This window comes from Watersipora subatra, chromosome 9, assembly GCF_963576615.1.
Source record: "Watersipora subatra chromosome 9, tzWatSuba1.1, whole genome shotgun sequence".
NCBI classification, from domain to species: Eukaryota; Metazoa; Bryozoa; class Gymnolaemata; order Cheilostomatida; family Watersiporidae; genus Watersipora; species Watersipora subatra.
Genome location: NC_088716.1, coordinates 58,926,266 through 58,998,354, shown reverse-complemented (window position 1 = coordinate 58,998,354; position 72,089 = coordinate 58,926,266). Strand labels below are relative to the sequence as shown.

Here is a 72,089-nt window from a genome sequence, read left to right as displayed (position 1 = left end):
TGTTAATTGACTTGGCAGTTAATTGACTTGGCAGTTAATTGATTGGGCAGGCTTTTGATGGCACATGACTGTAATTTAACTAGATGCAGCAAATCAAAAGAGTAGACTAAGGCAACTGGATAGCAGATCTGCTGATGTGAATGTTCAGCGTGCCTAGATTCTTCTGGTCAAAGTTCACTCTGAAATAAACTTGACCTTAATCATTTGCTCTTTCTGTGGAAACACTCAGGTCAGGTTCACAGGCTGGTTATTTGATATTTTAGTTGGATAATGCGAAGAGAATGATGGAATATTTGTACACAAACTGAAGGAGAATTCGCGTATTCTCAGAAGACTACATGCAATTTGAAAGATGGTACTTTACATTTTACCTAAGCTCTCGTTTCGTTGATTGGTAACAACCCTCTTTAAATAATTACAGAATAAGCACTGAAGCCAGCGCCTGACACTCTATTTTAGCGCTGAAGTTATATTAAATTAGCTTTTGATCTCAGAGACAATTTGTAGTAGAACCTAAGCTACGATCAGCTAAAAAAGATTTGAAATCAGCAATCTTCTCAAATGCAATAGCAAACAGACAAAAATTATTCAGAATTTCGCCTGTACTACGGTTTAAAGTTGTCATTATGTGTGGTAATACATCTTATGGTGCCATGAACATTACAGAAGCACATGATATAGTCCTGTTGGCAGTGGCTAATATTGCATGCTATTCTTTGGACTATCAAAACGTGGTAATCCTCGTTGATGCAAGCGGCATCTCTAGAAGTGGCAGCAGAGGCAGAATAGGCAGCAGAGGCAGCAGAAGCAGTGACTGACTCACTCTCCAAATACTCATCAAACTTGCCAGCCTCTCTTTCTAAATAACTGAGCACATCATTGCAGCCTTAGTGCTAATACTAGAAGGGGCACCTCCATCATTGCAGCCTTAGTGCTAATACTACAAAGGGCACCTCCATTATTGCAGCCTTAGTGCTAATACTAGAAGGGGCACCTCCATCGATGCAGCCTTAGTGCTAATACTAGAAGGGGCTCCTCCATCATTGCAGCCTTAGTGCTAATACTAGAAGAGGGAACTCCATCGTAACTAGATCACTTCACACCTTTGGCCAGCTGCGCAAGCCAGATAAATGTCCCACCTTATCTCAATCGTTTACCTTTTATGATGCCTTTCTAGTTTTTATCCTTATTCTCCTATAGGATAGTTTACAATAGCAGAGATTCATTATTTGAACTTATTGATTACATATTGGAAATCTTGAACGAAATTATTTGATTATTTTGCTCCTTATCATTGCCGAGTACAAAAAATAAATACAAAAATATAAATGAAAATACGAAAAAAATATTTTTTTTAAGCTTCTCACATAATTTAAACTTTTGTTAACAAATTGCACAGACTTCACAACTTTTTGACTGAATAAAAAAAATGTACTCGCATCTAAAATTTTAAAATATTGCTAAAATATATGCACACACAGAAACAAACAGTTCTGTATACACATTAGCAATCAAGCCACATGAGGAGGAGAAGGAGGAAATGACTGGTGTCACGATGACCTACAGGAGGAAAGATCAATGTTCTGCTGTTCTATTGCTACTCTATAGTGGCGGTATCGTAGTCTCCTTTGAAGTGGTAACACGTTCCTTTCATAGATATGACAGATTTATGGCTCTTCTATTTTAGGCAGCAATAGGAGAGCTAACTTGTGGATCATATAATGAATGCTTTTCTGTAAGCCGGTGACACACGTAAAAAGATAGCTTGTAATTTTATTTAAAAATAGCCATAAATATATCGAAGTTACAGGCTAGTGACTAATTTACAACTAACATTTCCTAAACTTGCTCTAAGTTAAAAAGAACTATAATTTATGATAGCCTATGACGTCAAATTTTGTATGTAGATCAGTTACAAACCAATTTTACTCCAATAACCCTTCGCTCACAGCTCATAATTTCCGGTTCACAGCTCACTCTAATATTAGCATCTCACTGATTCACTGCCTAGATCTTACGCAGAAATATGCTCTACCTTGCTAGATAGTCTAATCTCCATATGCAAGATAATTCTAATGAATCAATCGTGGTAATGCAGGAGTTATAATTTTTTGTCAGATAGTAAAATGATATGACGAGACAGACCAAATAGTGTTTTCTGGTGAAGGATCTATTTACTCTTCCTGTACACAACTACTACTAGAACCATTTACGAAAGCATATACGGTAGGTCATGCATATAGGTCATGCATATAGGTCATGCATATAGGTCATGCATGGTTTGAGTTTAGCACTTGACAGTCAAGTGGTTCACTTTCAAATATTTTTGGGAGGTAAATTTGCTGATAATTTTTACATACTTCATAGTTAAACAAAATATTCAGAAAATATTTGTAGAATAAAAAAAACTAAACTTTTTGCAATACTATTTTAAAATAAAAGTATTGAGGTATATTACTTTATTGGCAATAATTTAATTTCAAATAGAAATGCCTTTCAAATTATGCCATAGAACAATAATAAAAGAAAAAAAAAGAAAAAAAGGGTGCTGATAATATAGTTGAAATCTTAAAGGCTCAATATAAAACGTCTCGTAGCACCAGTTTATGACAAACACTTCGGGTTTTACTGAAGAGCCCTATCAAATATAGATGCTCACTACTTTACAGTTTCGTTTCAGCTTGGTCTAATCATCTAGTCGTAATCTGATAATGTGACCCATATTCTGGCCAAATAGCGGAAATAATTTCGGTAGCATTTTTTGACCATCACAGGTGACCAACAGGCTCCTCATGTTTATCAGAGGATGATATGCACTCCTTCAGGCTAAGGTTAAAAAATTAAACTAATGTTTAAGCTAGGTTTTGAGATGTCAGTGCTCAAAGTGACAGCATTACAATGATAATGAAACTGACTCGTAAAGACAATAGACGTGGTTTTATTAAATGTGTGAACTATATTTGTGAATATATTTCGACGAAGGAGATTGCATGAAACTGTAAACAGAAGCACGTCGAGTTCAACTACGCCACATTGGAGCCGTTTTGAGAAGGATTCCAGGCTACGACATCTTCGTGATGGCTGTGATTAACTGTTCGTTTTTGAGCTTTTAAAGGCTTGTAATCAAATTCCACATATTTTGAAGTTACAACACAGCAGAGTACGACATGGTGAACCTTTCGATACCAAATACCGGTAACTGTATAATGTGAATTTTGTTGCAAGTCAACCATTTAATAATAGCTATAGCCGCTGTTATTGCTTGATTAAGTATGTATTAATGTATAAATAAATAGCATAAACTTAGTTAAACTTGTAGCACACACAGAAATAAACAAACAAACACCTTCATTTAAAAGTTACATGGTAAACAAATGTCGATTTTCTATGCAAAAACTTTTTTATTACTTATGCAACAAAGGGCAGCCATTTGGTTAGTTTACAAATGTGCTCGCTATTTCAGCTAATCTTGTTAGATGAACAAGTTCAGTCATGAAAAATATGTTCCTGTTCGATGCAGTTGCCTCGATATAATTTCAGAAGCTTTTACAATGATCTGTATGACTTATAAATTTTTCCAAAGAATTGAAAAAGTCCTCCCGCTACAGATCTTGAATGAATATTTTCGTTATTTATTTCTAAAAGAAAACCATGATGGATTCAGCCTGCTTTACTTATTTCCTTTGAAAGCTATTAACAGAAAAGTTTGCGCTGAATAAAGTGCTGAAATATGGAATAAAAACTTTACAATTTTCAGTAATATCAGACAGAATTTAAACGATCAGACAACAGCATGTTTTAAACCACGTGAAAGAAAAGCTCGCTATCTATCACCACGATTCATCGGTACATACCATTCAATGATATTCTATTGTGGATATGAGTACGACGATTGTTTATAATTAGAAAATGAGCTAAGCCTTTAGCCAATGAGGGTTTAGCGACTGGTCATACGGCAGATAACGATGTTCAAGGGGAAATTTACAAGGAAATTAATGGGTCAGAAGCCATAAGATTTGACACGGGATACGGAATAAGCAGATAAGCAGCATCACAAGATGGCCGGCCGGCGACTACTGTATCCCATGAAGCGTGAAGTGTGACATCAATTTCCTGTATGTGAAGCTTTTATAAAAGAAAACTGCCCAAAAATATCAATTACTCGCTCTATAACATCAGGTTGGGATAGAACTAGTCAAATCAATAAGATATTTGTCAAGCAAATATAGATGTAAGTAATTTATAATTTGTACTATCAGATAATCGTTATCATTTTCGAAGGAAGTCAAATTTTTTATTCTATTTTATTTATCTATTGTATTTGTAAAATCCTGATACGGACAATTGCAGCAGACCTTTAATATACCTTCTTCTATATCCGATCAGTAATTCTTCGACTGGTTCTGAGTTTAGTGTGCAAATTGGAATTTTAGAGAGAAAGTGGAAGAATTTATTCGCTAACAATAATCCAAAATTAACCTCCTAGCGCTTGCTATTTTGCAGATTTCTACACACATAATGGAAAACTCCATAGCCGAGGAACAGGCCTTACATGCTTCTGACATAGAATGTGGTCATTTATCCGGGAGCAGCTGTTCATCAGTTTACGACGATGAGGAACATTCTGAAGGTGACAGAACTTCTGGGCAACTACGTAAAACAAAACTGGAAAGCCAAAGCAGTAGCGTATCATTCCAAGACTCTGAAATGTCTAGAGACAGTAGAAAGAATAATCACAAGTGCGCAATAGTCGTGCTGCTTTTCATCACTGTCATATTTTTGCTCTCTTGTGTTGGAGTTTTATCGGCATTGCTTTATTCAGAGAAGATGAGCACGGACTTGCTGATGAACGAACTGTACTCTCAGAATCAGCTTTTAGAGTGTTTAAGTCAGCAGCCTGGTTGGGGTCTCTGTCCCAGACACTATCAACCAGCTCTGCGTTGCACAAGGCGTATTTCTCTAGATTGTAGTCAAATTGAATGATTGTGATAGCATTTAGTATAATTTAATCTAGATTGCATTATGCTCTCTCTGTTGTGATGCATGATGCAATCTTTATGCATTTTTATTTATTTATTGTTAATCGTAGTCGCTGATGACCTTTGACCTCTGACCTAAAATAAAGTTGTTTGATCAGCTGTTTTGATTGTATTATGCTTGTCACGTAATTATATAGCCACTAGACGCCAGATAACTGCAATTTATTATGCTAATAAACAGACTCCTTCAGCTCACACAATCATAATAACCACGGACTACTTACTCTGTGTTTGAATACTTACTCTGTTTTTGACTACTTACTCTGTGTTTGACTACTTACTCTGTGTTTGACTACTTACTCTGTGTTTGACTACTTATTCTGTGTTTGACTACTTATTCTGTGATTGACTACTTACTCTGTGTCTGACTACTTACTCTGTGTTTGACTACTTACTCTGTGTTTGACTACTTACTCTGTGTTTGACTACTTACTCTGTGTTTGACTACTTACTCTGTGTTTGACTATTTACTCTGTGTTTGACTACTTACTCTGCGTTTAACTACTTACTCTGTGTTTGACTTGACAGCTCAGTTGTTCCTCAGCTATCTTAGCGGTTTGCACTATATTGCTATGTGACGGCATTTTCCTTTCCGCGTTCATCGTCAATTATTGTAACTATAAACCAATGGAATCGACGAAGCAACATGGACACATCGGGAAAGTTTGCAGCTGTCTAACTTTTTCGATATTTAATCGAGCTTGCACGACCGCCTGTACAATGTGAACCAATTCACACAGAAAATCTTTTATACAATCAATGATTCACTCTCTCAACGGCACTAGCTGTGTGAAAGTTATGATGACATCGGCCAAAGTAAATTGAGAGACAGCAAGTATATAAGTATAACAGTTCAATTGTAGTAAGAGTGGCCGTTAGTTAACCCATAGTTCAAAGTCTGTGTCTAGCTATCAGTATATATAAATGACCATCCAAATTATTAGTGTCAGAACTAACTAATGCTCAAATTTTTGAATTTTTTGCAAATTTAATATTATTCCATGCAAATAACAAAACCAGTTAGTCTCACTCTTGCATGTAATATTAGATTTCAATACATATCAATCAAATGCATAGACTAGCTTGAAGCAAAGATGTCCACTAGTTAGTGGACATTTTTGCTTGATGTGAGCAAGCAAAAAGTTTGAAAGTTAGAGGGGCAAATGTTGTTATATGTTAAACAAAAATAAATTATACTTAATTATACTAAATTATAATTATTTAAAAGTAAAATAGACTTTTGTATTACTTTATTTATTAAATAATTTTTTATTGTAATCATAGCTAAGCAGATTATATTTAGCCATTACTTGCTAATTATTTTACATTTAAACACATTTACAGTGTTATTTTTTTCCTAATTTATTTCAACAAAACACTTCTTTCATGATATAAAATTTAAAAATTGTAGTTGTTTGAGAAAGCTTGAAAACCTTTACAGTTTTTTTTCTTTTTCCTCTTAATTCATGTGAACTGCTTAAAAATATTTTCTCATGATATGAAGTTTAAAAGTTAGAATGGTAAATGTTATATAAAAATAAATTTTCTGTCCAAAGACTTTTTTGTTACTCAGGCAACTCGGGTAGTACAGCTCATAGTTGATGGCAGTCGATTAGCTGCCCATCACATTAATGTAATACAACCCCAGTATGACTATCTATCTTATTTATGAGTAACTGATTGCATTAGCTCACTTACTTAACACTATCCATTCAGTGCCTTTGCAAGTCAACTAGGTATCAGGGATTACGTGTATGTCACAATTTCCATTTCCATAACATTTCCATAATTCATTTCTATATTATTTCCATTTTTATAACATTTCCATAACTCATTTCCATATTATTTCCATTTTCATAACACTTCCATAATTAATTTCCATAACATTTCCGTAATTCATTTCCATATTATTTCCATTTCCATAACATTTTCCTACTTCATTTCCATATTATTTTCATTTCCATAACATTTCCATTATTCATTTCCATATTATTTCCATTTCAATAAAATTTCCCTACTTCATTTCCATATTATTTCCATAACATTTCCATAATTCATTTCCATATTATTGCCATTTCCATATCATTTCCATTATTAATCTTCATATTATTTCCATTTCCATAACATTTCCATAATTCACATCTATATTATTTCCATTTCCATACCATTTCCATATTTCTATAATAAAATTTCCATATCCATTTCCTTAAAATTATGGAAATGTTTATGTTTATGGAAATGGATATAGAAAAGTAAACATTTCCATAATATGTTTAGCGATCCCTGGTAGGTATTGAATTGCTTTAAATAATAAGCATATGCTAAAGTAATAAACTATAATCATCATTTCTTTAATATGAGCATTAATTACTATCTTAACTGGAAATTCATGATCCTTGTTTAAACATTCTCATGGCTGATGTTATTGATCTAGTCAATTGACGAGATCACTACGATTGACTAGCACAAAAAAGGGGCGTGGCCTAAACGCTCCTTGTTGGCACCGGAAACGCTCCTGTTGTTATCACTCTAGGGGGAGATAACTCTATGATAGAGACCATTGCTTCTTTAGCTTAGGTGTGTTCAGGGTTAATAGATGGGGAGCTATGACAGATTGCCTCTGATTTGTTGCATGTCACTTATGGATTACTGGTAAAACATACTTTGTACTCTCTTACCCTTCCCACAAAACTTATTGCGCTATATAGAAGTTGTTTATCTGTTGCTACCGAGTTACACAAGGCTTTCAGTAGTCAGTTGTAACTATAGAATGTAGAAAATTAGGTAGTTTGGAGTTATCTGCTCAACTTCATAATTAATTTTCTTCCACAATGAGGACCAGCTATGCTGAGTAGTGGCAATGCATGTTCAGCAACTGAACACAAAGCATAAGAGTTGAAGTTGCTTCCTCCTCAGAGATGTATTGACAATTTTAATCGTCTCATGGGCACAGGAGTCTCACAATAGCTAAAATATCTTTATAAAAGAAGACAGGCAACATAACAAAATATCATAGAGCACATGCATTGCTCTTTAGTTTTGTAATAAACCCTCCTTTAGGATATAAGATTTTAGTTCAACTGCGACTGACAAGCTTTGTGGAAGAAGATAATTGCCATGTGGTTAATCACTTGGCTATCTCCAGCTTCCCTGAAGTATTCCTACTAACCCTCCAGGCATTGCTTGTGGTATTGCAGTTCATTGGAGTTGCTGCTACTCTCCAGGTACTTTTAGCTGTTTTTCTGCTTTTTCTGACGCTAAGTAGAGTTTTTTTGCATCGCTTTACGATCTGCAGTGTATACGATTTGCGCTGTAACGAGTTTTTTTGCACAAAGTTATACACATAGATAAATTATTTGCTTCCTGTAATACATTTAAATCTGTTTTATGCATGATTCGCAGATATGTGTATTTAACATTTCAATTGTTTCACTTCTGTAGAATTTTGTATTCTCGTTAGGAATTCCAAAATGTTGAATTTATAACAATCCTTCAGAAGCATGTGTAGAGGCATTACTTGAGATTGAAATGACTGCTGGGCTCTGGACACGTGTGTCATACAAGTGATACGTGTGTCATACAAGTGACACGCGTGTCATACAAGTGACACACGTGTCATACAAGCTATGTTTACCATCAACCAAAATGATGTATGTCGATGGATGCTTCTGTTAATAGTGCTTTTTGAAACAAACCTATGAGCGTAATTTACAGTTCTTAATTCTGAAGACTTTCAGGTTTGTTGAGTTTTTTATGCACATCTAAACCTTCCATGGTGTGATTTCTAGAGAAGAAATACATCTGTCAACATGGGATGCACAAAAAGTCTCTTTCGGAAAAAAGAAGAACCGCAAGTTTGCTCAATGCTCGCTGATCCGGATGTAGACATCTCTTATATTCTGGAGGCAACTGGTCTCACCTTCCAAAAAATAGAAAGGGAATCTATTGAGGCTTGGTACCAATATTTCAGAGTAAGTAGTTTTCTTTACAGCTAATTTTAAGGAATTCCACATAATTTATTATTGAGACTGAGAGATCAGCATGAGGAATCAGCATATGGAGAATTATCCATTGAGCCTGTAAGGTACCCGAATGGTGTAGTGGTAGGGCTTTTGCCATTGCATGTGGTACCCTGGGTTTGATTTCCATGAGAGGTAATATTTTCTTCTAACTCTTTTGGCGGGGCTAATAGACGGATGGAAAATCTTTTTATTACAAAATAATTGTAGAATGTAATAGCGTTGTGGCGCTAGCATATAATTGATGTTTTTGTTCTAGTTAGTAATCAAGAATGACATGAGAACAGATTCGTTTCAAAAATATCTGGGTGCAAAGCAATTCTAAGGAGCCAGGAATTTGTCAGCTCTCTAAAAATTGGTACAACTAAATTTATCGTAGTGGTGCATGAATATACTTCTGTGCTAGTGCGTTAGAAAACATCATAAATAGGAAGCCCGACTATTGCCGTAATTTTTAGATAAGACTGGGTGTATCTTTTTGCCGAGGGTTTAGCTTATGATCAAGCTTAATCAATTTTCATTGTGAAACATCCTGGCAGTCAGATCACCTAAAACAACAACGAAAGTCTCAAATGAAAAATATCTTTACTTTCTAACAAAAAATCTACTAGAGTGTGATGTGATCACATATTTGACAGCTTTTCAAGATGATGTTAATAAATATTAACTAGAATTGGCAGCGAACTTATAAAATCATATTTTCGGATATTTATGAAATACTAGAGTAAAATCTTTATTCTTTCAGACAGACCAAAACTTAGTAAAATGGCAAAACTAAAAACCCACAGTGTTGAAATATTTACATGTCTTTGTGTAGATGGACTTTGCTTGTTTTCTGTATACTGAGATACACGTATGTCAGTCATTTAGTACGACTAATATCGACCATATTTATAAATTTCTCAATTTCTCAAGGTTTTTGCATCATGCATTAGCAACTGCTCAAGGCTCAGTTTATAGGAGTTTTCTACTCTTGTGAAGCTGAGCATGAATTAAATCATAAAATCTGATGGTGTCTGTTCAACTTAACACTACTGTGTCTAATAAGGCATAAAATACAATAAAATAGAATTGTGTAGAGGATTACATGTTCCTGTGTAATAGCAGCATTACTCGTCCTCTAGTAATTATCTCATGACAGGTGCTTTCTGTTGGCAGCTGATGTTTGGTCACGCCATCTCGGAGTCGTATCTATTTGAGCTCTATGAATCCTTTTTTAAAGTCAGAAGTAGTCAGCGTATCATCGATTACATAATCAACACCTTCTCAGGACCCATGAAGAGAGGAGATGGTGTAGACTTCAACACATTTATTGTAGCTCTATTCAAAACAGCGCCTGCCTACAGCCCGTCCAGCACAGCATTGGATCTACATTTTGTTATGTTTGATCTCTTTGATCAAAAGGAGCTAGCGCCAAAGAATATGTATCTCATTACATTAGTATGTATGACTAGGAGTTATTATCTCTCGCTTTATCAAATGAAGTTGCCTTATGGCTCAGACCCTGCGGATTGTAGAACCTATCATTTTCTTGTCAGTGATTATTTTGGATATTTCTTATCAAGTTTATATTTTGATTAATTCATGAAAATTACTTTGATGCATCTGTTAAGTAGGAAACCGGTAGCTTGAGGCTAAAGCTAAGGCTCTGACCTAAGGCTACAATAGTTTATCATAGAATGCTACTGATAGTCCAGAAATCATTTGAATAGCATGGATCTTATTGTTTTGATCAATTGAACAGCCAAACAGTAGACATCTAGACCTGAAGTAGGTCATGAAACAGTTAATTATATACTTGTAGGGGTACTATCAAAGATGTGGCATCGCGGAGCCATCACAAGTTGCTGCCAAAAAAGTAGCGTCAATCTGCTGTTTGCTAGGCATGGACGCTCACTCAGTTCTTTCTTTTAGTGACTATCAACATATAATCAAACAAACAGATTCTTATGAGCAACTGAATGCTGCCATGAACTTTATAGAAGCGCATGATATAGTCCTATTGGCAGCGGCTAATGTTGTATGCAATTCTTTGGACTATCAAAACATGGTAATCCACTTTGATGCAAGCAACATTCTTAGAAGTGGTAGAGGCAGTGGTGGAAGTGACAGCAGAGGCAGCAGAGGCAGCAGAAGCGAAGGCTCGCATCAAGAACCTAATACTCAACAGATTGCTGTAGAAGTTCACTATTCAAATTGTGCAACTACTGAATCGGACAGCCAAGCCTCCTGCAAGATTCAGGATACTGCTGAAGCATCTGCAAGCGGCAACCTTCATCCTGAGAGCCAAGAATTGGAAATAGAAGAAGGCGAGCGATTCATGAGCCAGAGTAATATGTATCATTTGCCTCCGGTTCCAGAGAAGCGCTCGGAATCATGGAGTAGTGATGATACGAGTGAGTCTTCTGCAGCAACAGTTATCGAGGTTGCCATCAGAGAGAACAGTGAGTCTTGGGAACACCTGAACACATGTTAATCAGATAGGAAATTGGTATTCATGGGAAGCGTAAGGTGGAGAGGTTGCGAACTGCTTATAGTTACACAACAACCTTTACTCCTATTTTACTTGCATGCAATTATTTGCGTTATTAATCAAACATTCATGAATTTAGTAAATATTTTATCAGCGATGTAATTATGTGATTGTATTAAATGCTCCTTACAATAATATAATAAATAGAAGGGAAATACTAATAGACGCGTATATAAATGTCTGGCATATGAGCACTATACCTTCTGCATAAGGAGAGAGAACAACTACTAATATAACAGATTTGATGTTTTGAAGTTGGTATTAACGCAGACAATAGTTAAAAAATTATAAAATAAAATGGCTGTTTTTCAGTCTTTCGATAAAACATACAGACATAGTAAACTGTATGCTACAGGCAGGCTGTGTTTAGGCAATGCCTTAATAGGCTGTTACAGTCAGCGCTGACATGTTCTTATGTAAGGCTTGACTTTCTAATGAGAAGATGAATTTGATGGCATTGAAAAGAATCTATATATATATTTCCCAGTGTTGGTATGTGTGTCCCTCCAGCTATAGCTATTAAAGTCTTGAAATTAAAATTCTACATTCTGATGGATTTGAACTCACGACGATTGCATTGACAAGTTTTTTTTCTGGACACTCTACCAATGAGCTACAACAGCAAATTAATCAAAGATGTTTTCATACTCCACATACCTCAAGCACATACTAATTATTTTAGCATTGCAAGAAAAGATTAATACAACAATACAACATTCTAAAACGCTGACTCTGAAGTGTGTTTCCTTGAAATCGGAGCAGTAGTTCTTCTTTGAGGACATTTCCTCCCCTCTCGAATCGCTAACAGAAACACGTACAGCTGATGGAGTGTGCCTTTGGAATGACGCGATGTATGAACAATGACTCTGCCACGGTCCGCCTCTGAATGACCTGTAACTCACAAAGTCAAATCTAGGTAGTCTAATAGCACTGCGTACAAGGATCCATAAAATCACCATAAAATGTATACATTTTCGATAGTTTATATGCCTACTGGGAAACCCGCCACCTTAGAAAATTGGTAATGCGCCATTTGTCTACCTCTTGGGTAGTGTGGAAATGAGTTATGTCCACAAATATTTAAAAATTTTGATTTCCGGGTGTTGCCGGGTTTTGCAGCTAGTTGGTTTGTAAAGGAGGCAAAATGGATTGGTAGGATGAACACTTTGTTGGCTATGCCTCAAACCCTCACTTGAAAAACAGGTTATTACCAAGGTAATTTATTGTGAGCCCAGGCTAATCGTCAACTCAGACATATGCAACAGCAATAGAACCAACAACACTTAAAAATGTGGACCTAAGTCTATAGCAATAGAAATAGTACGAGTGAGATTTGAAGCTATGAATATGGGGCTAAAAGAAAAGTTGCGCTAACACCTAAAGCTATAGACCTATGAATGAAACAATAGTAATGCTAACATGTAAAACTTGAGATTTAAGGCTAAAGCAAAAGTACTACCCACATTTATAGCTCAACTATGATAATGCAAGAAAATCTGTTAAACTGACATGACTCACAGGTTAGAATGTGTGGCTCTTAGTAAACCTGCATCACTCTGCAGTTGTAGCATGATAAGAACTGCTAAGGAACGGCATAGTGAAACATTGTGACGACTGAAAAAGTGCAAAAGCGCTATTGTTTTTCCTCCAATTAAGTACGTACTCAGAATGGGGTCCATAGAAACTCATAAGAGTACTACACAAAATAATGCAGTCTAAAAGTGGAAAGCTTGATATTCCTACTTCCTCTAAGCCCTCGCTTGAAAAGGAGTATCGCAATGACATCACTCGACATTCAAGAAACAGCAAAGCAAATTAGCTTATTTTAAAGGTTGACTTGCAACAAAATTCACATTACCGTTATTTGATATGAAAAGATTCACCATGTCTTACTCTGTTGTGTTGTAGGTGCAAATATGTGGAAAGGTGATTACAAGCTCTTAAAAGCTCAAAAACGAACAGAAAATCGCAGCCACACGAGACCGCCGTAGTTTGGATTCCCAAAATGCTCAAATGTGATGTAGTTGTGAGAGATGGTTTCTGTTTACACTTTCTTGCAACCTTATTCGTCAAAATATTTTTACAAATATATTTCACGCATTCAATAAAACTATGTCTACTGTTCTTACGCGTCTGTTTTATCGTCATTGTAATGCGGTCACTTTTAGCACTGATATCTTACCGTAAAAAATCGTTAAATTTTTCAACCTTAGCTCGAAGAAGTACATATCATTGTCTGATAATCATGACGAGCCTGTTGGTCACCTGTGATAATCGAAAAGTGCTGCAAAAATTATTTGCGAAGTATTGGGTCACATGATCAGATTACGACTTGACGATTGAATAATGTCGAAACAAAGCTATAAAGTAGCGAGCATCTATATTTGATACGGGGTCTTCGGTAAAACCCGAAGTGTTTGTCATAAACTAGTACTACGATAAGTTTTATATTGAGCTTTGTATTGGCCATTCAATTCACGTGAGAACATACGTGACAAGACGATAACCAAACTTCGTGGTTACATCATCGAAATAAAGATTCCAATCTACAGCGGCTTTTCGTTTTTGAGCTTTTAAGAGCTTGTAATCACATTTCCACATATTTTGCACCTACAACACAACAGAGTAAAACATGGTGAATCTTTTTGTACCGAATAACTGTAATGTGAATTTTGTTGCAAGTCAACCTTTAACGATTTTACTTGTTTACTGATCTACACGTTATCTTCACAGTGAAGGTCTGCTACAAAGCTACAAAATGATAAAGCTGAAATCCTTCATAAAGCCTGGTTCCATATAAGTCGCAAAGCACCGGCGACAGCATCGCAAGATATTAGCGTTGAAATGGGCACCTACGCTCCGGGTACCGGTGAGGACAGCCGGTAGTTGCCGGCGGCGAGGCAGGTGTTTAGTGCTGTTCAAATTTCGCGAAGAGCTGCAGGCAAAACCTTCCTGAAATGCACTGTACAAGTGAAGGTCAGCATTATCGAAACGGCATGGCGACTGAAGCTTTTTATGCAGTATTAGCGATGCAGCTTTATGTGAACATAAGCCGCCGAGCCTAGCGTCGCAAGCGTTTTGCTGCGCAATACTACCGCCGGAGTCTCGCAATCAATATGGAAACCAGGCTTTCGCCCAATCAGCTTAATGAATGTTATGAGTTGTCATTATCAATTCCTATCACTGAGCCAGTAGACAGCTTTCAGGGTACTTTATTCACTTCAGAGTACTTACCAAAACATAACTCTAAGAATTCTCAGGCAGCAATAAATTGTCAGCTGTACATAAATAAAGGTATCCTTTTCTAATTTCAGTTAGAACAGCTTCATCTTCCTCTTCCAGAAGAACTGAACAGCAACAGTCTCTAGAATAAACTCTCTGCTGTTTGTAGAAACAGTCTATTATCCTTCTGTCCTTCACACACTTTTAGTCGGGTTTTTCCAAGTACTCAATTTGTACTAGATCACCGATTGGGACACAACTGACTGAGATAAGGGAAAGAGGCTGAACTGATGAGGTCTTGTGATATGTCACGCACAGGCTGGAAATGAATGAATTGACAAACTGTGGCACAGTCGTTATGCGCAAAGACATGAGGAAACAAAACTTGGTAATTGACTTAGCAGTTAATTGACTTGGCAGGCTTTTGATGGCACATGACTGTAATTTAACTAGATGCAGCAAATCAAAAGAGTGGACTAAAGCAACTGGATAGCGGATTTGCTGATGTGAATGTTCAGCGTGCCTAGATTCTTCTGGTCAAAGTTCACTTTGAAATAAACTTGACCTTAATCATTTGCTCTTTCTGTAGGAAACACTCAGGTCAGGTTCACAGGCTGGTTATTTGATTTTTTAGTTGGATAATGCGGAGAGAATGATGGAATATTTGTACACAAACTGAAAGAGAATTCGCGTATTCTCAGAAGACTACATGCAATTTGAAAGATGGTACTTTGCATTTGACCTAAGCTCTCGTTTCATTGATCAGTAACAACCCTCTTTAAATAATTACAGAATAAGCACTGAAGCCAGCGCCTGACACTCTATTTTAGCGCTGAAGTTATATTAAATTAGCTTTTGATCTCAGAGACAATTTGTAGTAGAACCTAAGCTATGATCAGCTAAAAAAGATTTGAAATCAGCAATCTTCTCAAATGCAATAGCAAACAGACAAAAGTTATTCAGAATTTCATCTAATAAAAAGACGATATTGTCAAGCATAAACATATTGGGTGTACTGCGCTTTAAAGTTGTCATTATGTGAGGTAATACATCTTATGGTGCCATGAACATTACAGAAGCACATGATATAGTCCTGTTGGCAGTGGCTAATTTTGCATGCTATTCTTTGGACTATCAAAGCGTGGTAATCCTCTTTGATGCAAGCGGCATCTCTAGAAGTGGCAGCAGAGGCAGAATAGGCAGCAGAGGCAGCAGAAGCAGTGACTGACTCACTCTCCAAATACTCATCAAACTTGCCAGCCTCTCTTTCTAAATAACTGAGCACATCATTGCATCCTTAGTGCTAATACTAGAAGGGGCACCTCCATCATTGCAGCCTTATTGCTAATACTAGAAGGGACACCTCCATCATTGCAGCCTTGGTGCTAATACTAGAAGGGGCACCTCCATCATTGCAGCCTTAGTGCTAATATTAGAAGGGGCACCTCCATTATTGCAGCCTTAGTGGTAATACTAGAAGGGGCACCTCCATCGATGCAGCCTTAGTGCTAATACTAGAAGGGGCTCCTCCATCATTGCAACCTTAGTGCTAATACTAGAAGAGGGAACTCCATCGTAACTAGATCACTTCACACCTTTGGCCAGCTGCGCAAGCCAGATAAATGTCCCACCTTATCTCAATCGTTTACCTTTTGTTAGGCTTTCCTAGTTTTTACCCTTATTCTACTATAGGGTAGTTTACAATAGCAGAGATTCATTATTGGAACTTATTGATTACATATTGGAAATCTTGAACGAAATTATTTGATTATTCTGCTCCTTATCATTGCCGAGTACAAAAAATAAATACAAAAATATAAATGAAAATACGAAAAAAATATTTTTTTTAAGCTTCTCACATAATTTAAACTTTTGTTAACAAATTGCACAGACTTCACAACTTTTTGACTGAATAAAAAAAAATGTACTCGCATCTAAAATTTTAAAATATTGCTAAAATATATGCACACACAGAAACAAACAGTTCTGTATACACATTAGCAATCAAGCCGCATGAGGAGGAGGAGGAGGAGGAGGAGAAGGAGGAAATGACTGGTGTCACGATAACCTACAGGAGGAAAGATCAATGTTCTGCTGTTCTATTGCTACTCTATAGTGGCGGTATCGTAGTCTCCTTTGAAGTGGTAACACGTTCCTTTCATAGATATGACAGATTTATGGCTCTTCTATTTTAGGCAGCAATAGGAGAGCTAACTTGTGGATCATATAATGAATGCTTTTCTGTAAGCCGGTGACACACGTAAAAAGATAGCTTGTAATTTTATTTAAAAATAGCCATAAATATATCGAAGTTACAGGCTAGTGACTAACTTACAACTAACATTTCCTAAACTTGCTCTAAGTTAAAAAGAACTATAATTTATGATAGCCTATGACGTCAAATTTTGTATGTAGGTCAGTTACAAACCAATTTTACTCCACTAACCCTTCGCGAACAGCTCATAATTTCCGGTTCACAGCTCACTCTAATATTAGCATCTCACTGATTCACTGCCTAGATCTTACACAGAAATATGCTCTACCTTGCTAGATAGCCTAATCTCCATATGCAAGATAATTCTAATGAATCAATCGTGGTAATGCAGAAGTTATAATTTTTTGTCAGATAGTAAAATGATATGACGAGACAGACCAAATAGTGTTTTCTGGTGAAGGATCTATTTACTCTTCCTGTACACAACTACTACTAGAACCATATACGAAAGCATATACGGTAGGCCATGCATATAGGTCATGCATATAGGTCATGCATATAGGTCATGCATGGTTTGAGTTTAGCACTTGACAGTCAAGTGGTTCACTTTCAAATATTTTTGGGAGGTAATTTTGCTGATAATTTTTACATACTTCATAGTTAAACAATATATTCAGAAAATATTTGTAGAATAAAAAAAACTAAACTTTTTGCAATACTATTTTAAAATAAAAGTATTGGGGTATATTACTTTATTGGCAATAATTTTATTTCAAATAGAAATGCCTTTCAAATTATGCCATAGAACAATAATAAAAGAAAAAAAAAGAAAAAAAGGGTGCTGATAATATAGTTGAAATCTTAAAGGCTCAATATAAAACGTCTCGTAGCACCAGTTTATGACAAACACTTCGGGTTTTACCGAAGAGCCCTATCAAAAATAGATGCTCACTACTTTACAGTTTCGTTTCAGCTTGGTCAAATGATTTAGTCGTAATCTGATAATGTGACCCATATTCTGGCCAAATAGCGGAAATAATTTCGGTAGCATTTTTTGACCATCACAGGTGACCAACAGGCTCCTCATGTTTATCAGAGGATGATATGCACTCTTTCGAGCTAAGGTTAAAAAATTAAACTAATGTTTAGGCTAGGTTTGGAGATATCAGTGCTCAAAGTGACAGCATTACAATGATAATGAAACCGGCGCGTAAAGACAATAGACGTGGTTTTATTAAATGTGTGAAGTATATTTGTGAATATATTTCGACGAAGGAGATTGCATGAAACTGTAAACAGAAGCACGTCGAGTTCAACTGCGCCACATTGGAGCCGTTTTGAGAGGGATTCCAGGCTACGGCATCTTCGTGATGGCTGCGATTAACTGTTCGTTTTTGAGCTTTTAAAGGCTTGTAATCAAATTCCACATATTTTGAGGTTACAACACGGCAGAATACGACATGGTGAACCTTTCGATACTAAATACCGGTAACTGTATAATGTGAATTTTGTTGCAAGTCAACCATTTAATAATAGCTATAGTCGCTGTTATTGATTGATTAAGTATGTATTAATGTATAAATAAATAGCATAAACTTAGTTAAACTTATGGCACACACAGAAATAAACAAACAAACACCTTCATTTAAAAGTTACATGGTAAACAAATGTCGATTTTCTATGCAAAAACCTTTTTATTACCTATGCAACAAAGGGCAGCCACTTGGTAGTTTACAAATGTGCTCGCTATTTCAGCTAATCTTGTTAGATGAACAAGTTCAGTCATGAAAAATATGTTCCTTTCTGATGCAGTTGCCTCGATATAATTTCAGAAGCTTTTGCAATGATCTGTATGACTTTTAAATTTTTCCAAAGAATTAAAAAAAGTCCACCTGCTACAGATCTTGAACGAATATTTTCGTTATTTATTTCTAAAAGAAAACCATGATGGCTTCAGCCTGCTTCACTTATTTCCTTTGAAAGCTATTAACATAAAATGTTTGTGCTGAATAAAGTGCTGAAATATGGAATAAAAACTTTACAATTTTCAGTAATATCAGACAGAATTTAAACGATCAGACAACAGCATGTTTTAAACCACGTGAAAGAAAAGCTCGCTATCTATCATCATGATTCATCGGTACATACCATTCAATGATATTCTATTGTGGATATGAGTACGACGATTGTTTATAATTAGAAAATGAGCTAAGCCTTTAGCCAATGAGGGTTTAGCGACTGGTCATACGGCAGATAACGATGTTCAAGGGGAAATTTACAAGGAAATTAATGGGTCAGAAGCCATAAGATTTGACACGGGATACGGAATAAGCAGATAAGCAGCATCACAAGATGGCCGGCCGGCGACTACTGTATCCCATGAAGCGTGAAGTGTGACATCAATTTCCTGTATGTGAAGCTTTTATAAAAGAAAACTGCCCAAACATATCAATTACTCGCTCTATAACATCAGGTTGGGATAGAACTAGTCAAATCAATAAGATATTTGTCAAGCAAATATAGATGTAAGTAAGTTATAATTTGTACTATCAGATAATCTTTATCATTTTCGAAGGAAGTCAAATTTTTTATTCTATTTTATTTATCTATTGTATTTGTAAAATCCTGATACGGACAATTGCAGCAGACCTTTAATATACCTTCTTCTATATCCGATCAGTAATCCTTCGACTGGTTCTGAGTTTAGCATGCAAATTGGAATTTTAGAGAGAAAGTGGAAGAATTTATTCGCTAACAATAATCCAAAATTTACCTCCTAGCGCTTGCTATTTTGCAGATTTCTACACACATAATGGAAAACTCCATAGCCGAGGAACAGGCCTTACATGCTTCTGACATAGAATGTGGTCATTTATCCGGGAGCAGCTGTTCATCAGTTTACGACGATGAGGAACATTCTGAAGGTGACAGAACTTCTGGGCAGCTACATAAAACAAAACTGAAAAGCCAAAGTGGTAGCGTATCATTCCAAGACTCTGAAATGTCTAGAGACAGTAAAAAGAATAATCACAAGTGCGCAATAGTCGTGCTGCTTTTCGTCACTATCATATTTTTGCTCTCTTGTGTTGGAGTTTTATTGGCATTGCTTTATTCAGAGAAGATGAGCACGGACTTGCTGATGAACGAACTGTACTCTCAGAATCAGCTTTTAGAGTGTTTAAGTCAGCAGCCCGGTTGGGGTCTCTGTCCCAGACACTATCAACCAGCTCTGCGTTGCACAAGGCGTATTTCTCTAGATTGTAGCCAAATTGAATGATTGTGATAGCATTTAGTATAATTTAATCTAGATTGCATTATGCTCTCTCTGTTGTGATGCATGATGCAATCTTTATGCATTTTTATTTATTTATTGTTAATCGTAGTCGCTGATGACCTTTGACCTCTGACCTAAAATAAAGTTGTTTGATCAGCTGTTTTGATTGTATTATGCTTGTCACGTAATTATATAGCCACTAGACGCCAGATAACTGCAATTTATTATGCTAATAAACAGACTCCTTCAGCTCAAACAATCATAATAACCACGGACTACTTACTCTGTGTTTGACTACTTACTCTATGTTTGACTACTTACTCTGTGTTTGACTACTTACTCTGTTTTTGACTACTTACTCTGTGTTTGACTACTTACTCTGTGTTTGACTACTTACTCTGTTTTTGACTACTTACTCCGTGTTTGACTACTTACTCCGTGTTTGACTACTTACTCCGTGTTTGACTACTTACTCCGTGTTTGACTACTTACTCTGTGCTTGACTTGACAGGTCAGTTGTTTCTCAGCTATCTTGCCGGTTTGCACTATATTGCTATGTGACGGCATTTTCCTTTCCGCATTCATCGTCAATTATTGTAACTATAAACCGATCGAATCGACAAAGCAACATGGACACATCGGGAAAGTTTGCAGCTGTCAAACTTTTTCGATATTTAATCGAGCTTCCACGACCGCCTGTACAATGTGAACCAATTTGGTGATAGCACTTCACAGTCACTGATAGCCGAAAATTTTTTATAATTACAATTTGAAATTACCATTCAGTCAATGGGTGTTTTGCAAGTTTTCACACAGACAATAACATAGTGCTTATAAAAGTTCTACAAGGAAAATAATGGGTTGAATCTGTGGCAGTTAATACAGGATACAGAATGGGTAAATAAGTAAACAAATGCATGAGTCGAAAAAAGGCTCTCTATTACGTGTGTCGTTTGCCATCATTCACTATTTGAACGTAAACAGCGTGAATCGGAAGGATAATCTATTTGACAATGTAGTAATCTAATAATGAAAATCTTCTCTACAACCAATGATTCACTCTCTCAACGGCACTAGCTGTGTGAAAGTTATGATGACATCGGCCAAAGTAAATTGAGAGACAGCAAGTATACAAGTATAACAGTTCAATTGTAGTAAGAGTGGCCGTTAGTTAACCCATAGTTCAAAGTCTGTGTCTAGCTATCAGTATATATAAATGACCATCCAAATTATTAGTGTCAGAACTAACTAATGCTCAAATTTTTGAAGTTTTTGCAAATTTAATATTATTCCATGCAAATAACAAAACCAGTTATTCTCACTCTGTTAGCTGGTTTGAATTGAATAGTCTAAGTTGCCTTGTCCTGATTGGCTGTATATATAGAGTCACTAATCATGGCAGTCTAGGAGCATCTACTCTAAACTAGGCAACTCTAAACACAGAACCATCACTCTAGAAACTATCCTAGATGCAAACTGTGAAAGGGTGCAGGTTTCAACTCATAAAACTTGTAGTTTAAATAAAATATTTACACAAAAATACACTGTCAATTGTTAAATCCATTCCACAATGCAAAAAATCTATGATCTTTTTAATAGATTCTACTATTATTAACTGTACATAACAACAACAAAAATGCATTATAGAGATATGTGAAAAAAAGATGAAAAATATATTGTCAATCAAGAATTCGATAAAATATTGGTTTAGTCTGCTTAGCATACGATGAGTGAGTGCAGGTTTGATGGCGGATTGGTGGAGAGCCAGAAGTGGTGACGAATTTGTAAAGAGCCAGACATGTCGAAGAGCCAAACATGGCGATGATGATGCAAAGCTTAGTTTACTTTAGCTGATACAAGATGAGATTTATCTCATAAAACCTACTTGACATTCGATCTAGTTACCATCGACCCCAATACAACATTCTCAATAAAAGTCACCATACAAGCTCGCAAAATCTTTACTATCACATATAGATATTACCCAAAGTTCACTTTTATGAACAAAAATCTTTTACAGTGTTTGGGAATATATTTTATCCTCAAGCGTTCTTCAGATGCTTCATTGATTAGTACTTTTTTTTAAAGAAAAACTTATAGCAGCTTATAAATATTTATACAAATTTCATCAGCTTGCGACTCGTACTTTAGTACAACAAAACAAGTACTACGGCATTCTCTTGAAACATGTTGTTGATAGCTCAGACATAATTGCTAAACAAGTCGTAAATCAGGTCTACTAAAACCATATTAATCAATTTTGCTATGGGAAGTTGCTCTGCAAGCACAATCGGTCTTTTTTATACATTTTTTTCCTTCAGTAGATTCGTTTACACCAATTGTGTGAAAGACTTATTTGATGCTGTAAGTTTAGACCTTAAAAAAAATGCTGATGAGGAAAGAACAATGACTATTACAGTACAACTCGATGACTCATTTATTGCTGCGTTTATAAGAATTGGAAGTCCTATATCACTTTAGAGAAAACAAGTAAGGAAGAAGGAACTTCTATGTACAATAACAATTAAACTGAAACATGAAGCTAGACTGTGATCATTCAATCGGAGTACAGTCAATGCTAATACGTCTGCTGCAATGCTGGGTAGGCTGATAATATCTGGGACACAGGCTCCAACCAGCCTGTCGACTTAAGCAATCTAGAAGTTGATTCTGAGAGTACAGTTCGTTCATCAGCAAGTTAGTACTCATCTTCTCTGAATAAAGCAATGCGGATAAAACTACAACACAGGTCAGCAAAAATATAAATGCAGTTGAGGTCATCATAGCCAATGCACATTTGTGGCTACGTTTTTTAGGCTTCCATGTTAGTTCAGAGCTTGCGTATGAGGGACTTCTGTGATTGTTTGGTGCCGATTCTTTGTGACGCTCTGAAGAACTGCGCTTGCTTCCAACTTGCCCATCGTCATTCTGTAGTGAGTTGATATTTTCTTTTGGTATACCATTCTCCGCATCGGGTATGGTTAATGTTTGTTGCTCTGCTAACTCAGGTTCCATCGTCTAAATACCTATCAAACGGATATAATATTAATTATTTCTCTCCAATATTGTTGTTTATGATGTAATATGCAAACAAATTAAACGTTAGTGCATGGTAGAACACAAGATGACATCAAATTTAAGGATCATGGGTGGTAACATCACAATGTCATTAAAATCTCTACAATAACAAAAAGTATCTGTCAGTCCAAAGCCAGGGTTAGAGGTTGTCAAAGAAATTGCTTGGTACAGGATTCCAACTCATGACATTTAGTTTGACAGCTCAACACTCTCACACTTCAACCAGATTGTTACTGTTTATTCCAGTATTTTATAACAATTAGTACTTTGGCAGTCCCATGTGTCGTGAGAGATCATCATGCACAATAAGTGTGTGCATAAGTATTCTGTAAGATGGCAAGGAGGCTGAGTGGCCCAGTAGTTGGCACATCTGTCTTCTCAGCCGATTGTCCAAATCCAATTCCTGTGTGATGCATTTTTTCCTAACACTCTAGGCACAGCTTTGGACAGACAGACGAACATAGTTAAAAGTTATTCTTTCCTCTTATCGGCAAACCTGATCTCTTCCAGTACTCTAGACTGCTAGGGCACTATTCATCTTGATATCAGTACTCTAGACTGCTAGGGCACTATTCATTTTGATATCAGTACTCTAGACTGCTAGGGCACTAGCCATCTTGATATCAGTACTCTAGACTGCTAGGGCACTATTCATCTTGATATCAGTACTCTGGACTGCTAGGGCACTATTCATTTTGATATCAGTACTCTAGACTGCTAGGGCACTATTCATCTTGATATCAGTACTCTAGACTGCTAGGGCACTATTCATCTTGATATCAGTACTCTAGACTGCTAGGGCACTAGCCATCTTGATATCAGTACTCTAGACTGCTAGGGCACTATTCATCTTGATATCAGTACTCTAGACTGCTAGGACACTATTCATCTTGATATCAGTACTCTAGACTGCTAGGGCACTATTCATCTTGATATCAGTACTCTAGACTGCTAGGGCACTATTCATCTTGATATCAGTACTCTGGACTGCTAGGACACTATTCATCTTGATATCAGTACTCTAGACTGCTAGGACACTATTCATCTTGATATCAGTACTCTAGACTGCTAGGGCACTATTCATCTTGATATCAGTACTCTAGACTGCTAGGGCACTAGTCATCTTGATATCAGCACTCTAGACTGCTAGGGCACTATTCATCTTGATATCAGTACTCTGAACTGCTAGGACACTATTCATCTTGATATCAGTACTCTGGACTGCTAGGACACTATTCATCTTGATATCAGTACTCTAGACTGCTAGGGCACTAGCCATCTTGATATCAGTACTCTGGACTGCTAGGGCACTATTCATCTTGATATCAGTACTCTGGACTGCTAGGACACTATTCATCTTGATATCAGTACTCTAGACTGCTAGGACACTATTCATCTTGATATCAGTACTCTAGACTGCTAGGGCACTATTCATCTTGATATCAGTACTCTAGACTGCTAGGGCACTAGTCATCTTGATATCAGTACTCTGGACTGCTAGGGCACTATTCATCTTGATATCAGTACTCTAGACTGCTAGGGCACTATTCATCTTGATATCAGTACTCTAGACTGCTAGGACACTATTCATCTTGATATCAGTACTCTAGACTGCTAGGACACTATTCATCTTGATATCAGTACTCTAGACTGCTAGGGCACTATTCATCTTGATATCAGTACTCTAGACTGCTAGGGCACTAGTCATCTTGATATCAGCACTCTAGACTGCTAGGGCACTATTCATCTTGATATCAGTACTCTAGACTGCTAGGGCACTAGTCATCTTGATATCAGTACTCTAGACTGCTAGGGCACTAGTCATCTTGATATCAGTACTCTAGACTGCTAGGGCACTAGTCATCTTGATATCAGCTATGAGTCGCGGACTCAGTCTCAAAAATGTTTATAGCATTGTTCTGTTTTATGACATCAGTATATTAAATGCTATTGTGACTTTATCATCACAACTTGATTAATAATTACTAATGTCCAGTATAGAGAAAATAGCTAGTTTTACCCTTAGTTCTACGATTGTATGTTTCAGTAAATATTTATGTACGCTTTAAAGTGAAAGTTGATTATTTATAAACCTTAACATTCGGATCTTTATAAAAATAAGTAACAAGCTCAAAGAAAAAAATGAATACTTATTTATTTATTTCCACTTAGTTTCAAGCTCATGCAATAAAAACTAAATGTAGCAGTTTGCATGAGAAGTCACAATTCCTCACTTTTATACAGAGCGCAGTTTCAGATAGAAAAGATTTTTAACACTTACTTTTAACACTTGCTTCTAACACCTACTTTAATATTCACTTTTAATACTTACTTTGTTGACTGTTTGGCAGAAAGAGTGAGGTAAGAGCTCTGGAGAGTGAATTCAACTTACTGATGCTGATACACTGATTGCTACAGGAGCCGTATTTCCTTTTATAGTAACAGCAACTTGAGGAAGTTTGTGTTGATGTCATGTTTAACGTGATACAATAGCTATCAGCAGACATTCGACTGCTAAACCATTTTATTAGATCGCTTATCTATGTGTTCCTTTACCATGGCAATAACCCGCTTCAAAGTTTTTGACAGTTGACTCAATAATTTCCTCATAGTGTTTTCCCACTTGCCGCATTTCACTATCAAATTTCTGGTTATTCTCATAACCCTGGCACCATGATTGGCTGTGTGAAATCCTGACTGCAGAGTAATCCAGCACTCTCAACCATGATGCTCCAAAATAGCTAGCTATTGGTCAAGATGTACAATTAAATTTCTTACGATCATCACTATCTATACATCTTTCAATTAGGAAAACTCAACAGGAAACAAACAACTATAATTTGCAGATACAACCAGGATGCTTTGTGTTGTCAACTGAAAAAGAAGCTTAAATTTTTAGGAAATTATTTGTTTGTTAGAAGATTCATTATTTCTTGGCAGACTAATGAAGGAAGCAAACTGGTTTGATGTATTAATCTCCTTGTACCATCTAATGAATAAAGGAGGCTGCTATTGTAGTAGACACTGCTATGAGACAGGTGAAACTCATTCATATACAGTACTACCTACTGGATGTATCGGTGTTGGTAGCAGAAAAGAATGGTACTCCTCTATCTGTGTAAGTTTTATTGCTAAAAGGCAAGCATGCGCACTATTTGTGTAAGAATTAAGGGCTGTCTATAGACTTCAATGCTAGTATGTATCAGCAAAAGGGTTATTTTATTCCACAATAAAAACTAATGAATACCCTATTTAACAATGGTAAGATTTAATGATGGTTTAGTCCATTGTGATATATTCTGACCTGCTAGCATTTATATTACATCTAACTACAATTTTACTATAATAAGAGCCGTTTTCCTCTATTTGTCCTTCTGCCATTCCAAAGCCAAGTAAAAGAAATTGCACTTTACAAAAATCAAACCCAGACACTCAGGTCCATAAATCCACAACTAAAGCTCACTACCGCTAAACTACACTGCGATTGCCACATCTGGGAATAATGTGCATATACTTATTACAGTTGGGAATCTCTCAGGGTGCTCTGGGCTGCAAATGCACTAGTCTTACATTCCATAAACATTTGCGAATTGGGAGTCTCCACGAAACAAAAACTAGATTTTTTGGAAGTGTGAGCTATAGTTTTAAAACTGCAGCAAACTTGGCTGATTTTAAAACTTTTACAATTACTATACATGCGAGTATATGTACACATCCTTCATGTACATTCAGTTTACTTATATAGTACATTGTATACACAGCAATGAAATTTGTAAAAATTTATCGAGAACTAAATGGTGAGGCATGAATGGAGTGAGAATTGAAGAGGCAAAGTCAATGCTAAATATTCTGCATCAAGATAACAAAATGATGGACAGAGCTTATTTACAATTCTCGGCAGATGAAGGAAGGAGAGGATGGTCAAATTCTATTTACTAATTGAAAAGCGATCTATGTTTGGTAGGGATCTAATTTTTATCTCTGACATCAATCAGTTCGTGGTTAGGATACTTTCATTTTAATAGACTCTGCTCTCCGCATTCATGCCTTAGCGATGACACTGACAGTATATTGATACATGTATTCAAATGAAGACCACTGCCGGTAGAAAGAACACCCAGAAGTGGCATAGTAACGATAAGATATACTGCAATGCCGTAACTGTACTTACTCTTTAATTTATTTGTTTCAAAACAAGATACCGATTTTTAAAATAAGTTGTCATTATTAAATGATAATGAAAAAACTGGAGTGACTGTGAAGCAATGACAGTTGATGCTGTGAAGTAAGAAGGATAATTAACCGCAAAGTAAAATGTAGTGGAAACTTACTCGTAATATTTGTAAGGCTGGTTTACACTATATCCCGTGTGTAGTTGTCTATATCCCGTGTGTAGTTGTATATATCCCGCGTGTAGTTGTATATATCCCGTGTGTAGTTGTATATATCCTGTGTGTAGTTGTATATATCCCGTGTGTAGTTGTATATATCCCGTGTGTAGTTGTATATATCCCGTGTGTAGTTGTATATATACCGTGTGTAGTTGTATATATCCCGTGTGTAGTTGTATATATCCCGTGTGTAGTTGTATATATCCCGTGTGTAGTTGTTAATCACACAACATTTCTGTGGTCATAAGTAATGACAATGTTCACACTATCACAAACCCATCCGTGTTTAAATCAGTGAAATGTCCGCACCATAGCGTTCTCATTCTCGTCCTCATTCACGGAAACGATGTCATACTATTCCGCAGTAGCAGCCATGATCAGTAGGCTATGGATCGAACAATCCGCAATGACCAATCACCATCGTCGAAGTGGTGCTCACTGCACAGACTGTTGTAAATGCTCAGCAAACTATTTGGAAAGTTTGACGGATTAAAACTTTTCCGATGTATGCGTGTTGCCTCGATGATACTATTGGTTTTCGGCGCAAATATTCGATATGGAAGCATAGTGTGGACCAGCCTTCATCAAGGTTAACTTCAGAATTCAGTGTCAGCATATATGGAGATGAGATCTCCATATCTTTTACCACTAAAAATTTTGTTATCAGTTGTACCTCGGAATGAGTTGCTCAAGAGCAGCCCAATTAATGTGAACATAACTCAAAAGATGGTAGCGGCAGCAGGCGTTTCATATGTGAACTATTGTTGTTGTGAATTGTTGTTTTATTTGTGACCTCCAAACAGTTGGACAACCAACTATGATGAGTACTACTAATAGCGATTGCATTGGCAGCACTAAGTATTTCTCAAGCGAAAACATTTAAATAAAATGCATGGAAGAAGGAAAGAGGAAATGGGAAGGAAAGAACTTGAGGAAATGTGACAAGGCAATGCACACCATAGAGTGCTGGAAAATATCAGTTGCTTGAGATTTCAAAAGAGACGACCAGCAGATGAGGAAACAAACAAAACATTAAACAAACTTTTTGCAACTAATCGACTTTCTGCTAGCATCTGATTAATCTGAGTTGCTACAGATGTTGTTTATGATGCTATTGCGTCTCCAAAGCAGCAAGAACACTTATCGGCCTTGTCCTGTTGCTCGGGTTTGATAATTCTTGCATTAAAAACAAGCGTAGTTAAAATAAACAATAGCTAATATTGCTAATGCACCCAAAATCATTTAATTAGGAATATTAATTAAAGGACCATAAAAAACAAAAATATTAAACCCAATTTACTGAATAGTATCAGCTATCATATCGCAGCACCAGCTATCATATCGCAGCACGAGCTATCATATCGCAGCACCAGCTATCATATCGCAGCACCATCTATCATATCGCAGCACCATCTATCATATCGCAGCACCAGCTATCATATCGCAGCACCATCTATCATATCGCAGCACCAGCTATCATATCGCAGCACCATCTATCATATCGCAGCACCAGCTATCATATCGCAGCACCAGCTATCATATCGCAGCACCATCTATCATATCGCAGCACGAGCTATCATATCGCAGCACCAGCTATCATATCGCAGCACCATCTATCATATCGCAGCACCAACTATTATATCGCAGCACCAGCTATCATATCGCAGCATCAGCTATCATATCGCAGCACCAGCTATCATATCGCAGCACCAGCTATCATATCGCAGCACCATCTATCATATTGCAGCACCATCTATCATATCGCAGCACCCTCTATCATATCGCAGCACCCTCTATCATATCGCAGCACCGGCTATCATATCGCAGCATGCCATCATTTTGCACGTATTTTTTTTCAGAGCATTTTAACCGTGACCAAGTTGTATCGATTTTAATTTAAAAACATCCTAGCAGTCAGACCACCTCAAATATTAAAAACAATCACAAATGATAGAAAAATACAGATAATTTCTGATAATATCGGCAGAAAATTTGTGTAAGTTCATCTTTAAAGAGTATCAACTAATATTTACAGATTATTGATTATTATTGATGTAATTATAACAACTTAATAAGTAGAGTTTTTTAAGGACAGAATAAATATCCTTCACATTCTCTATTTAAGCTTTAGCATAAATACATTTTTCCATTTCTGTGTATTTTACAACTTTGCAAAGTAAAGCCGGTTTGATCGCTTGTAAAAACCAAATTATTGTTTTTTGAAAATTACATGCAAATAAGAAAACCAGCAATTTAACCAAAATATTCTTAATTTTTACTTTAATAAATAGTGATAAGACAAAAAAGATAATTCTCAAGAAGAAGTTGCATGAATTTTATTCAGCAATGAAAATTCTTTATGAGCAAAATAATAAAAATGAACCAAAAGTTTGAACCGCTTCTTGACAAACAGCGATACTTGATGCAACAGCTAAATAGTTTTAGTTCTAACAGCAGCCACCACATTCTGAGCCAGATGATTCCTCTGGAATACGAAGTTCTTCAGGAAATGACTTTGTTAGACAATACTGTGTCCCCTCTGGAGAAATGTAGTGATTGACCCCGAGCATTGTTATCGCATGATGCTCTGAAGCTGTTCCTCTAGGTTTTTGTATTCCTACATCATTCACTCCCTTTGATTGTCTCTGGATTGTTCCTCTTCTTGTTTGTGTACCTGGTGTCCCTGAAAAAAACATAATTGTTTGACCGTTTGACGACACTGTATACATTTTAAAGTGCTCTTTCTCTACATGTAAACTTGGTATTAATAATTTGTGCTCTCTGTTGTATGAGGCAAGATGTAAATAATACTCACTATTTTAAATTTATCATTTTATGACATCCGGTTTAATATTTTCTGTTTTTTGTTTATACCGAGTCTACAAAAACTCTGTTTTTTTGGGTGAAAATACCTCATCGCAAATATTTTTAACACAGCTTCGTGTTACCGTGAACACACAGTTCAGCATTGGTCACAACATTTAGGGTATGCAAATGATGCAACGAGTGAAAAAGTTGAAACTTTTCATTATTTTTGAAGAGTAGTAACAAAGAGAGTAAACCGGTTATGAAAACACAAGCTAATGTGTTCCATTGATACAAGAACATCCAGTAGCTACAGGGGCGTGTATAGACCTGATTAACTATCACTATATAGTAGTTACCCAACTACTATATAGTGGCTAGTTGTAAACTTCTGCTAATATGCACTGCATGCTACAGCTAGTAGTACACATTGTATCTTACTAGTACATGAGGTAGTACACATTGTATACTACTAGTACATCTGGTAGCACACACTGTATACTACTAGTACATCTGGTAGTACACATTGTATACTACTAGTGCATCTGGTAGTACACATTGTATACTACTAGTGCATCTGGTAGTACATATTGTATATTACTATCACACCTCATAGTACACATTGTATACTACTAATACATTTAGTAGTAAACATTGAGTGCTGAAACTCATAAGTGTAAAAGCAAGCATAGATCAACTGAATCTGTGCCTAAATACCGAGTGTAGTTATGCAGAGTGCCATGAGCAGGGTCAGCGAGGCCAACCCTACAAACATCGGTATAGCCGAGCAGAGTCTCCCTATCAGCAGAGGAGACTCGGCCGCCAGTTGGCTAAATCGGTAAACCGAGGAAACAAAGTAGATTGCAGGAGAAGATAGTAAAGAGGTGGAGTCTATCGCGAGGAGATTGATATATAATGAGTGGGCTAACATCGTTTGACCAGAGTATTGCACACAATCTCTGCATGATTGTCTTTTGTTTATTGCATATGACTTCATGTATCCATATGTATTTGGGGTGAATATATATATTCTGGTGATTAAACACTCGGTGTGTTTATTCGCTTGTCTTGTGGAGAGTAAAAGACCAAACTGAGTCCTTTACAGTATTTTCAGTCTCAACGCAGCTGGTGAGTTGAAGCAGACGTAGACTAGGAGTGATACGAAAATCGAAATAAATTTGTTCTTACCTACAATTACTTCCAATAATCGTCACAATATCAACAACACTAGTCCTTTGAGCCTATGTGATACTAACGTTTGCTTGCAGAAGGCTCAACATCGATGCTGAAAAGACTAGCTAATCTATCAGGCGCCTATAAAATTTAAAAATGGTAGATAAATTTGGCTCCCACAATGACACCGGCTGACGTTTTAAAAATCCTGATGAACAAACTAGTAAAGCCCAAAAACATAATCTGTACATGTGCAGAATATGATTTGATAGCGCTATTTTCTTAAGGTTTACACATCCATTTTACCACCTCTAATAACTCAGCAACTACCTATAAACTTTGTGATCGTTTCAGCTAGCTATACAGTAGCTATATAGTTTGCTGATAGCTAGCTATACCGTGTGTAAAATAAAATAGCTTCAAGGAGAATGTTTGGCAATTATGCGAAGAAATTAAACTGATGATTAAGTTACTGACATGGCTTCTGGTTACTTACGATGTTGAAATGTATAGCTGCTTATGATGTCAGTTTTTGTGAGTCCTGAATGTGGCTGAAACAGTACAAAAGTTTTACAATGCAATATTTGTTATTATTGTATAGTTTAGCTCTGATAGAAAGAAGTTGAATGCCCTGAAAATTTCATTAATAATTAGGATAAATATGTTGTTATGCTAGTAGCAGCATAATCTAATAGAATACCAATTCAGCTTAATCAAGCAATAACAGCAACAATAACTATTTTTTAAAGATTGACTTGCAACAAAATTCACATTACAATTATTTGGTATCATCAGATTCACCATGTCTTACTCTGTTGTGTTGTAGATGCAAAATATGTGGAAATGTGATTACAAGCTCTTACAAACTCAAAAATGAACAGTAATCGCAGCCATCATAAAAACGCTGTAGAATGGAACCCCTTTCCAAAACGGCTCAAATGGGACATAGTTGAACACGATGGCTTCTGTTTACACTTTCATGCAACCTCATTCGTCGAAATGTTTTAATAAACAAAACTTTTGAAATTACAAGTGACCGCGTGACCTGTATTTCAGCAGATGCCTGCCATAGCAAGTTAGAACCTAAATAGACTTGAAACTAGTTGGAATTATCTAGCTAGCATACTTCTAGCTCTGAATGTTAATCTATTATTCTTAGTATAGCAATGTTATGAGTCGTGAGCACTAAATGCTGGCTTACAATGTTAAATCTAGTTAAATGAGCGCATCAATTATTAATTAGGTAGGCTACACTTTCAAAACAAATAAGCAGATTTTAAGCAGAAGCTATTAGATTTAATTTAAGCAGTTTTGAATAAAAAACTCACCACATGCCCTGCAACAGTATGGTTTGGGCTCACTTGTTCTAAAATATAAAAAGCAATTGTATTATATTACATTTCTATCAATAAATATGCAGTAAATCTTTGAATATCAATGTTGACATTCATCGGTGCAAACTTAAAATAAACTGTGTAAATCTTTACTATAATAAGAGCCGTATCCATCCGTCAGTCTATCGGAAGCCATGGATAGAAATTGAAAAAATGAACATTGCATCAGACGGGATTCAAACTACAGACTTTTAGCTTGGTAGACCGACACCAACTCCTGTGCCAATCAATGGCCTTCCATGTTTTTTAATGAATGTGTACATAATTATTCTCTGAGCCTTATTGGTCTGACAAACTCATAAGGCACACTAGAGTGCCAGGGTACTACTTTATATACAACTTTCCCAAAGCTTGAGAGCAATAAGCTTTGATATTGTATAAACATATATTCAAACTCTAATACATTTTAATGTTTAACTTTGATCTTTATGGTGTGCTGATAACTATGGCTTTTAAGTTGAAAACTCATCAAATTTTCTGAACAAAATTTTCTTCTTACAATACAAAGCCATGGACAGAGGGTGGCCTTGGAAGGCATAGAACTGAAAAACACAATATCACAAGAATAAATTTACTAGTTGTAAAATTTTGCACTGCTTAAAAGCCTGAGTCAAATTGCTATTTCATGACAGGCATGCTGAAAATACTGCTTCAACCCAAATTATCTTATCTAAAAAAAGAAGACAAATTTATATGTGTGTATTTCAAGTTTTTCAACAACAATTATTTGCCATTGATTGCTCTCGATGTGAGTGATATGACAACCCCAATAAAAAAGTGTTAAAAACCTCAAGTATGAAAACTGTGAAAATTTTACTAGTTACTACTAAGTACTATTAGGTTGATTAAAATACAAACTGCACATGTACATACATATATGTACACATGTACATATATGTATGTACACATGTACATACAAGTATGTACATGTGTACATACATGTATGTACTCATGTACATACATGTATGTACATGCAGCTAAAATAGGAACCATAAAATGCATGTACATACATGTATGTACATGCATTCAAGTCTGTACGCAGATACAAGCAACTCTGAACATGCTATATAAAATGTAATGAGAACTGAAGCCTGTATGCAGAGTAGTGCATAAAACAGACCGCACATGACATACGCTAAACTATTTACCGGCACCTAAAAACTTGAAATTGCAAGCTATATATTGTAAGAACATATGCTGAATCAACATTAATAGGCATTTCAACTGTGAGATTATCAGTCTAATATATAATCAGTGTTTTTCGTCATTTTTTAGAATGTTATTGCTAGTCAATACAAGCTAAAGTACATAAAATTATATTTAATAGATTTCAGTGTAACAAAATCAAGTTATTAAATTATGCTGGCAACTAAATATCAGGCTAACAATAATACTAAATGTTTTAACATGTTAATATATTTTCCATAAATTAATAGCTAAAAGTTAGTTTTTTGAAATACACCCCATACAAACCCTATTCTAAGCTAAACCCTATCATCTCATAGGCAACACCCTACACAAACCCTATTCTAAGCTAAACCCTATGCCTCTCCTCTCATAGGCAACAACCTATACCAACCCTATTCTAAGCTAAACCCTATGCCTCTCATAGGCAACACCCTTTACCAACCCTATTCTAAGCTAAACCCTATGCCTCTCATAGGCAACACCCTATACCAACCCTATTCTAAGCTAAACCCTATGCCTCTCCTCTCATGAGCAACACCTTATACTAACCAACTCTTGGGCTACACCCTATAACCATTCTCTCTTGGATTACACCTTATACCAACCCTCTCCTAGACTACACCCAAACATAAAAGGACCCTTTCTCAACCTCCAAGTTCCAGCGTACTGAATGTTCATACATACCCTTTGCAGCAGAACCGCGATGGCTATATTTAGCACAAGCACACACTGTGACTACTGACGCTGCTGTAGCCATGAAGGATAGGGCAATCACCCATCGATGCTCTAACAACTTTTCTTCAGCTACAAAATATAACTGACAAAGCTTGCAAGAAAACCAATCTATTATTGGAGTTTTTATGGTCCAGAAGCTAGAAAACAATCTTTGTAATTTATTTATTTGAAACAAAAAGTTTACCCCTGATCCTAAAAAAACTGAACCTAGTGTGAAAAAAACTATTTCTAGTCTGTCTGTAAATGTTTTGCCTTGGTTTTGAACAGACCATTATAATAGGTGTCTGGTGTGAGCTTGTGACAAAATGCCTTATTGGTTATTGTCTCAATTTACGCATCTGGGCTGATTAAACACTATAATTGTCTACGAATCGCTTCCTTGTAGTGTTTATGCGTTTTTAGTTCCAATCTGACCTAACTCCCCTATTCACAAAAACACACAACTCAAGTTGATAGAAACAGTAGTTATTACCTTTCACCCTCCAGTTGGCTGCCTTTTCTAAAATAGGAACCATAGATGTTACTGGGACTGTGAGCCCAAGTGAGAGTAGCAGCAAATGATCTAGGCATCCCATGACTGCGCAATATTCTAAGCATAGAAGTGTAGTATATTCATAGATGTGTTGCTATTTATGACTATTTGCGCTTTATAACAATACATCAATCACTTAACGCAGATGTAGCCAACAATCATGCCTTAGTCATCATGAAGAACAAGTAAATAGATGCTAACAGTCGACCTCTAACTACCACAACTAGAGAACCAGCAGATCCAGTCTTGCATACTAAAGATCTTTCTAATTTGGTGGTTGATCTTAACAAACACATCCTTCATATCAATAGACTAATGACTTTAGTACTGAAACAAACTGCATCTAGATAACATCAAAAGACATGGTAAACGCTATCAAGAAAAATGACAAGGAATGCTGAACCTCCGGTTGTCCTTGCAGTAAAACTAAGTTACCTTATTAGAACTTGCATGCATATGCTGAAGCAACATGATATCTTTGAGACTTGCAAACTTCTATTCAAGACTGTTTAACTTATACACACAAATACGTAGGCCTACAGAATGATTTGTGCAATTGAATAGGAGTTTTTTCTCTCTTCTTTGCCCATACCATGTGCATGTATTTTGTTATCTACAGCTTTTTATGACCTGTCCAGGAGTCAATATATTTATAGCAGACTTACCTGTCCAGGAGTCACTATATTTATAGCTGACTTACCTGTCCAGGAGTCACTATATTTATAGCAGACTTACTTGCCCAGGAGTGACTATATTTATAGCACTTGTCCAGGAGTCACGATATTTATAGCAGACTTACTTGTCCAGGAGTCACTATATTTATAGCAGACTTACTTGTCCAGGAGTCACTATATTTATAGCAGACTTACCTGTCCAGGAGTCACTATATTTATAGCAGACTTACCTGTCCAGGAGTCACTATATTTATAGCAGACTTACCTGTCCAGGAGTCACTACATTTATAGCAGACTTGCTTGTCCAGAAGTCACTCTGTCTATAGCAAACTGACTCCTTAATCGCACCACACTATACCCCGATCAGTAAGACTAGATTACAAAGGCTCTAGCAAATATTGCAACTCTTCTTGTCAGAGATGCTAGAGGAGTATGTCGGTCAAGCCTGCATCAGAAATCCCTCGAAGATTGAATATATTATCTGCTTAGACTACTGCAAGCAGACCCTGTGGGTTTTTTAAAGGTTGACTTGCAACAAAATTCACATTACAGTTATGTAGTATCAAAAGATTCACCATGTCTTACTCTGTTGCGTTGTAGGTGCTAAATATGTGGAAAGGTGATTACAAGCTCTTAAAAGCTCAAAAACAAAAAAGCCGCCGTAGATTGGAATCTCCTTATTTTTCTGACGTATTCATTACAGTTTGGTTATCGTCTTGTCAGGTGATGTTCTCACGTGAATTGAAAGGCCAATAAAAAGCTCAATATAAACTTATCGTAGCACTAGTTCATGACAAACGCCTCGGGTTTTACCGAAGACCCCGTATCAAATATAGATGCTCGCTACTTTACAGTTTTGTTTCGGCATTATTCAATCATCAAGTCGTAATCTGATCATGTGACCCAATACTTCGCAAACCATTTCTGCAGCACTTTTCGATTATCACAGGTGGCCAACAGGCTCGTCATGATTATCAGACAATGATACGTACTCCGAGCTAAGATTAAAAAGTTTAACGATTTTTTACGGTAAGTTATAAGATATTAGTGCTAAAAGTGACAGCATTACAATGACGATAAAACAGACGCGTAAAAACAATAGACATAGTTTTATTGAATGCGTGAAGTATATTTGTGAAAATATTTCGACGAATGAGGTTGCATGAAAGTGTAAACAGAAACCATCTTGTAACAACGACGTCCCATTTGAGCCGTTTTGGAAAGCGAATCCAAACTACGGCAGTCTCGTGTGGCTGCAATTAAATGTTCATTTTTTTGCTTTTAAGAGCTTGTAATCACATTCTCATATATTTTGCACCTACAATACAACAGAGTAAAATATGGTGAATCTTATGATACCAAACAACTGTAGTATGAATTTTGTTGCAAGTCAACCTTTAAGAGCACAAACAATGGCTCCACGAGCTTGGTTGGACGTCTGAGTCCAGTAGCAAGGAAACCTAATGACTGGAGAAATGTCCAGATGTAGAGATCAATTTAAGGTTGGATGTCATTCTTGTCGCTACCAGTGACCTTTTTTGGTGACCTCTGAACCCGACCTGTTGTTTGCAGGTCTGACACACTAAACCACGTCTATTACAATCTAGACAAACTACATCTTGCAAAAATATGCTTAATTTGTTAGCTTCAGGGATGATTGATAATATATCCTCACACACCACATACCGTAAAACCTCATATAGAACACCAGGGCGCTATATTTTCAACCTTTCCTCTACAATAGTGGGGGTCAATTGAAGGCGGCATTCAAATAGAGGCTGGCAGTCTAGTTTTCAAATGGCTTGTCAGAAATTTTGGAAGATAAATTTAGCCCTATTACAGGTGAAACGAATGTCACCAATATTTTGCCTCTCTTTGGAATCTGTGGAAAGGTGATTACAAGCTCTTAAAAGCTCAATACGATATTAAACATTTTGAATGCAATAAATCTGCTAACTTACCTCTAACTTTTCCAAAATCCCTTAATACATGTGCAAAGAAAAACCGAGAAATATTTCTACCAGTTGATATTTATTGCTTGCAATTGACCTGCGATAATATTATCACCTGTGTTCTTTTTTGCAATTTGTTGGAATTTTCAATTTTTATTCCATTCTAAATTTGAAGACATATTTTTATTATAATTATATCTGTATTTAACATCAATGAATAAAAGCTCCTTGCACTCATTGATATGTTTGCTACAGATTGCAGTAAAAACTAGCTTTTTATGTGAATAGAAGTGGAGTTATGAGCATCGATTCATTGTAAGCCGTGTTAAAATAGCCGTAAGGATGCTATTAAATAACATTCTATAACTCTGCATATTTATAAGTTATATAATGATAATATATCAAATGATACAAATGTATATTCATGAACAAGTGAAATGAACTAACCATACTTATATTACATGCAGAAACAAAAGTTAGCGTTTTTAAAACAAAAATATCTCCATCGTTTGCTCGGATAACTGCGTTCTGATCGTTACTTTCGATGGAACGAACATCTACCATTGTAAATTTAGGCCGATTTTTTATATATAATAGAGGTCCAAATAGAGTAGGCATTCAATTCGAGGTTTTACGGTATATTAGTGAGCCTATAACCATTCCATAATATTATTAGATAATATCTTTATTCCTTATAATTTCAATGGCAAAATGAGACTACATTAACCAGCAGACAAGAACAGAGATAGTTTTCCAAGTGATACATATAGCTATTGCAGTTTATAAAGCTAACATAATTCTCAATACAAACAGGTACTATCACTCTCATGTACAGATAAGAGACCAGAGCAAACGCTAAGATCACCATTTGTAGAAAGTTTGATTCAAATCATGACAATAGGATGGAAGTTTGTACAATTTTTAACAATACTTTATTGACGTTACGTCTGCTGATACAAGCAAACACATTGGCAAGTGATTCACATAAACCACCTGGTAAACAATTACATATGAATAAATACATGCATTTTCTTCTATAGAACACAAGATAAACAGTTGAGCTAAAATCATAACTATTGCACCAGTTAAACAAAAAGTACCGTATCTATTTAATCGAGAAAAGCCGAAAAGGCATCCTGAAATTCAACGAAAATGACTGTTATCGATAAAACTAACAATAGATATAGAAAAGAAGGAACAGTTCCAATCTTAACGACACCCTCAAAGCCAGCAGCGTTTTACCTTTTCAATACTCTATTGGTCGCTGCGGCATACACATGTTATAATAGGCTGTCTTTTCCCAGAAGTCTTCACCTTTCCAGCCACACCAGCCCTGCAACAATAGAAGCTATGCCTGAACTAAAAGTAAAATAAAGCTGAAGAAATGAAAGGCTCTAGGACACTCTATGGTGATACACATAGTCTCAGCTATGACGATGTACATTGCTCGCATGAATTCAGCAAGACAGGGATGACGGCTGGAAGTCGTGACAAGCCAGCTATAACTTCAGTACTACAGCCACAGGGCTGTTGTTATTCACCTCTTAACACTTGCTCCCCCTTAACTGATGACTCATAGATGTATGAGACCTAGTACCTCTGACTAGACATATATGTGTTGGCAGCAGAGACTAGTGACAGCAACAGATAGGAGCTACCGCAATTATGAGCTAGAATTATCTTTGTTATAGTAAAATGATGGCAGATACGACTGATTTTATTTTTTTTCTTTAAAACATTTCTTCCCTTTACTGTTTACCAATCTTTACTTTCATGATCTGTAGTTTTTTGGACAATAATGTCCACACTAACACGAAAGGATTGAAAAATAATATGTAAAAATATAATAATACAACACCGTAGTTCATACAAACTATAGTAAATACCAAACTATAGTTCATACCAAACTATAGTTCATATCAAACCGTAGTTCATATCAAACTATAGTTCATACCAAACTATAGTTCATATCAAACTATACCCTAGGACACTTATATTTCGCTAGTATTTAGTTTCGTGAGTAGCACACAGAGTAAAATTTCGCTGCAACTTAATTTCGCGGCTCTGATGAGTGCGAAAATATAGTGATGTGAAAATAAATGCAGTGGAAAAAACATTACCTTCCTCAGGTCCAGTTCACTAATAAGAAAAAAAATTCAATTTGGGAATAGTTCGTATTTGTAAATCACAGGTTGAAATGTGTGGGTGAGATCGACAATTCAATTTGATCACTTGCTGCCATTTGTTTCTTAGACATTCAATGACGTCTAGGTCCCTCCCGCCGTGACTTTCACACTCGAATCCCAAGAAGAAGAAAATAGATAGGTAACAACCAACTTCCTAACCAAAACTGTATAACCCTTACGCTGCCATAAACGCATTTATGCGTTTTCTAGGGGCCACTCCTATAAACGCATTTTTGGACTTTCTCAGCAATAGAGTGGTAACCTGATTTTATTATTTGTTGACCACATAACCCATGGTCTTTAAAAGTTTTATGAAATTGACTGTGTTGTCCGAAGATTTCTCTATAAAATCAGCCTAAAACAACGAAGCAATTTTAAACTTTTGTTTAAGAAATTCTAATCTAAAAACGAACATTTTTCTGTGAGTTCATTAACTACCCCGCGCGAGTCATAAAACATGTAATTAGTTGTTGATGACATAATAGCCAATTTAGATTTTTGTGATTATACAGATAATTAAAGTAGAACTTGAAAAAATACTGTATACATATCATGAAGCAATATCGGCAATTTCGGTAAAACGGCTGGCACTAGGCCGGTAACGAATTTGTACAGGGTTGGCAGTGAAAGAGATAATGTGGTTGGACCTGATGAGGGTTGATATTGTTTTTGGTTGGTAATAACATTCATCACTACAATAATTATTCTTCAATTTTATGACTTCACCTACCAGACTTTCATCCTTATCAGTTACAAATTCGGTGACTAAACTGATATAATCTTAATTTGCTTTGCCATGCTGCTCAGTCGGTGTATCAGCTATAATGAGTTTACCAGAAATTTCCCATTTATCCCAAGCACAGACGAAAATTGCCTGCATTTCTAATATTACGATTTTATTGTGGATATCAATGAACAAAGCTATTTAACTTCGCGTTTTCACTCGTTTGTTATGATAGTTTAGTTTAGCTCATGAAATTTTCGCGAGAGGATGACACCGCGAAAACGCGAAAGTTAGATGCCGCGAATACATAAGTGTCCTAGGGTAGTTCATATCAAACTATAGTTCATACCAAACTATAGTTCATATCAAACTGAAGTTCATATCAAACCATAGTTCATACCAAACTATAGTTCGTATCAAACTATAGTTCATATCAAACTATAGTTCATACCAAACTGTAGTTCATAACAAACTATAGTTCATACCAAACCCATTCTCATAAACTTCTGACAATGTAGGAGATAAAATCTGTTGAGATCAATCAGAGATCAGTTGAGATTGCCATCTGTAGAGATCAGTAACTAAATTTTCAGGTGAGTAAATTGAAAGTCATGGACTGTCAGTGAGTAAAAGGCGAGCAAAGCTTCAATAGAAAAGAAAGGCTCTGGTGTCTCAGCCTATGAACCTAACCTTATCAAGTACAGTCTTGAGGTCATCAGCTCCAGTGTAGTGAGGGTCAAGGATGAGAAACTTGATTTCACCCGTCTGGTCATTGTAGTAGACCCCTAGGATAGTGTGAGCGAGTACACCCCCTCCTACATCATACACAATAAATAGCAACAAATGGTGCTATGAGCACTTGATAGATCGAGTAGACAACCTAACAGTCCTGCAGGTTAGCAATACATATGTAAGCGACTGCCCTTTTTACTGCTGCACTTACCTATCATAATAGGTGTTCCCTGTGTTTGAAAATGCTGAACCAACTCTCGGCCTTTGTTTGCCATCTCTGCGCCAGAACTGACAAACATAATCTTGCAGGTGACCTGTAGCCATTAAAAATAGCACTAACAATACATCCTCAATGAATTATTACAAGGCAACAGTGGAACCATTTTCTACTGCTATCTGCAGAAGCAAAAATAACAGCGTCCTTTTCTAGCACTAATATAGGAAGTATCACGAGTAAGACTATTCTCTGCTGTCTGCAGATCTTGCTCTAACTTTTAAATTAAACTCACTCTAACAAGTGAAAGTGGCAGGTCTATTTTCCTTAAAAAATCTTAGTAAGTTGTCCTCCCATTACAAGGGTAGAACAACTCCTACTAGTAGCACTTTGATAATAAATAGAAAAAATTAAATCTTCAATCTGTGAATAGTGTAAGAGTTTGAGCGGAAATCGAAAATAGTGAATGTTGTTGTGCACCAAACATCACTTCTCATAACAGTATATAAAATAATGATAACAAATTATATTAATAAAAGGTACGAATCATGATGAAAACAAATAGAAATGTGTTGCTCTCCTTTACCGCAATGATAAAGTGCACTGAAATGTGAGACACTAGCTACATTCATAATCAGAATATGTTAGAATCTTAAATGAAAAACCAAAGTTTTGGAGTCATGGAAAAATAAGTAAAAGGAAAAACGCATGAACACAGAGACCAGCTAATACAGGCATGCGAGAAGTCATACATGGTTTTAATTTGTTTTCAATGTCGACAGCTGAACAATATTACATAAAACAAAGTAAACAACACGTCGTTATAAAGAGTCAGTCAGTTACGGCTCGGTTTAAAGTATGTTGCTGCTGACAGACAAGAAGAGAAGTTGCCTAGACTTGTACACCCAAGTGAGAAGCAAGCACAAGAGTAATAGTGAGGGGAGGTCTACATACATTGAGTAGCTTGTCTAAGACAAATCCAACTTCTGTCGAACCTATCCACTGCTTAGACCCAACAAATGATGGTTCCTTATCGCCGATGTTCACTAAAGTCTGCTGTATCTCTCTAAAACAAACTCTTTTCGATAAGTTTCAAACAGAGATCTGTCACGAAGATAGGCGAGACAGGTGTCTGCAGCTGATGATAAAAAGAAGCAGACCATGGCTTCACTCACAAATTGGAAAGAGAAATAATGAATGACCAAGCCCAGTTTTCATCCTTGCATAAATTTACAGACGATTAAAGAATTTAACTGTTCTACTATTTTTTTAAATAATGACAAATCTGAATATCTTTAAAGGTTGACTTGCAACAAAATTAACATTACAGTTATTTGATATCAAAAGATTCACCATGTCTTAGTCTGTTGTACATGTAGGTGCAAAATATATGGGAATGTGATTATAAGCTCTTAAAAGCTAAAAAACGAACAGTTAATCGCAGCCACACGAGACCGCCGTAGTTTGGATTATCTTTCCAAAACGGCTCAAATTGGGACGTCGTTGTTACAAGATGGTTTCTGTTTACACTTTCATGCAACCTCATTCGACGAAATATTTTCACAAATATACTAAATAAAACCATGTCTATTGTTCTTACGCGTCTATTTTATCGTCATTTTAATGCTCTCACTTTATCTTTATCAGTGCCAAGATATGCTTGGCACTGATCTCTTATAACTTACCCTAAAAATCGTTTAATTTTTTAACCTTAGCTCGAAGGAGTACATATCATTGTCTAATAATCATGACAAGCCTGTTGGTCACCTGTGATAATCGATAAGTGCTGCAGAAGTTATTAGCAAAATCTTGGGTCACATCATCAGATTTCGACTTGACTATTAGATCAAACCGAAACAAAACTGTAAAGTAGCGAGCATCTATATTTAATACAGGGTCTTCGGTAAAACCCGAAGTGTTTGTCATGAACTAGTGCTACGATAAGTTTTATATTGAGCTTTTTATTGGCCTTTCAATTCACGTGAGAACATCACGTGACAGGACAATAACCAACTGTAATGACCACGTCAGAGAAATAAACAGATTCCAATCTATGGCGGCTTTTTGTTTTTGAGCTTTTAAGAGCTTGTAATCACATTTCCACATATTTGGCACCTACAACACAACAGAGTAAAGGTAGGGCCACACGAGACAAAATTCTCACAAAATCGGCGAAATTTGGACGAAACGATTCGTACAAATTGACATTTGGACGAATTTGTCCATTGTTGGTTGCGCACGATGAACGAATCCTGAATTGAACGAAACGTCAAAAATTCCTACGAATCGTTGTTTGATTGGTCGGTTGAAAAGGTTAGTTGAATGTTGAAGGTCGTTTTCTTTACGCATATCTTTTTTCTTTGGCGCAAATGATTGAAACGGAATCGGCTTCAATTTATTACCGCGTTATGATTGGCTAGTTGAAAGTTAGTTTCGTACGAATCCGTGGTGGGGAAACTCCATGTGGCAGGTCAGAAATTTCGTACGAATGGAATTTCCCAGATTAGTTGAAATTACACGATACGTGTGGCCCGGCCTTAAGACATGGTGAATCTTTTGATACCAAATAACTGTAATGTGAATTTTGTTGCAAGTCAACCTTTAAATATTTTTTCGCAGACAGACAGACAGACCTGTGAGTGGGAATGCTGATGTTACTGTAGCCTTGGAGGTTGAACCACGAGATGAGAGTCTGCAAGGAACGGTAAGCGCACCCCCATTTATCATCATCAAATTTATCTTGCATGTAGTGATGGTAGGTGTACTTTCCATAAACTGTATGTACAGTACCTGTAGGTGCTGCAAGGATACAGGACAGAAACGCTGAGTACTCGTGTCAGATAATTGCAGATAATCCTAAATATACAACTTGACTGCCCATCGTAAGAAGTCTTTAAATACATATAAAAGCACAGGGCAAAATCTAAAGATGCTTGACAAACTATAAACGAATTGTCTTCATGCCTGTTCAAAAATAATTACTACAATGAATGACAGTGCGGCTAGAGTGCCTGCTAGTTTGGATAAATGCTAGGCGGTTATTGCAAAGGCTATAATGGGTAAATAAAAAGATATTGGCGGAAATCTTGTTTACTCAACTGTTACTGAACATGCCTAAAGGAAACATGAAAAATTTTACAATTATTCCACGAGTGACAGCGACTACCAAGATGTGATTAAGCTGATATTAGACTGAGAGGTTGATATTAGACTGAGAGATCAAAAAGTGAACAATAATAACAAGATTCGCATGAAAAACCATTTAAAAGAACAAGCCGGTTATAATGCACGTTTCTTAGAGGACTGGTACAAGTCAGCAAAAAGTGAGCGATAGTTAATTGAGGATTGGCATACCTTGTGAAAGTTTGGACTGGGAGAGACTTAGATGAGGATTGATAAGTTTATGGGATGGTGTGGTTTCCTGAGGAAACGAGTACGCATTGGATAGTCTAAAGTAAGGTCTATCCAAGAGTAACATCAGCTTTTCATGTAGATCTTGTCTCCAGTCGACTATGAGAAATAAAAGAGTAGTAAAAACTGGACGAACTTGTCAGCGCGGATCTCCTAGAGCAAGCATTTGAGAGATGATTGTCACGGAGGACACCGTCTATTGAGATTACATAGCATAAAAAACTTATATAACCGCGCTACTCATAACTGGTACAGATGACTGGGTAGTACATGCAATACTACTCATGACCGGTTCGGGTGACTTCTGCTTTGAGAATAAGTTAACAATAGTTTACATAATACAATGACTATTTGACCACTTCAACAATTGCACCTCAGTCATCGCTAAAATTACCTAGTTGGTTATCTTGGCTGGAGGCTGGAAGCACCATAGAGAGAGGGAAGTGCATTCCATGCACCCAAAAGTAAATCATACGTAGCAAAGGTATTTCTGTACCCTGAAAGTACATTATATCATGGATCTCCGATGTGCATAATACCACTTATAAGTATTTACAGCGGATGGGAAAGACATCTACATATCTCTGTGTCCATGAGAACACAAAAAGTCAAAGCAACCATCATGTTTACATCGACATGTGGTCAAACTTTGAAATATAAAGTAAATCCATCTGAAAGTATTCGTTTGTCAAAGCTGTCAAATGGTGGAGCTAACAAACTTGTAAAAGCACACCGTACTCGATTAACCATTTTTACAGCTGAGAAGGATAATAGTAAATACTTTAGCTAATTATATACGTATATATGTATTTAAACATGTTTACTTATACGTTCACGTATAAGTAAACATGTGTGACGTTACAGGGGCAGATCTAGGAAATAAAGTGTGTGGTGCAAAATTTGTGTAAAATATCTAGGGTGAGAGGGGGTGCGCGGGGCGACCCACTTGCCTGGCCCCTCACCAGCGGAACCTTTTGAAATTTAGGCATGTTAGAATGAAGGAGGTGTGTTTGAGTCCAAAAAAGTGTAATCATTTGTTTGCAGCAAACAGCAAGTTTAGAGGTAAAAATTGACATTAGATATGATTAACTAAATTGGTGTTTTATAATGTTTATTATACTATGTATATCAAGGTTACATGTAAACAGAAAGTTAATAAACATTTGTGCAATAAAATCAAGAGAAAATCAATCACAAAACATCAACAACCATTTGGTTTGGCTGTGCAGAAATAAACCATCATTTCTGCAAACTACCATGAACAATGTTTTGCAGTATTATCTACACAACGGTGCTTTTATAAAACAGACATAGTAAGGCCTAATTTTTGGAATTGTTGTTTTGTCCTTGAAAGAAATGATGTAAATTCGTTTTTGGCCTTTCTTCCGAGACAATTTGCTTTTAAAATTGCTTGTAGTACTTCTTTCGAAAAAGTTGTGGCTCAATTGGGGATGTCTATTGGGACCACCCTCATTTGTTTATAAGCTAAACAAATTCAGGTCAAGATTATTACAACTTCTTCGTTGTAACGAGCCCTGCTAGATCGTTTGTGTTCACTTCTTTCCAAAGCAAGTCCTCAGTGAAATGAACTGTAATTCACTCAATTCTTGATGGATTTTAAATCTTTTTTAAAAATTTTCTTGCCATATTTAGCGTGGTGCATTTGCACCATATGCACCACAGTAGATCCGCCCTTGCGTTACACTATAGACTGGAACAAATGTAAAAGGCTGCATTATTATAATTAAGTAACTGAATTAATGAAGTGATGATCAATAAACAGAAGTCGGTATTGTCAGTGCTTCACCTTGAAGTCACCTTGAAGTCAGACGAATTACATGAAGGTTGAGTCTTGATGGTACAAATGATGCTCATATGAAGAGATAAAATATAAATATAGAGACAGTCAACTCAAATGAACATATATTACCATAATTCGTATTTTATATATTTAAACTCTATCTATATTAGTCACGCCCAGCCTCTTCATTCTCATCCATTTTACGCTTCAATATCTAATTAATCAATAGCTAATAGAAAGTCCCATAGATATTCGCTCATATTTTGCTATTACGAGGTCTGATCGAAAAGTTCCAGGAATGAAGCTATAACTCAAAGCACGTTGCTTCAATTTACCTATTTAGTTAGTCCCCGTCAAAGTACTCCTATTGGCTACCGATACACTTGTCCCACCTCTTCTGCCATGATGCCATGCAGTGCTGAAAGCCATTGGCGTCGATGCTGTTTAACTCTCTCGTTGTTGCTAGTTGAATCGACTCTATACTGTCAAATCTGGTTCCTTTCATAGGAAGTTTTAACTTAGGAAATAGCCAGAAGTCACAGGGAGCCAGATCTGGTGAATATGGAGGATGTGGTAAAACAGCCATGTTGTTTTTAGTGCAATACTACTTCACAGAGAATGCAGTGTGGGCGGGTGCGTTATCATGGTGCAGCATCCATGAACTTGTGTGCCACAGTTCAGGTCTTTTGCGCTTAACTTTTTCCCTAAGATGCCTCATAATTTCAATGTAAACATACTGATTCACAGTAGTACCTTGTGGTAAGTACTCATGGTGCACTACTCCCATGAATATCGAAAAACGTGATCAGCATGGTCTTTACACCTGACTGAGACATCCTCGCCTTTTTTGGTCTTGGGGAGCCTGGAGACTTCCATTGGCTACTTTGGAATTTAGTCTCTGGGTCATAACCATACACCCAAGACTCATCTCCAGTTATTACCTTCGAAAGAAAGTTTTTTTCATTCCTCCAGGCTTCCTTGAAATCGTTGCAAGCATGCAACGAGCTCTGAGCTCCTTTTGGTCACCAGTTAGCAAATGTGGCACGAACTTTGCTGCGACTCTTCTCATGTTCAAATCGTCAGTTACAACTCTGAACACATACAAAACCAAGTCCAGTCTCTCCAGATATTTCTCTAATAGTTAAACGACGATCTGCCTTGGAACAGTGACCTCACACAGTCGATTGACGAGCAAGTTCTTGCCGAAACTGGTCTGCCAGACCTCGCATCATCTTCAGTGCTGTCTCTACCTTCACGAAAACGTTTGTGCCACTCAAAAACTTGTGTTTTTTTCAGAGCAGCATCTCCAAAAGCAATATTCAACATTTCAATTGTTTGAGTACTTGTTTTCCTTAATTTCACAAAAAATTTAATGCAAATACGCTGTTCCGATAGATTAGACATGACGATAAATTTATTAAAAAATCGCCGGATGCACCTGACAGACCTTGACATATCGTCGGCTGATGTGAGAACGCGTTGTCATAGCGACCCGAAACTTTGTGACAACACTCCGAAGGCGTTTCCCAACAAACGCTGCAATGGGTTTTTCCATCGTACAAATATGAAAGTGTATACAACTCCATTCCGGGAACTTTTGAATCAGACCTCGTATTTCTCACTTTATTGATAAGAAAACATTCACTTCTATTCTTTTTAGTTTTTACTCTTACCACTAACACTAGCCACCTTGGGAGCCATTAGTGTTAAACTAGATTTTGAGAGTAGAAAGTAATGTTTGATACTACTCAGACACAGTAGGAACAACTCTCTCTTTCACTCTTGTAGGCAGTTGAATCAACAAACACTGTACTATGGTTTTGGCTTTGGAAACCTGTGTGAATGAAAACTTTGTGCACATTTCCTGATTTACAAACTTCGGAAGCAGAGTGTTGGATATTAGATCAAAAGTTGAACCCAATATTTTCTCCTACTTGACGTCATATGTATTTTTATATTTCTTTCAAGTTAATTATTCTATTTTAAGATTTATTCACAAATTTTTACTCCGAAATCAACTGCTTCCAACAACCAAAATTCTAACAAACCTCTTGTATGAAAGCCAGTGGGTAATTTTGGTAGATTTGCAAAATAACATAAAAATGACATAACCATTTGCATACTTCTGCCAAAAGTAAAATAAGGTCTGTTCATATACCGGACTATAGACCTAAGAAAGCTTCACAACAATTCACCGACATTATTCACAATAGTCAATGTCGACAGCAATGTTTGCCGATTTACCGGAATACACGATGTTATGTGTTGAAAAGTAGATGCTAAAGCAATTCTCATGAAAACATTGAGCTCACACGTAGTTATTGAGGAATGTCATTGATCAAACTGTAGAAGTTATTCGACTGACAAGGAACAACTTGTTCAGGATATACAGTATGTAACATACTGTGTAGGATGAGAGAAGTGCTCTGACAGCATGGAGCTGTCTCCTAATGGATCTGAAGAAGAGGTCAAACAGACTCCTAATAGCCTGTGATTTAGGTACTACTATCACCGCCTCAATGGGAATTGACACAGACACCATTAGTGCTTCAGCTAAAAACAAATGGTAAACTTTAGTTGATATAACTAGAGAATACAGTTTCTAGGAACTACACTAGACCAACAACACTGTGTTTTGTAATTAGCGAGCGGGATAAGCTAGTTAAGAGGCAATCATGGCTCAAAGCAGATGGAGATCAAAAAAGTTAAACCTAAAACTAGATAAGTGAATAATCCTTTGCTTCTAATAGGACAACGTATCGGAAAATAGTTGAACCGCACCATAGCACTCATGCCTTGGTGCGGTCTTGCTAACATCATTACTGAAGTACGCCATTAATCTTCAGAAGCGTGCACTAATCAAATTATTAAGAAACGATTCGCAGTTGATGCATTTTCTTTCATTAAAACTAGTAACTTGTCTTGACATTGAACGTTGTTATAAACTACTATTGGAATAAGATATCCTTTTGTTCAAACTCAAGTGTAAACTAAATGGTAGACTTGCACCAAGCAGAACCTCCAAGCAGAACCTTCAACCAGAAAGCAAACCAGGAATGTGTTGTAATGTTACAGCAGATGAACAATCAGTACTAAAACTGTTTTTAATAAAGTAAGAGGTTGGCCGATACATAGAGTTTGTGTTAAAATAAAATAGAAAACAGTTTATAACTACATAAGAAAATGGTTCTAAAATACATTGACTAATAGTAACACGGTACTACAAATAGATCGACCAATGCAATGATGGTAAGGAAAGATAAATTGACCAATAAGAACATGTGATGAATGATAAACTGACCAATGAGAATATGGGAATTAAAAATGGGTTGACTTATGAGAAGACCCAAATGAGAAAAAGATTCACACATGAACAGATGGTTTTGAGAAGCAGCTTGACCAATGAAAAACTAGTAATAATGATTAAATTTACTAATTAAAATTGCCCTGAACTGAATAAATGCCAGATCATATCTAACTCTTTATCACAGAGTCTGGACATTCAGTGTTGATAAAAGCGCTAGGGCTGCTATTTGCGCTGCGAGATTTTTACTGAAAAAAGGAAAGGCTACATAAGACGATGAAGATGTAATTAATTGCAATGAACCGCCAATGAAAATGGCTAAAACTAGAAACACAAAAAACAAATATTTTGGCCAATCGTAGATGTACAGGTTACTAGACTGGTGAGGACGACCAGCGTGATGATGTTATGCATGTCATGCTATGCAGGTAACCAAGTAATACATACTATCAGTGTGTTTGTAACTGCAGTGTTTATGTTACTGCAAGCTACAGCCATGCGCGAAAGTAGAAAGACCGCCCAATAGTTTTCATAATCTTCATCCAATTGGACAATAAGACTAAATAAGCCCAGCGTAATCAACTCAAATAAAGTTCTACATCATTTTAACCTTAAAATGTACACTTTTCTTTGATGTTGTTGTCTTGATTGCGAGTTGAAATTGATTCCTCCTAATTTCTCTCACATGATGAGATCTGCTCTGTGTTAATGAAAGTTCAGAAAGAGTTAATAGGTGGTAATTCTTTTTCAAGCCACTATGCTAAATTTTAAGTTTTTCCAAATGTTTAACATTTCTACTAGCTTAGCAGTATATATTCTATTTAGTCAATTTTGACAGCTTACGCACTTGCTTTTTAAATTAGCCTTTAGTAAAAAACTTTTTCATTTAACACTGCTCAGCGAAATAACAGCTAGAGTATTACGTTTAAAGACGAGTAGATAAGAAAAACAGATAGATGAGATTCTGAGCATTATCATGATATTAAATTTCTGTATTTTTGTCCATTTTAAAAGTAATTTATGACATGTTATATCCGACAATTTATTCCGAAATGCTACATTATTGTAGGAGCTCCTATACTTTTTCACGTGACTGTGTATATGATCACTCAATGAAAATGGGGAGCAGACAGCCTTAGTAGTCGGGGCTCACCTCTCTTGTAGTGGATTATTGGAGAGTATAAGACAGAGTTGTCTGACTTATCCACTGTAAGTTTGGTTAATGCCTTGGCATAAATGACCTTGACCTACAAGTGAATGAGAAATCAGAGTATTCAAATGAACCAAGGCACCATCTGTCTGTGGTAAAACAACATACCATCAGCTTGCTTGGTTATAGCTGGGACTAACCTCATCGAGAGATTTCTTACGCCTTCCACTAAAATCATTTTCACTGTTTCTTTTTTCGATTGTTTTGAAAACTTTTTCCACAGACATTTCTTCGTCAGCGCCGATAACTCTATTGTTGCTGATCAAGATGTCTGCCCCACAGAGTTCATAGTAAGCTTTGTCGGAGTGATAGGAAGCTAGCAAATCCTCCACTGCCTGAGAACAGTTTGCGTCAAGCTCAGCTAAAACACAGGCCTCTGGTTGTAAGGGAAGTGAACATTTTATAATGGGGAAAGTCAGATCATGAAACTGGTAGGAAATATTTGCGCTTTACTGTCTGTCCTAGATGGCTCTCAAATACTTTAGATTAAAAATAAGCTTGTGCAATAATGGCCATCACAGTGGTACCATCAGATTTTAGCAGCAGTTCAAGGATGACCATTCAACTGACAACTGAAGACAGATAGAGTGCTGTCAGAACATAAGCTTGCCTGTGAGATGACTTAGTAATCAGTACCCATGAAAAAAGGCATAGGTGGAGACTGTTGTACTTCATTCAAGCAATTTGAGGTTTACAATGTGCAAGGTGATGCTATACAAACATATCTGAACATATCTGCCAGTACAATATGTTGAACAGCTGTATAGCCAGTGGTACAGGGAGTAGTATAGGTGTGGTGAATGGTGAAGATGTAAATGATAGAGGTGAGTGTTGGAAAAAGTGATGAAGGAAGAGAAGGTGTAGGGAGAGGAGGTGGAGAGAGAGGAGGTGGAGAGAGAGGAGGTGGAGAGAGAGGAGGTGGAGGGAGAGGAGGTGGAGAGAGAGGAGGTGGAGGGAGAGGTGATGTAGGGAGAGGTGATGTAGGGAGAGGTGATGTAGGGAAAGGTGACGTAGAGAGAGGTGATGTAGGGAGAGGTGATGTAGGGAGAGGTGATGTAGGGAGAGATGATGTAGGGAGAGATGATGTAGGGAGAGATGATGTAGGGAGAGGTGATGTAGGGAGAGGTGATGTAGGGAGAGGTGATGTAGGGAGAGGTGATGTAGGGAGAGGTGATGTAGGGAGAGGTGATGTAGGGAGAGATGATGTAGGGAGAGATGATGCAGGGAGAGATGATGTAGGGAGAGATGATGTAGGGAGAGGTGATGTAGGGAGAGGTGATGTAGGGAGAGGTGATGTAGGGAGAGGTGATGTAGGGAAAGGTGATGTAGAGAGAGGTGATGTAGAGAGAGGTGATGTAGGGAGAGGTGATGTAGGGAGAGGTGATGTAGGGAGAGGTGATGTAGGGAGAGGTGATGTAGGGAGAGGTGATGTAGGGAGAGGTGATGTAGGGAGAGGTGATGTAGGGAGAGGTGATGTAGGGAGAGGTGATGTAGGGAAAGGTGACGTAGAGAGAGGTGATGTAGGGAGAGGTGATGTAGGGAGAGGTGATGCAGGGAGAGATGATGTAGGGAGAGATGATGTAGGGAGAGGTGATGTAGGGAGAGGTGATGTAGGGAGAGGTGATGTAGGGAAAGGTGACGTAGAGAGAGGTGATGTAGGGAGAGGTGATGTAGGGAGAGGTGATGTAGGGAGAGGTGATGCAGGGAGAGATGATGTAGGGAGAGATGATGTAGGGAGAGGTGATGTAGGGAGAGGTGATGTAGGGAGAGGTGATGTAGGGAGAGGTGATGTAGGGAAAGGTGATGTAGGGAGAGGTGATGTAGGGAGAGGTGATGTAGGGAGAGGTGATGTAGGGAGAGATGATGTAGGGAGAGATGATGTAGGGAGAGGTGATGTAGGGAGAGGTGATGTAGGGAGAGGTGATGTAGGGAGAGGTGATGTAGGGAGAGGTGATGTAGGGAGAGGTGATGTAGGGAGAGGTGATGTAGGGAGAGGTGATGTAGGGAAAGGTGACGTAGAGAGAGGTGATGTAGGGAGAGGTGATGTAGGGAGAGGTGATGTAGGGAGAGGTGATGCAGGGAGAGATGATGTAGGGAGAGATGATGTAGGGAGAGGTGATGTAGGGAGAGGTGATGTAGGGAGAGGTGATGTAGGGAGAGGTGATGTAGGGAGAGATGATGTAGGGAGAGATGATGTAGGGAGAGGTGATGTAGGGAGAGGTGATGTAGGGAGAGGTGATGTAGGGAGAGGCAAATAATGCAGAGAATACAGGAATGATGGCTCACACCCTTCATATTTCTAGACATTCAGAGTATAATAACGACCTTCATATTCAGAATAAGAAATAAAGATATAAGCGATAATCGGGCAAAATAAATGACAATGTGTGCTGTAACATCTAACCTTTTTTGATAGAGAACTTGTAGTGTATATTAACTGGAGTAGTGAGACGGAGAAATACATGGTCTGAGTAGGAGTTGCTGTTGGTCTCTGTGAATTCACTAGAGGTTAACTCTTTTGTGAATCTGTTGTACATATATAGATCAATATCTTCGCCTCCTTTATCCAAGCAAATGCATACCAACCGCTCTGACAGCTGGCATAAAAAAAACTAAATGCAAAACTAAATTAAAAAAAGGAGGAATTTGATTTTAATTTCTCTGTAAGGGGGAGCTAATCAATTTCTCTGTAGTTTTAAGTTTTCTACCCTATCATGGAACCAAGTAGATGGTTTCATGATAAAGTAACAAACTGAAAACCATGGAAGGAAAATATTCATATCCAAGTTCTAACTGGCTAGCCATAGAAATATAAGTTTTCATCTGTTAATAGTGAACTTACAATATTTAAGTGATTCAAATGAACACAATCAATATATATATTACATATCCATGTTTGCTTTTTGTTGGCCATAATTGTGACCAGTTATGGCAAATAAAACCTAGCAATGAAAAATCTGCTTAACAAAGGAATTGATCTCGGTACCTCCAGGTCTAAAGACAAGCGATCTAAACCACTATACTACGATCTAGTGACTGACCATACCTACAAATGACTGTGATTACATTAATTACATTGGTTAAAATATCCACACTTGCAGCGCTTGGGGTTATGAAGTAACACAGTTAGTCATTACATGTAACGATTATTAAGCTGGCTTAAAACACGGCTACTGATTTAGTAATGATTCAGACTACTAGCTTATCGGGTAAGTTACTCAAATTCATTGGGTAATTATTCTATTACCCGCACAATGCCGGGCACTCATTAGTATCTATATGAAGCAAAGCCATCGAGTTTCAATTTAATGTAATTTTGTTTTAGTAGACCACCCAAGTGCAGATACATTGTATATAAGAGTTTGAATGAGATTTTTTCTTGGAACGTTCAGATTTAAGAGGTAGAGCAATTCATGACACGTGTAGTCGTACATAAGTAAAGAGTCTATAAGCGATAAATATACGGTCTCTTCCTAAGCCAATCATCAGTACGAAATTTTTATATAGGTCATAATAAATGTTATCGTCAGCAAAACAGTTGTCCGTGAACTCAAAGATTTCCACTGTTAAAGAATTCACTCCTTTGCTGAGTGACAAAGCATTGAGTCGGCACGATGACATCTTTGAAAATAATAAGAGTTGGCCGATATTATTCTTACTGATAGTAATATCATTTTCCTACTGCACACCATAATTACGTAAGACGAAACTATTAATTTCTGATTCAACACATATTAACGTTTTACCATCATCAGCTCCTTATCGACCTCGTGTTAGCTTACATGTACATATCAATTTCTCTGTAAACTAAATGATGCCATGATGACATTGCACCATTATTTTATGTTCAGGTGAAGAGTATGATTAACTACACTGTTTAATCGAGGAGAATTGTCCTAAGTATTTCGTCCCATCAAGAGTTAAGAGTAGCCAGACAAATAAGCTGCTAAACTACCGCATCAGATAAACCCAACTTAGGGTAAATACCGAAACACTCAACTTCTAGGAAATGGCTTTTAATAACATAAAATACCAAAACAGTCTTATAATCTACATTATAAAGGTAATTGCATATTGCCATTAAAGGATGCCAAGCCAGTCCAGCTAACCAAAATTCCTTTGTGTATTCATAGAACGGGATGCAAATGTAAGGCAACAGATGCCAATGACTCCTAACGGGAAATCTTCAGAATGTAACTGCGTTTACATGAGTTGTGGCGTTTTGTTGATTTTGATCGACACACTGTAATGTCAGGGGTTATATAATTGGTTTTTGGAAATTTTGAAAAATTAACAACTTTTTTCTTTTAATGACTATTGGAGAATTGAGGGTTTTTACAGATTCAGCAGTGTCGCTGCAAATTCTGTTAAAAAAGAGCCGTGTGCTGCCTAAATAAAAATGCTTCATGCGCTCATAATAATAAAAACAAATAGGCCTACACCACCCACTAGTCACTGTGTCCACTACTAGTCACTGTGACCACTACTAGTCACTCTGTCCAATACTAGTCACTGTGTGCAATACTAGTCACTGTGTCCAATGCTAGTTACTGTGTCCACTATTAGTCACTGTGTCCAATACTAGTCACTGTGTCCAATACTAGTCACTGTGACCATTACTAGTCACTGTGTCCAATACTGGTCACTGTGTCCACTACTAGTCACTATGTCCACTACTAGTCACTGTGTCCACTACTAGTCACTGTGACCACTACTAATCACTGTGACCACTATTAGTCACTGTGTCCACTACTAGTCACTGTGTTCACTACTAGTCACTGTGACCATTACTAGTCACTGTGTCCACTATTAGTCAATGTGTCCAATACTAGTCACTGTGTCCACTACTAGTCACTGTGTCCCCTACTAATCACTGTGTCCACTACTAGTCACTGTGTCCACTACTAGCTACTGCGTCCACTACTAGTCACTGTGACCACTACTAGTCACTGTGACCACTACTAGTTGCTGTGTTCACTACTAGTCACAGTTTCTACTACTAATCACAGTACCTACTAGTCAATACTATTAAGTTGGCCCATACATTGCAGAAAAATTCTGAATTGTTTGCAGTTAACAATTAAAGAGGCCTCGACTTAATAATACCAACACCAACTCACTTGACTATTCTCACCAACAGGTATTATGTTGGACACTTCACGAGCATCACAGTTGCATAGAAACACACCTATTGGATCCACTCCTGTAACAAAGTTAATGTCTACATTCAAAAGCATCCAACATACATAAACCCAGCACCATCTAGGCACAAAACAAGCGTTGGTTGAGAACTCTACGATTGTAGACTTTACATGGCAGTAAAGACCCATAAACTAGAAAGTTGTTTTTCATGAACACAGTTTCTTACCTACAGGGAACATACACCGGCTCTGCATGTAATGCTCCATAAAGTTTCCATTGTTTAGACCACCAGCAATATAACAGCTGGCTGAAACAACAAGGCCATTGGAAACTACTGTACCATATAAGAAACCATACCGTGGTTCAGAATGCTTTCGAGACAGGCGATGAATTTTCTGCAAACAAATAAAATAATATTAACATCAAATGACACATTAAAGTAGTCTGTAGTTGGTTGAATAATTTTGGCAATTAGATAATCATTGATTAAACTACTACAAACTTTCCAAGATATAATAATAATGTATAGAATAGCAGTAAATACTGAGCAGAAGGGTACAATAAATTAATGTAATTGAACAAACTGAATAGTTTCATGCACTGGCAAAATACAGCAATGACATACATGCAATTGTTGGAGCCAAGCCAGATTTTTCTATGATTTTAGCAGTACAGGTAATACTGCTAAATTGACTCCTACTGCACAGCTTAATTCCACTTAAGAGATTGTTACTTGGCAAAGGAAAACAACCATAAAAGAGATAAACGATGAATAACAAGACAAATGCACAAACTAGTTTAAACTCCAAACTATTAAAACTAATACATATTCTAACGCAGCTTTATCTAATTTTCTCTTCCACATATGTAAGAAGCTACCCTTCAAACTACCAAAATTACTACTATTGCTAATCACTCACTTTGACAACTTCAGTATCTATGAAAACTCTTGAATCCTCCATTATGATATTTTGCGTTGGCTAAAAGATCCACGCAACTTTAGCTCCGTTTTTTCTTTCGAAAGTCTATTTCGCAGCTGACGTATTGAGGCGCGAAATGTAGTAATCTCCTGTGGATTAGGTATAGTCCGAACCTCGACGAGTTTGTATAGCGACAACGGTTGGTCCCAATCTCGAAACGAGTTGGTCACAAACACCATACAATATTAACCATACTGATTAATATAATAGGTTCAGTATTAAATAAGTTCAATTATTTTGTAGTCATGCATTCTTTTTTTAATACCACAAAATGGTTTTTCAAGTTTTTCACAATTTCTGCGTCCAATTGTAAGCTTTATATTTATGCTTGCCTTCTTTCTTCCTGACATCAAAACGAAGTATGTTGGAATCTGTGTTGTTGCAGTTCCCTGTGAAACATATACACGTACACGCATCGAAAACAATTGGACAAAGGGTTTCCTAGCCGATTTTTTCTAACCTGCCTTTGGTCGATATTCAGACCAGCCTTTGTCTAGATTCGGACCAACCTTTGTTGTGATTGGGACTTGTCTAGGTTCGGACTTGTCGATGTAGAGACTGTTTCCCTCTCCTGTCTGATGACCGTCAATTCCCGGCCTCCATCGCTTCCATTTACGCCTGTTGTTTGAAACCCATATTACCGTTTCGGCGCTGCTCTCTTAACATACTGACTGCATTTAGCTGTTATTTCTGTCTTCCTACCCTGTAAGTTATCTACGACACATGGTTACTTAATGCTCTTATTTTCATTTTTTGTTATCAAACATAAGTACCGGTGTTCTTGAATGAAGTGCTCCATTTCTACAAAGAAACAGCTCCTGTTTGCTGATAAACTCTCAGACGCCCTATCACTCATCAAGGCATATGAAATAGAATATATTGTAAAGTATGTCAATACTGATCAGACCTGCCAACCCAAGAGTGGGGCAATGCGTGAGATTTGGTTTTGGGGCAATTGATGTATCCATGATAGTATATATAAAATTGTGGAAATTGGGGCAAAAATCTCACGCATTTCTCACGCATTTTCATTTTTTCTTTGGGGTGATTGCGTGAGTCTCACGCCCAATGCGTGAGAGTTGGCAGGTATGGTACTGATGGAAAAGTCAGCAAAATTACGACCGATTTTGAAAACAAACCTTTCGTTACCAGGTCAAGATGATCTACATGTATTTTCGCGATAATTATCACGGAGTGTTTTTCTTATCAGCTAGTCTTTGCAATAAGTAGCGGCTTGACTGGTTTTATGTGTAATTGAACAGACTTGTTGATATATTCAAATCCCTCAGTATGAAAAGGCACAATATTTCATCACTGGCCATCTTACGAATTCAAATGTAATGTGGCCGCTCGTGGGCGTACTACCTGGAGTGTTCATCAATAATGCCATTTTCAAATGATGGGTAAGCTTTTCGACATGTAGACTTCACTGCACTGGAGTCCTCAATTATCCAGTAGAAACTATGATGATTATATTGTCATCTACAGTTACAAAACAACATTTTTCATATAATTAATTTTGTTATTGTTCAGCAATTCAACTGGTCGATAGCACATGATTTTTAATAAATAGGCTATCTAATAACTGAACATTTTTTTTAGATATTCAGGAACGGATAGTGGTCTCATATCAGGAGAAGGCTGTTATAAAGATGAGAACTAGCATGGAGCAGACCATAACGCTGAAAAGAAGTTGAAATCAAAGTTAGTTGTAAGCTCTTCATACCTCACAACAATGATGACCCACCCTTGCTTTGTGTGATCAAATGATCAGACCTCGTGTACCAGAAGTTCACACAAATTTACCCATAAAACAACAACTTGCTTACAGCTGGATCTTTATGTTTCTTGTTTTTTGCAAGTAAAATCTGTAATAGTCAGAGTATGTAGCGTAGCCAGAATATGTAACGAGCATACAATCAAGGTTGTAATTCAACAAATCAGGAAAAGTCATATTCACGCCCGCAATAGACCTTCTGCCAGATTTAATATGCTTTCAAACTACAGTAAACCCTTGCCATACTATTTTATTTTTTCCAATGTTGACATCGCAAGGCGTAAGTTTTTAAATGAGAGGTATAAAAACCCATAGAAATTCCTTAATGCAAACCCCCCCAGGTAAAAATCATTCAAATATTAGATACGTCCTGTAGGGGAGAGTGCGGCAATGTGTAGCCTACTGTGGGGCATTAAGAATTGTCCCCTTTTTGTGAAAATGTTTGGAATTATTGGAATCATTCTAACATATGTTGGTCAGATGATTGATGCTTACATGGTAATACTTTTGTTTCCTGTCTATCAGCAAAGCACATGTTTAATAGTGAGAGAAACTAATTTTTGACCTCCAAAGTAAATCTAAAGGCATCTCTTTACAACAATCTAGCCATACTAAAGTGAGTGTTTAGTACTCCATATTCTTGTCAGGTAGACTTTATAACGTAAGCTTTCATTACAACACTAATAATTTGCTCTTTGTAGCTACATTTTGCACAACAAATGTTTTCTGGCAAATAGTCATCGTAGGGCAATATGCACCAGCTGGTGCATATTGCACCACAATTTACAGACATTTTCCAGTATGTATATGTATGTAATGACCCCGGATGGGCTGCATGGAAAAGTATGCGCAGTAATTATTTTGTGCATTTATGAGTATCGCCATGGTTAGTCTATAATAAAAAGTCCAACCGAGGAAATTAATCTGCTGAGACTATATCCCTTGTCCTCTCGGCTGTTCAGAATGGGTTCTCTGTTCGTCAGGCAGCAAAGAATTATGGGATTCACCATTCGACCCTACTGAGGTACCAGCAAAGGGACAGTGCTGGCTTGGTGAAACCTGGAATCAGCACTGTTTTCACAAGGAATGAGTAGAAACATTTTCAGCATATCATTGAATGTGCCAATACATTTCATGGGTTTTCACTAACCAAAACAAAAAAGATGGCATATTCCTATGCAATGGAAATTAAAAAGCCGGTGCCCTATAGTTGGAAAAGAAACAAGTGTGCAGGTGGTGTGTTTAGTTTAACCATATAATCTTAATCAGAATGTTCAGATCATTTTCAGAGTGAACATAGTATTGCTAATACGTTTTTATGATCATCACTATGTTGTATTTAAATATATTTAATTTGTGGTATATTTTAACTTGCTTAACATTTTCAAATATAATTTGAAAATACATTATTTATGTAGGCCTATGTTTAAATAGTGACACATTTAATTTAGTTTAGTTTTTAAAAGTACTAATCTAGCATTCTCCTGCGTTGGTCCTCACTTACACTTTACATTTATTGTGTATTCTTTCAAAGTTTTGTTTTTTTGAACTTTTAGGAAGGGACTGTGCTTCGAACTTCAGGAAGCGACATCCAGAGCTCGTGCTTTGATCACCAGAATTGACTAGCATTGGACGGGCTAAGGCCTTCAACAAAAAGCAGTCACCTTATTCTTCAACCTGTGAGAATATGCATGACAAATGCCACTTCAAACCAGAAAGAATTTTTAATTTGGATGAAACTGACATTACAATCGTGCATAAACTTGGAAAAACATTAGCAGCTAAAGGTAAAAAGCAAGCTGCTATGATCTTATCAGCGGAGAGAGGTTCTCTTGTCACAATGTACAATGTGGTGAGTGCGTCAGGAAATGCATTACCTCCAGTATTCATCTTTCCTCGGGTGAATTTCAAAGATAATATGTTGAAAAATTCTCCATGCTTTTTGGGTTTGGCTGCTCTCTCTGGTTGGATGTCTGCTGAACTGTTTCCAAAGGCATTGCAGCACTTCACGAAACATATTAATGTTTCTCCTGAGAATCGGGCATTGCTTTTGATGGACAACCACAGCAGTCATGTATTGCTGGCAATTCAAAAGATGACTCGAGATGCTGGGCTGAGCATACTTACTTTCCAACCTCACTGCTCCCACCGTCTCCAGCCTTTTGATGTTTTTGTCTATGGACCATTTAAGAAGTTCTACAATGTCGCAGTCAGCAACTGAATGGTTTCAGATGTTGGGAAGGCAGTGACTATATATGAATTGGCCGAGTTGGCAGGCGTTGCCCACAACAAAACGATGTCAAAAGACAACATTGTAAGTGGCTTTCGGAGCTACAGGGATCTTCCTAAAGAATGTTGAAATTTTCACAGAGGACTGTTTTCTACCATCTATGACACTTCTAGGGTAACACGAGTCAACTTCTGAAATCCAAACATTTAAACTACCTAGGAAAGCAACCAACAGCACTCCTCGTCGTTGGAAAAGTTGATCCGGTGCAGCTAACATCGTGACAGCAACACCATCAGCTGAAACAGCTCTGGTATCGGAAGCATCAACATCTGTTGGCACCCTATCATCTCTTGCGGCAAAGAGACCATTATATAACAAAAAGCGCAAGAGAGGGCAAGACTTGGAGTCATCTGATGATGATGGAGATGTTGTTCCACTGGACGATGAGTCAGATAGTGAAGGAGATATGGATGAGTTAATTGTGTCTACAACCAAAGTTGATCCACCAGTAAAGCCCAATGTCATTGTAACGGGAAACTATGTCTTTGTGAAGTTTGGTGGAAAGTGTTGATCAGTCTGCTTTGTTGGTAAGGTGCTGGAAGTAACTGAGTTTGAGGTCCTCGTAGATTTCTATAGAAGGACTGAAAAGTCAACGTTCAAGCTACCAACTAGCAAGGATGAGAAGCTTGTAGAGAAGGAGCAAGTGATAGGGGTATTGCCTGATCCATTCTTCAAAGGTCACCAAACATCTAGAACACTTGGCAGCATTACCTTTGAATGTGACTTCAGCACAAAATACGATATTAACTAACTCAGAAAGCCAAAATATCTTCAACAGCTCATAATAAAGTTTCTTTTTTAAAATGTATACAATGTAGTTTGTGTTTCTGTGAGCCAATAAAACAAAATCTTAAAGGTTGACTTGCAATAAAATTCACATTACAGTTGTTTGGTATCAGAAGATTCACCATGTCTTACTCTGTTGTGTTGTAGATGCCAAATATGTGGAAATGCGGTTACAAGCTCTTAAAAGCTCAAAAACGAAAGGCCGCTGTAGATTGGAATCTCTTTATTTTTCTGACGTATTCATTACAATTTGGTTATCGTCTTGTCAGGTGATGTTCTCACGTGAATTGAAAGGCCAATAAAAAGCTCAATATAAAACTTATCGTAGCACTAGTTTATGGCAAACACTTCGGGTTTTACCGAAGACCCCGTATCAAATATAGATGCTCACTACTTTACAGTTTTGTTTCGGTTTGGTCTAATCGGCAAGTCGTAATCAAATCATGTGACCCAATACTTCGCAAATAACTTCTGCAGCACGTATTGATTATCACAAGTGACCAACAGGCTCTTCATGATTATCAGACAATGATATGTACTCCTTCAAGCTAAGGCTAAAAAGTTAAACGAATTTTTACACTAAGTTCTAAGATATCACTGCTAAAAGTGACAGCATTACGATGACGATAAAACAGACGCGTAAGAACAATAGACATGGTTTTATTGAATGCGTGAAGTATATTCGTGAAAATATTTCGACGAATAAGGTTGCATGAAAGTGTAAACAGAAACCATCTCTCACAACTACATCACATTTGAGCCGTTTTGGAAAGAGAATCCAAACTACGGCGGTCTCGTGTGGCTGCGATTTTCTGTTCGTTTTTGAGCTTTTAAGAGCTTGTAATCACCTTTCCACATATTTTGCACCTACAACACAACAGAGTAAGACATGGTGAATCTTTTCATATCAATTAACTGTAATGTTTTATTAATGTAATGTAATTAAAATTTTGTTGCAAGTCAACCTTTAAATATCAGTAAAACAAAATCTTAAATATATTCTACATACAAGGAATTAAATTTGTCATACAGTGCTGACTTACAACTAATTTGAAAGCAGTTCTGAAAAAACTAGCTAATATTCTCCTATGCTATGAGTTTGATGCGGACCGGTATTATCCAAACATTTTACAGCAGTGATGTTATGAAAGAGCATCTTTTATCATCTCATGCATGATAACTTCAGTTGGACATAAAATAAGTACTCTAGATGGACATATATTTAGCTACTGTTCTTGGTTCAAATTACCCCACCAGCGTTGCGTAATGCCCCACCTCTACTTTTTTGCAAAATCTAATATGCTATGAAAATTATAAGGAGATGAAGCAAAGTAGTGTGGGCTTTTTGAAATACTTACTAAGATCTATGTTGTGTTATATTTTTTGCCCAATATCATTGAGAATGTTCAAACTAGAGTGCATTGAAAAACATGGTGCACATTGCCCCCCCCCATCTCCCCTACATATTAAAGTTAAGTAAAAAGATAATATTTTAACCTTTGTAACTACTGTTACATACATTAATTTAGTGGTTATGATCTGCCATAAATGCTGCAGTACAATGTATCATGTGCAGTACATACAGTAGGGAGTTCTTACCTTCGTGACACCACATTATTTAAACTTTAAATTTAACTTAAATAAATTTAGCTTACTAAACTGAACTCAGAAAGCAAGCATCGTATCTCCTTTAGGCGTTGTGAGAGGGATCTCAACGAATAACATATTAGCATCTTTGTTATCTGATGTAGTCAGCACACCAAATGCCAAATTTTAATTTCGGGAAAAATGTTTCTTAATATCATATGCCAAAAAATGTTGTATGGCATAGACGGAAAAACATTGTGTTGCAAATCGTATAACAGGTTCATCGTAACCTGAAGGTGCACTGTACATGTAGCAAATAATCTGCTCAATTATCATGGACTCGCTGATGCTTTTTGTAGGTGTGAACTCGGATAAGATAATTTTAGATGTAATGTTCTAATATATAATCAATGCTAATCAGCATATTTCTGAGGTACAATATTCACGCGTATTGCAAATAGGCATTGTTGTAGCAACTTGATCTGCGAGGGGCAACTTCCCGATGAAGTTTTCAATTTTGGATTTTTGTATTGTTTAATATTTTGTAGGCTGCGCAAACTCAAAATAAAGATCCCGACTTAGAAAAGAAAAGAGTTTATATACAGGACTTATGGAAACTTAGCTGACAAAGACATCTAAACAAGTAATGCTGAACTTCATTTTTCCAAGTCTTTGCTCAGTGCAGATTAGTTGCCAACATCACAGGGAGCGAATCGCTTAGCTTTCCCATAATTTTGTCTAAAGCTATAGTGTTGTATATGAGCTTACATAATGACGATTCAACCTGTTGGACGTGTGACGACTTAGCTGTTTCAAAGCACAAGTCATTGCTAAGACGTCGTTCAAATTTTGTGTTAGAAATAATTATCAGATGAAAACGTTTCATGGTAAAATGTTTTTCAGATTCTACTACTTGTTCGCGATTTTCGCCGTCTTCAAGCCTGGAATTATTGGTTGGTAAAGGGTACCAACATCAATAAAGATGTCCAAAAAAACCCTGAAGAAACTCCTTGGAGAAGTTGCTAAAATCCAGACAGAGTAAGACAAAAGGTTCAGCAATACTATTGTCACTTCAAAAATGCCAGCCCTTCATATTTTTTCATTCAAAAAACATTAACTTGATTGCAAATTGGCAGGCGGTATATTAAATTCACTTGAACTTTGATTGACTGGTATTTTATAATGAACACGATGTCGATACCAATTTGGTAAAAATTAGTTAGTTATGCCAATGCGAACTATCTGTGGTTTGAAATGAGTAGGTAGAACAATTTCCTATATCTAAGTGTACAGACACATCGGGCAAAGACTGTTGCCCGATGTGCATGCACATGCACATTTTGTGCACAAAGTAATTTGTGCTTAAAACCAAGCTACCATGTTCCCTCTCTATTATAGCAATAACTCCAGAATATGAAGGAGCTGCAAGGTAGCAAAGAATGGAAGAACCACAAAAATGTACAAGCGTACTTCAACCAAACATGGTTTAGCAATGGAATGCACAAAGTGAGGTTGTCAGTACACTGATTATATAGGTTAAAGAAGATATTTCTATTTATTTATTATTTTTCTCAAATACGACTTGAAATGATTTGAAATTTGATGTGAATTGTATTTTTCCTATTTATTTTTTCCCATTATTAAAATACTATAAATCTCACATATATATGCCGTCTAGCAAACTTGTGGAAATCAGCACCCCTTACCTTTCGTCTTCAAAAGTCAGCCAAGTTGATCTTAGCATTTCCAGGTTTTGCTCGTGAGGCTTATATAAAATGTCAAAGAGGAGAACTAAAAGTTTTTGCCCCATTTTATCAGCAAAAACAAATTAAGAAACTGATACTGCCTATAGAAAATTGTTGACTTTAGACTACGGTAATAGAAAATTAACCGACCAATCAAAAGATAAATGAAATTTCTTTCGATAGAACTGCTCTTTAGTGTATGGTGAAATAATGTACAGTTTTTTGGCTGTAATAACAATAAACCTGAATTACTTGCATATTTTATGGGTGTGAATATGCTATAATATGATTATAAATTCCTGGTAATAATTGTTAGATATATTCGTGCAGATAGGGGTTCTTGTCAATCCTAAGTTGAGCTCAATGTGCAAATGCTGTTTCTTAACACCTTAATTTGTTTTAGATTTCCTCGCACAAATGAGTCTTGTCTCAATAAATGCCTCAAGGCTGTGTCCAGAAAGAATGACTTCCAGACACCACACTTTGTTCTGAACATTTTCGATCTGACCAGTACACTGCATGAGGTGGTAAATGGATGCCTAGTCCGAAAGGTTATGGTCACCACAGTTTCCGACAGACTATAAGTTAAATTCACAGACTTGTCACAATTGAAGACTATTATGCATACATTTGGCAAGAAACATTCTGCTGACATAAACTATCAATCTCATCTTACCATTTTTGTCACTGGTGATGTGATTAGCTCATGTTCTTTGACATTTTGTTTGAATTTTAGATCATGACAATTACAAAGCATAATGTTCATACGCTATACTAGATTTTGTGTGAATATTCTGTGTATTTATAATTGAATGTATATGATTATGAAATTGTAATAAGTAGTTACAAAATTTTAAGTTACCAGTCCAAACTTGGTCGAATTCTAATTGGCATCATTCTGTTCATACAAATTGTTATTTAAATATAGACAAGTCAGCTTTATATGAATAAAACAAGTGTTAAAAGCCTGTGAATGATATGTGAATAGCTTTACACGATATGCTATTTAACTTATCTTATTTGTTGTCAGTTAAATCACCACCCCTACATGGTTTTCTAATTTACTACAAACAATATAAAAGCTCAATTATGTTCAAAATGTTGATGTGAATTGTTATACATTTTTGAGGTGTTACTAAATTTTATACTTATTTTAAAATAAGAAATTTAAAAGTCATGCTGGTGTGAGTGTGCCCTATACCCAATGCCGAAGGGTCGTTTTTTGAAGAGTTTTGAACTTAGAGATAGCATCTCGAATACATGTAATAAATGGATGTCTATACGGTACTTGCAAAAGCATAAAGATCTTGATATGGTATCTGTGAGAAACAACTGTAAAAGCAATGATATACAGCCCCCCATTTTGGGGGGCTTTATGGCCACCCCCACGGGGAGGGGGCTGTTTATCATTGGTAAAAGTCTGTGCACAAAGTAGAGGTTGCATGCACTTGATTTTAGTGCTTATCTCGTAGTAGAATCAATTATATACTGCCCCTATGTAGGGCTGTATATCATTGCTTGCCCATTGCTATTATCAACGCTCACGTATATTTATTATCGAATTTAGCGCCTGCAACGTCACCTGCAAAAAAGACTTGATAAAAACAGCCCCATGATTGGCCGGCGAACGTTAATACCGATACCATTAAGTTCCCCGCCTTTGAACGTCACCTGCAAAAAAGCTTTCGATAAAAATAGCCCTACGATTGGCCGGCGAGCGGTAACACTAATGATATAAAATTTCCCACTTGAAAACGTAAGCTGCGAAATCGGCTTTCGATAGAAACTCGCACTTTGCTCCACGAGTCGGCAATATTCTAGGGAAGCTATCATCTATTCCGGGAAAGCCTTACCGCCCAATGCAACTTAGCGATTATCGCGAGCCCATTTTCTTCACATGTAACTAGGACGTCTTATAATGTAAGTGCAATTTCCGCTGTCGAAAACCGATGCGCCATTTGTGATTTGCCAGTGAAAAAGTTATACTTTTTCTTTTGAAGTTCCTATTCATTCATTTCTTTCTAATTCTTTTTTAAGCATTCTCATCATTCTGAATCAACCTAATATTCTATGACCCTCTTGCTCACTATTACTCTGAAATATACTTACATCTGTGACGTCCATACATTCATTAATCTCGAATATATCCCATTAATATCGAAGACCGATGCACCATTTGCGCACCGATCTTTCGAACGAGTGAAAGAAATATGTGCTCTTTATTTTAATTGCTACAAGCTTAACTGTTTTTAGTTTCATGTTTTAATAAATTTTGAACGTCATATCTCGAAAATTAATTCTAATGTTGAAACAAATATTCGCTCAAATTTTGTCCAATAGCAAAAAGTTTACATATCAAGGTTGAACTATATGGGATTTATCATTTGTAACATGAGCATTTATCATTTGTAACATTATTGCAGTCATCTCCCTTGCCACTGGCAAATGACGCAACAATTTTCGATACACTAATATGCGCTTGTGAATCAAGCAATCAGTGTTGTTATGACTATGATGGCTGCCTTCGGCTTGGCTAAGCACTTTCAATAACGCAAATAGAAAATCTTAGGCAGTTTATTTTGGCGGTTTAAAGCAGTAGAATACGGTAGAGAAGCATGTTGCGCTATTTGCGATTTTCCAGTGCCAAGGGAGATGACTGCAGAGATGTTACAAATGAAAGTGTTTTGAGTCGCTAGAGCGCTCTTTGTTGGTGGTTGAAATAAATGACATACCCCTGTGCAGTCAGCCACAAACACAGCACATATGTGTGCATATATGAGGTGTGCGTACAGAAGACAGCGAAGCATTCATTCTTATTGTAGTAAATATATCGCATTGATTGTCAGTTCTACTTAAAAACATGGATGACTTCTTGAAGAGTGTGTTTGGTGACGAAGCGCCAAAAATTGTAGTCGACTTATTTCATGGTGAGTAGTATAAGTATATGCAATTATTTAGATAAGTTTTTGGTATATGCAACACCAACAGTTGAGTTCAGTTAGTTACACCATGACCACATGACCATGACCACCTTAGTTACACCAAAGAACAGTACAGTCGAGTGAGTGCCCAGTGGAGTCAGTTAGTAGTACTATAATAGTAGGTAGAAGATACCGGTTGGTAGTAGCACATAGTATTTGACCCACTGTACCTAACTCAGTCAATAATGTAGAACATAATGTAAAGCAAGGAAAATGGTTTACTTAATATCCAAAGAGTTGAGTAATGCTGTCTCACATGTCATCTTGACAAAATCGATATATCGACATAGTCGATTGTCCTTGCATCACAATTGTGGATGTGAATATTTCTTGAGCAGCCTTACCATTGCGAAAAAAAATTTGTGAACCAGGTCCAATTGAATTTTATAATAAAGAGGATGCTTAAATATTGTTTATCAATATTCTATGTATATCTTTTATTTTTAGAACAACATATTGATATGGAAGCGTTAAGGCTTGTTTTAGCAGAAGACCTAGAAATGCTATTAAAGGATTTGCCGTTTGGGTACAGGATTAAGCTAAAGGCTGGAGTGGCTAAGCTTCAGGTATGAAATGAGCCTAGTAGTATATCATAGTCAACTAGATCAGGCAACAATTTATTTTGAGTCAGCTACGCTTCCTACACCATTATATACTTCTCAAGCTTCAAACACCCCAAAAATTCAATATCAGCAATGAGAATATTTGCCGTCTGGATGAAAATGTATGTTTGATGGCATTATGAAACCTGTTTCTATGCATCAATGCTTGTCCTCATCAGGCATTACAATAAGTGGTGTCAAGTATGTATTCTTGGCATACAGAATCAATAGGTCATCTTTTTTGTAGAAAAATACTCCAGGTGTAGAAAAAGATATGGCTGAGAAAACTGATTGCGGATATGACGTAGAAGTGAAACAGCAAAAAGGTTTGTATTTCTATTTTTGATTCTATTGCCATGGTACAGACCTCACCATAAATTAGCTATATATAAAGCGAGCATTTTGTTACCACAAGTCTAATTTCAAAATATCTTGGTAATATGGTATACCTTACCATCACAAAAGCAAAACCATCAGATACATGTAGGTATTAAAGAGGGTTATGACTGCGTTGCTTGCATCATGGTGATTAATAAGACTGTATCATAAGGCATTCTAGCTTGATAATTCCTCAACAAGCTATAATTCTTTTGGCTGGTTTTTATTCTAGAAAAAATGAGCATTGCAGAAATTAAAAGAAGGCTTTTAGAGATAAGGAGTAAGAGAAACCAACAGGTTCAAGCTAAAAAAAAAGACGCCAAGAAGAAAAAAGTATCAAAAAAGGTGAGACCTGATGTATCAGTTTTTTACACATAGCCTATTTGCCATGCCATAATAATTCAAAGAGGTCAGTCTGCTTTTTAGCATTACCGACCTGTCGCCAGTTCATGTTTGAGCGCTAAAAATATTCTATACGCATCGATGATCATCTAGCACAAGCCAGAACTCATGCAACTGGGTTTACCTTTGGAAAAACTATCGAGTGTCATATAGGTGTGTCGCCTCACCTTCTAACTTGAAAATAATTTTTCAATTGTAGAGCTACAAAATCACAAGTGGTGTAAAGCGTTGTACCAAAAGCGGATGGACCCGAGACAGCAATTACCAAGTCCAGGATTATGTTGTCTGTGAGTCGGTTACTTACAAAGAGCTGGTGACTCTACTAAAGGAGAAGTTCAAAATTAACACCAAGGAATGCTGTCTTATCTATAGAGATGAACAGATTGCTGCACAAGGCTTTTCCCTGCCTCTTCTTATTAAGGGTGGATACATGGGAAAAAACCGCATATCCCTGGGATTGATGACGCCATCAACTGATGTGAGGGCCACATATTCTCTTGATGACGTAAAAGCACACCTAAGAAAACTCAAAGGTGAGCAATCACACCCATCTGAAGGACAAGAAATCTGTGATGGTACAAAATTCATACCATACAGCGACTGTGCCTCTATTCGGCTTTTTCAAGCTAAATACAATGCCAAACTGAAAACCAATGAAACCCCTTATGGTACATTTGTCCTTGTACCTAAATCAATAAAGGATGAAATGGACAATTACCTAAAAAACGAAGGCTCCAAACATGAGGACCATTATGTATTAGATCCCCCATTACGATATTATCTCCAGGTCACACCTCAAGCCCACACCATGGCCACCTATATGGAAAGGGATGTGGTAAAACTTCAAGGTTGCCATAGCAAAGCTTACCAAGATATGGTACAAACAATTAATGATGAAATAGAGTGATGCGACTTTTGCGTATGAATTTGAATCTACTCATGACTTATTCTACATTTTCATAGTTTTTTTCTGCTTTTGATTCTGCTGTAGATATTTCTATTTAGTATTGCCATGTAGAATCTGATATTGCATGTTACCGATATGGTAACCACAATATTCAAAATATTACTGTCATAGCCTATTACAATATATTTACACATGCACTCATGAATACAGGTTGTTTCAATAGCTCTCTTGTCTATGCATCATTCCCGGCTGTATTGTTTCATAACAATATTACAATTTTACACATAACTACCTTGCCATCACCTACTTTCACATCGTGCAACAATAAAAAGAAGCAGTTACAGTACCTGCAACAATGATTCTGCTTTCTTGATGATCATCATCGCACTCATTGTTTTTCCATGGTCAAATGTTGTACCCTCCCATATCGCTGCTCCTGCCTTGGCAGCATCATTGCTCTACTACACCTTAATATTTCCTCATGCGCTAATGTCAACATTGCTCAATGATAGAGCTTCATGGTAGCATACAAGTGCCCTGTGTTCAGACCACAGACCCGTTCGGCTTTTGTAAAATCTATTTCACTTTCTTTGGGAAGTTTCAATTCTGACACCCTTGTTTACCGACATAAAATCAGTAAATCAAACCTGGCAACCAAGTAACCACTCAGTGCTTGCAATGTTTTAAACAATTGATTTTATTGAAG

At 36.8% G+C, this 72,089-nt stretch overlaps 2 protein-coding genes and 2 long non-coding RNA genes across 7 annotated transcripts; 2 read left to right on the top strand and 2 right to left on the bottom strand.

The window, feature by feature from the left end:
• Positions 1 to 30,390: 30,390 nt before the first annotated feature.
• LOC137405463 (uncharacterized) lies at positions 30,391 to 35,115 on the bottom strand. Its single transcript, XR_010979761.1, has 4 exons — positions 35,016 to 35,115; positions 33,078 to 33,115; positions 32,246 to 32,300; positions 30,391 to 30,454 (listed from the first exon to the last, which is right to left on the bottom strand). It is a non-coding gene; the product is annotated as an uncharacterized lncRNA (long non-coding RNA).
• A 3,743-nt stretch (positions 35,116 to 38,858) lies between these two features.
• LOC137403859 (ufm1-specific protease 2-like) lies at positions 38,859 to 57,977 on the bottom strand. Of its 2 annotated transcripts, XM_068089949.1 has the most exons (14): positions 57,869 to 57,977; positions 57,175 to 57,343; positions 56,927 to 57,009; positions 54,211 to 54,403; positions 51,947 to 52,167; positions 51,750 to 51,843; positions 49,697 to 49,845; positions 45,886 to 45,988; positions 45,435 to 45,590; positions 44,714 to 44,879; positions 43,035 to 43,146; positions 42,078 to 42,180; positions 41,825 to 41,949; positions 38,859 to 39,557 (listed from the first exon to the last, which is right to left on the bottom strand). In XM_068089949.1, exons 1-14 carry the CDS (start codon positions 57,908 to 57,910, stop codon positions 39,471 to 39,473), a joined length of 1,803 nt encoding a protein of 600 aa, XP_067946050.1. In that variant the 5' UTR covers positions 57,911 to 57,977; the 3' UTR covers positions 38,859 to 39,470. The 2 variants fall into 2 exon arrangements, with proteins under 2 accessions (XP_067946050.1, XP_067946051.1); XM_068089950.1 differs by lacking the exons at positions 56,927 to 57,009; positions 57,869 to 57,977 and having other exon boundaries at positions 57,175 to 57,262.
• Positions 57,978 to 59,568: 1,591 nt separating this feature from the next.
• On the top strand, positions 59,569 to 67,143 carry LOC137404341 (uncharacterized). 3 transcript variants are annotated; one of them, XR_010979668.1, is made up of 5 exons: positions 59,569 to 59,632; positions 64,917 to 65,011; positions 65,272 to 65,418; positions 65,767 to 65,879; positions 66,517 to 67,143. It is a non-coding gene; the product is annotated as an uncharacterized lncRNA (long non-coding RNA). The 3 variants fall into 3 exon arrangements; XR_010979667.1 differs by having other exon boundaries at positions 65,272 to 65,406; positions 65,767 to 67,143; XR_010979666.1 differs by having other exon boundaries at positions 65,767 to 67,143.
• Positions 67,144 to 69,350: 2,207 nt separating this feature from the next.
• LOC137404393 (uncharacterized) lies at positions 69,351 to 71,605 on the top strand. Its single transcript, XM_068090590.1, has 4 exons — positions 69,351 to 69,660; positions 69,944 to 70,022; positions 70,307 to 70,419; positions 70,676 to 71,605. Exons 1-4 carry the CDS (start codon positions 69,493 to 69,495, stop codon positions 71,381 to 71,383), a joined length of 1,068 nt encoding a protein of 355 aa, XP_067946691.1. The 5' UTR covers positions 69,351 to 69,492; the 3' UTR covers positions 71,384 to 71,605.
• The last annotated feature ends 484 nt before the right edge of the window (positions 71,606 to 72,089 follow it).

Excerpts from the sequence above, each read along its gene's own strand:
- LOC137403859 (XM_068089949.1), bottom strand. The coding sequence starts at position 57,910 with ATGGAGGATTCAAGAGTTTTCATAGATACTGAAGTTGTCAAA. Across the intron at positions 52,168-54,210 it reads CAAGTTCTCTATCAAAAAAG|CTGAGCTTGACGCAAACTGT; the intron begins GTTAGATGTTAC and ends CCTGTGTTTTAG. Across the intron at positions 49,846-51,749 it reads AATAATCCACTACAAGAGAG|CTGAAGCACTAATGGTGTCT; the intron begins GTGAGCCCCGAC and ends ATTTGTTTTTAG.
- LOC137404393 (XM_068090590.1), top strand. The coding sequence starts at position 69,493 with ATGCTTAAATATTGTTTATCAATATTCTATGTATATCTTTTATTTTTA. Across the intron at positions 69,661-69,943 it reads CTGGAGTGGCTAAGCTTCAG|AAAAATACTCCAGGTGTAGA; the intron begins GTATGAAATGAG and ends TCTTTTTTGTAG. Across the intron at positions 70,023-70,306 it reads AGAAGTGAAACAGCAAAAAG|AAAAAATGAGCATTGCAGAA; the intron begins GTTTGTATTTCT and ends TTTTTATTCTAG.